The sequence below is a fragment of the Patella vulgata genome, chromosome 8 (genome assembly GCF_932274485.2).
Source record: "Patella vulgata chromosome 8, xgPatVulg1.2, whole genome shotgun sequence".
Taxonomy (NCBI): domain Eukaryota; kingdom Metazoa; phylum Mollusca; class Gastropoda; family Patellidae; genus Patella; species Patella vulgata.
In genome coordinates, this window is record NC_065886.2 from 9,667,304 (window position 1) to 9,734,756 (window position 67,453).

Sequence of the window (67,453 nt, forward strand, 5' to 3'; positions counted from 1 at the left end):
GCATTAAGTCTATTCTTTCGCCGGCCTCTAACTCACTCTTAAAAGTTGCTAATACATCATCAATATCCCACTGTTCTTGACTGAATCTTCTGCTAATAATTAATCTTAAATCTTCCGGAATCTTGTTTAAAATTTATAGGAATCAATACTGTGCCATAACTTTTTGAACTAATACCCAAGGACTTCAAGCTTCTAATGTGTACTTCTATAGAATCATATAAAGTTCTAAGTTTTCTTAAATCATGAATATTCGCGGCTGTAGGTAAACTCAGGAGAGCATCTATATGACTAGAAATTATTATCTGTTTATTGGTAAAACGATCGGACAAAATATTTACAGGTTCGTCATAATTATCACCGGTTAGTGCCATGCCGGCTACACAGTTCAGGGCTGTCCCACCCAACAGGCTTCGTAAATAATTAGAATTTCTGTATTTTCCTGAATAGCTGTTTTGAAACTTTCCCAGAAAGACTGCCACGATTTCGGATCTCCATTAAACTGTGGCCTAGGATAAGATTGGGTAGTTTTGCTCTGTGTACCTATCTTGTATTGTCCCGGTCACCGTTATTACTTTGATTTGAGAAGCCAAGACCGTGTGATTCAGTTGACGAATGGGAGGCAACTCCAGTTTGGCGAGCGTTGGTTGAGGCTTGGTTGAGGCTGCCCCCCTTACTTTCGGGCAAGCTGACTTTTCGGGCAACAAAGTGAAAAAAAAATTATTTCATCCACTTGGCAAAATAAAGTGCCCAAAATCTAATAAAACACTAATTTTACGGGCTGGAATAGCAGTAAAACGCGTTTGCGGCCGTCAAATATTCCAAAATTTTCTTGGGGGGGGGGGGGGGGTCTATACAAGGTCAGCTCCGCTTCTTCGCCTCTCGAAGAAAGTCGGTGCCGCTGTCTGTAAACTTGAATTTTCTTCAGGCATTTCTAGTTTTGCTTCCCTAACTGTCATCGAGCCCTAATAAAACACTAATTTTAATTGAATACCACGAATTTGTACTGAGTTGACTATGGATTAAAACATTTTGTCTTGAGCCACAGTACATTGTGCGACATTTTCGGGCATCGATTATTATTTGTGAAAGCAGCTGCAACAGTCTGATTGGATGGTTGGAATTCAGAATGTGATTTCGGTTACAAAACCATGTGATACTTTTGGAGTTGCTTACACGGGCTAGAATAGTAGAAAACGCATTTGCGGTGGTTAAATTTTCAAAATTTTCTCCGGGAGGGTGATACTCCCATACCCCGCGACGATTGATTGGTTGTTTGGAATTCGGGTCAGCCAGGTAGGCTATATTGGACCAAATTGAAGTTGCTGAATTCACAGGCTGGGATAGCAGGAAAATGCGTTTGCGGCATTTAAATTTTCTTTCAACGGTTCCGTCGCCGTGGACTGTAAACGATCGATCTTTTGATTGGAATTCGAGTCAGCCATCTTAATTAGGCTATATTATATAGAACACTTTGAAGTTGGTTTGTTCACGGGCTGAAATAGCAGGAAAACGTGTTTGCAGCCGTCAAATATTCCAACATTTTCTTTGGGGGGGGGGGGGGCGCATACAAGGTAAGCTCGGCTTCTTCGCCTTTCGAGGAAGACCGGCGCCGCTGTCTGTAAACCCGAAATTTTTTCGGGCATTTCGGGTTCTGTCCCCCTAACTGTCATGGAGCCCGTACACCTATGGGTATGATCATCGGGTAAGACATTGGAGATTTTCAAATTACCCAGGACCAAATCTATATCTACTATATTACTGGCGATTACCTCTTGAAATTCACTAGCTTCACAGATTTCGTTGACAACCTCTTCCTCGATCTCTAATCGGTCCAAGATAACTGGATCCAAACTTGCCAAAATAGTCTTTTCTTTTAGAACATGCTTGACACCCTCTAAACGGGATATTTCCGTGGAATCACCACGGCATATACATGAAAAAAGTTATTTCACAGTTTGTGTACATTTTCGTAAGTAAACTCTATGCCCATTTCTCTGACGTCTACATTTCTGAAGATCGGCTTCGCCCACTTCTTGATCATCTGTGTCCTTGGACGCCATTTTTGGATATGATACTGCTTAAAATTAATGTTAAAATGTAAATAGTTTGTATGATTGAACTAACGTATTTATACACAATAAAACATCATAAAGTGCTAAGAATCTAGTTTTTTATACGCCCACATGGAAATTCAGTGTACATGTATATCATCACCGTTTTCGGGAGCCGCGGCGCAACAGCGAGAAATAGGTTGGCTTGCCAACTTGGAGGTTCTGTGTTCGACCCTGGTGTTGGCTGTGAAAGTTCATTAGGATTTTCCAGAGTGGTTCCCCTTTTCAGTGGTGCAGGACGTAAGGTCTAACAAGGACATCGTCTAGTTGTTGGAATGGCACGAAAATCCAAGCTGCCATGCGCATAAAGGAACCATTGGCAGTAGAATTCAAAATAAGAGTAGACCCTAGCCGCTATCCGGGCAAAATTTACCTCCTAGCTAATTGCGCCGAGTCTGCCTATCAGTGTTAGCTTAGTGGGTGCGGAAAAGTAGCAAATTAAACCCTATATCATGTTATAGTCATCTCATCTGTAATTCAAATTAGTGCCCTTGTGCTTCAATGTTTATCTTCGTGTGTATCATGTCTGGTTCTATAATTACAAGAGAGCGACCGAGGCATAGTAATCAACACTACAAAGACTATAATTTTTATCCAATATCATGAAATGTGAGTATCCGGCTATATAAGAGAGTGTAGTATATTGATTTTAAATGATTCCTGATGTTCACATTCTGAATTACCCCGCTTTGTTACGAAACCTTGTTAACACTCTAGAGGCTCCAATTATCAATTTTTTTTTAAAATCTGTATATCTTGCTTAGCTATTTATGTACGAGCCGGTAGATATTCAAAAATTTTGGGTTTGTACTTCTTTGTTAGCAACCTTGTTACCAACCTAGAAGCATCTACGTTTGTAACCTCTATAGTCCCTTCTGTCACCATTATAGACTTTATGTATAAATTATAAACCTGTAACGGTAAATCTCTTTGATCTGTGGGGTACATTCCATGCCCGGAATAACTTGCGGTCTGAAAGTCGGGTCGGCTTTGTATATACAGGGAAATTTGGGGTTATTCTTCTGAAAGTTTTTCTTTAAACCTATACCGGGTTATTCTTCCAGGGTAGGTTTTTTTTCCATAAGAAACCATGATATAAGGTTTTTCTTACGGGAATTCGGAGATATTCTCATCTTCCGTACATGTCAACATAGACGGTTTATAAGCAAGATAAAGTCCTCGACTTCGGTTATGCTGGGGAAGAAAGACTTCAGAAAAAAACCCTCGGGTTATTTTCTTCAGTCTTTCTTTCCCCAGCATAACCTCAGTCTCGTGCTTTATCCTACACATAGAACTAGTCAGACTAATTGATACAGTTATAAAAAACGTATTTTCTATTCATATTCCGTTGAATTGTTTATGCAGAAAATATACGAGAAAAATATCCAGAACAGGAATCGACCAATACTGATTCTTTTGTTTAGTTTCCATAAAAGAATATGCTCTTTCAATTGATCTTTCAATTCGGTTCATTGATCTTTTAATTCGGTTCATTGATCTTTCAATTCGGTTCATTGATCTTTCAATTCGGTTCATTTGTATGTCACTAAACTGTATTCTGATAAAATAAGTACTCGGAGAACTCCCTCTAATTCACAGTATAGTGACAAAATATAGAAGTTGCATATTTTATGCATGGCGTATCCCCCCATCCATAAAAAAATCCATATCAGTAGGAAGTCGTGCGGATTTTAATTACACCACATCCCCACCCCCTACACCGCCAACATATTCGTTTGCTGAATTATTGACTTGATCGTTGCATATGTATTATTTAATGGTCGAGAGCGAGACAATAAGTAATATATTGTAACAAGCGGACCGTAGGCCCGAGTGTTTTTACAATATATTACGCAATGTCTTAAGCTCGAGACCATTAGAATCTTAAAATACAGACACTCCACACGTGCTTTTACAGTGAAAAACGTCACGCGAGTCCAATATTTCACTAGTATAAATAATATCCGATTGGCAAGTTGCCCGTACGATTATTTGAAATAATGGTACGCCAACATCCAAGCGTGACGTCACATCTGTATTTTAAGTTATAATAAGACCTTCTCCACGAAGAAAGAAATATGACCTTATACATATCTTCAACATACGGAGCATAATTTTTCATAACAAAGATCAAAGTTCTAATTTATATCGTATCCTTACGTGACAGGCTCCATATACCACAGATTAAAGTATTTACATACATAATCAAATATCGGTTTAACGTCCACTCAACACAAACTTGGTCTTTCCGGGACTGACATTTAATAATTCGCTTTCGCGTAGGGATCTTTAGCAGTTGGGGGGGGGGCACATCGGGAAAACACACTAGGTTAGACAGGCGACCGGTTGTACATGACAAGGAGTAGGGTCGCCTGTCCAACCTCATGGGTTTTCCCCGGGTCCCTTGGTTTCTTCCGACTGCTAAAGATCCTTACGCGCAAGCGAATTGTTGAAATAAAATTGAACCATAAGTTAGTGCCGAAATGACCTAGTTTGTGTCGAGTTGGCGTCAAACCACATGTCCTCTCTCTCTCCCTCTCTCTCTCACACACACTCTTACTCTCTCTTGCATCAGTGGGTTACTGGAGATGGGCTTACGCTATGCAGTTCGCTATAATGAGAGAAAGAGAGAGAGAGAGAGACAGAGAGATTTCACGCGCACTTGTTAACCATTCGGTCACCCAACACCCCTGCGCTCATTTGTAATGAAAACATTTAACCAGACAATGGCATTTCCACGAACTATTCGTCGAATTTCAACTATCATAGGTTCATTCACGTGCACACCAACCAGTGCCCAGGTCGACCCAGGATTTTAGTCCAATCCTAACAAATAAACGCCTTTTCACTTTCGAGCTATTGTCATGTTTGTCCATTTTTCACTATAGAGTTATTAACTTTTTTGTCCAATTTGGTCCTTTGAAACATGTATCCCAAATTAAAATAAAATAATTTGATGAAAAGAGCACAAGTTCTAATCTAATCTGAAAATGTGGATGAAATCCATTACTGAGATTGTCTCAACAATTCCTGATTAAGGGTGATGGCTGTAAACATATATAATAGCCTGTAAATAACGATATTGTCGCTGCTCTGGCAATATTCTATCCTATTAGAAATAATATTAATTCTTGTCCCGTATGCTTGATATTTAATACTTCTTGCATAATGCATCAGATTAACGCCCCTGTATAAATCATTTCATGTTTGTACTTAAATTCATGAAGAAGACGATGTCGATCTTTATAATGAAGTGAAATGAGGTTTAACGCTTTACTGTTCTTCTCCGACTAAGTTAATGGAGATTGGCATATGCCATATCTTTAATCTACACACACGTGTATTTACAATGTGACTTATGAGAGTGTTAAATACTTGGCCATATTTAACGTACACTGAGTACTCGAAAATATGTTGTTATTGACCCGGGATATTTGCGGAAGGCAGGGTGAGTTTTTATGTGGGGATACGGTCGTCTTATAAACCTATGTGTACTTAAAAATTGTACAAAATGATATTTCTATACACGGGCCAAATTCCATGTCCATACCATTATCATGTGTAGGAAGTTGGGTCTGTACATGTACATTTATTTCCCAGAAAATTTATTATCGATGTGGTTTTTAACTACCAGTTTTTTACTGGGAATTATTTTGTTATCTTTGTATAAGGTTTCAATGCACTGCATGTCTGCCTACCCGGATGTACGAACAACAGAACATGACCTAAATCATGAGGTCTACAGTTCGGCTGATTCGCCCTGTTCCGTTTTCTATGATCTACTAATTCACTTCCTTGTTAATAAACACCTAAAAATTTAATTCTGGCCTAACTAACAATTTTCCAGATAAACTACTAGAACCAAATGATGCAAAACGTGCCACTTTATAATATGTTGTGTTTAAATTTTAAAAATATAGCCACAACAAGTCGTAATCATCAAAATTTCTCACCTGGCCACGCCTTCTTTTTGTTTCTGAGTTCGGCAATTTCTACTTCAGACGAGTATTTTACTTCCCAGTCATTGTCACAAGTTGCACATATCGAACCAGGAAAGTTTATAATCGTGTCAAATGTTGATAAAATTAGACATATGTATGGGTCCCATTTCGTAGGGTATAATATTCGCCGACCTTTGACACATTCGTGTTTGTTTACTGCATGTGAATACATTATATGTATTATATTACTGACATGACTAATGCGATTTATTTCGTATCTAAGATAATAGTTTAACATATTTATTTCAACAACAAAAGTTGTTATTGGTTTTTTTTTGTTAACTCGTAGAATAATGAGCTTTATATATTTATATTTATACAATTGGCTATTAGTAATGCTGATCTGGTGTGGAAAGTTTCCCTGTACGTATGTGTATGCAAACCATGTAAATAAGTTTTTGAAATTAAAAAGACACAAAGAAAAGTGCCCAAGGTGACCCTAATTCTGCATTTTGCAGCCGAATGCCAATCGAAATATTTCAATACGATATCTATCTTTTAAAATTAGTTTTATTATACTATAAGACCATTATACAATATCATAAGATGTTGTGCTAGTATACAACAAACTTGCGACGGATTAAAGAACAGGAGCAGGTGTTTATTCCCACGCTTTTCCATACGTTACCATATTTAACTGTACAGGTATGTTTTGTCATTATTCAGGTCAACCTGTTTATAACAGACAAGGACGATAGGTGAAATAAGATGACTAAAATCAAGTTGATAAAATAATTAATACGAAATTAATATATATTGCAATAGAACACCACAGCATTATCATAGGCATGCCAAAAACATAAGGAAAATTGCATACGCATTTAAATAGAGAAATAGAGTAAGCATTACATAGCAAATACTAATTTAGTTCCTTGAATGCGCGTTGGTTGGAACTGGTTCGAGGCATTGAACTTTAAACTTTGCATCACGTGATTAGAGTTGTGTTAGAACCAACCAATCAATTTATTGTACTGTTTCGTTCACAGAATGCAAATATAGGGTTTTCCCACAGAGCTGAAGTCCTCGCCTCCAAATGATCATGTCACTGTGACATTTCATAAAATGATTTTGCAAGTTTTTTTCTCGGCAATGCGTTATGATGTGTTATTGTGTTGACTAGTGCTGTTGACGCGATAGATCACGTGATATAATAGATAACGCCCATCCTGGGTAACAGGTTGTTGTTTTGCTGTGCATATTTATGTTTGACTACAACCTTTATCATGTTACAGCTATTTTTTTGTGCAATTAAGTCTGTACATGTATCTATGTCATTATGTAGAACGTGCGGGAAATAGCAGGGGATTCCCCTATAAATATAATATTACTTATATATTGTTTACAATAAATTAATTCAATTCAGCCAGGGCAGCGTCACATCATTCTTATTTGACTTCCATAGTTGCATTTATTCTGAGTTCAGTACTAAATAGTAAGTGCCGGAGGAACGCACTACATGGAAAACAAAACCAGGAACCAGATTTGGGTCAATGATCATGTAAGGCTACATCTGACGCCAAATAAACAAACTAATCATTAGTCATTTTCCTAACAATTTGTAGTGTCTCTGTTAGTGAAAGGTTGCAAGTCCGTCTTCGACCCCAACACTTGGTTGGTGAACCCAGCCCCCATCTCAACCATCACATAATTTACCAAACACTTGGTTTAATCCAGGTGCCCACCTCAGCCATCATATAATTTATGATATACTAATCATTGCTGAATGTTATTAGGTATAACATTATTTGGTATTATTAAAACAAAATTGATTATTTTGGGGTGCCGAGTCCAGAGAATGTGTACATTATTATTTCCAATTTAGTATACTATTTAATTAAAATAACCCAAAGACGAAGAGAGAAGGGTCCAATATAAGATATGACTGTTCCCCAATCCCTATTCACATACAATTATGAATAAAATATATTGCTTTAAAAATAAACCAAACACAGGCGACAATCCCGACCTAAAAAGCCAAGAACTGCAACAAATTCCCTTTAACATCTTTACCAATTAATTTTATTGATTGTGATTTTAATACGTCACGCTTTATAAATAATCAATGATATGATGATGTCACAGTGACATTAGTTACAATAAAACATTGGGATCATATTGTGTCATCAGTAACATAATTGTAAAAACCCGACTGACGCAGCGCCTTATTTTTTAAATATTCGTCAAATCATGTCCTACATGACATTGACAGGACTATAGAATCAAACTAAGGGAGTGGTAGCACACAAGCATTTTCATCGATGACCTAATAGTATATATACAGTATAAAAACATTGATTACAGTTATCACCATGACAACCATACAATAACAATGCAATCAACAGACATGGTATTACGTTAATCAGGTTACACTGGTAGAATAAATAAATATTTAAATCATTGTTTTAAATTTTGAAATCTCAGAAGAAAAACAATATCAGTATTAGTCAGTTCATGATTTTAAAAACACAATGAAAAATTTAAAATTGTCTTTCTGAAATTTAATTTTATTATACAAATGTCTCAATACGACCACAAATGAAGAAATAAGAATTAATGACTGTGAATTAAGAAATAAGGATTAAGAACACTGAATAAAAAGCTGTTCGGTCTTCCATAGACTTGTGCATTGTAGATGCTATGGGTGTGCCAATTATCACAATCTATTTTTCCCAACCAACACTGATATTTTTATCAACAATGTACAAGCCCGGATCTAGATCATCATATTCTTAACGGTATTGCCAAACTATCAATTTGTTCCCCTGTGAAAGACATTCCCGGTGTTGGCTGAGAAAAAACTCGGGTTTTGTCACTATTGTTTCCCCTTTCCATTGGGATAGGACGGTGTGCTTGACAGGGGCCGGATGGGACGATAAATGAAGATTATGTGTACATGTTTGCGTATCCTGGGCAAAATTCCCCTCTGAGCACACTGCATGAGATCGGAGCAGAACAGTAGGACATTAAATTTCATTTCATTTGATTTTACGCTGTATGAAGTATTTCATTATAACGTGGTTATCAGCCATTGTACAATATTCTTATTATATTACTTTTAAGGACAATTGCGCTGTGGATGATATACAATAACAGTACAATATATCTGGGCGTGGTTCCAAGAATTTTATTATCAAGATTACCGTTTCTCTGTCGTCATGTTGATTATATCTATATTAAACTTTATGTATCGATTTCTTCTTTTTATTTTGTAAATAATATCGTCTGAAAGACAAAGTATTGTAGTTCTTTTTGTCGGGTTGCTACGGTTTGGAACTATTGAAAAGAAAAAATTAGACCCGTTTCAAAAAGGATTGCACCTAAAAATAAAAAATCCAAATTGTTAACCCCCATTGCCTTGTATTATTTTTGTATAAACTGTTTAATTGGTCAGGCGTATATAATTTTAAGTAGTTGCTATATAATGACCGTGCATTGCCCTTTGATCTGTAAAGAATATTTGTCATTCAGACACCAGTCATTAGTGTGTTATTTAATTCTGTTGACAACACACAGTATTTTCCTGGTTGCACATACAATAGAAATAACATTAAACGTGTTTAACAGAGCAACAAGTCAAACACATTTAAATACCTTCTCTACAACGTCACATTATAGTCCAATGTCCATATTGAATACAGAGGGGGTATGTTTGACGTCTTCTTTTCACAAGCTGTCATTTCGGGACTAACATATGGTAAAACCTTAGTTCAATAACTCACTTGTGCAGGGGGGCCTATATCAGTGGGATGAAACCGGAGGACTCGGAGAAAACCCAGGAGGATGGACAGGTGACCCTGGTTTCTGTCACATACGAGCGTTTTTATAAGAGATATTTTATTCACTATAAATGATTGAGAGATCGGGGTAGAGTCAAAGTGGCTATATCACACCTTATATATCTGACCTAAAAATTCGGGTTATATTTATTTATTATAGTTATCCATGTTAATACACTGCATGAAGAATTTGCCTGGGAAGCTGTGTTTCACCTACATTCGTCAAGCTAGAGACTTACAACTCATACGAACAAAAATGATCTCTTTAAACATAATAAAACCTATTACCTATTCAGGTGATTTAAACCACGTATAAATCAATAACTTTACTCGATAAATGATCCAATCGTTGCTTTATCATGGTATTATTATGATACAAGGGCTAAGCTGATATTGAATAACCAAGTATGTCGATTTTGAAATAGATTATAACAAAAACTAACCATGAATGTTGCATGATACGCACCCGATTAGGTTTTATTACATACTTCGAGAAGGTATTTGTTGAGTAATAAAACCTTCTAGTAGTTTATCGAGGGCTGGCCGTCCTTACCCAAGTTCATTGAATTCAGCGGGTCAAATTATGATAGAAACCACCTTCATACCGAGGTCCAAGAGAATTTGTATTATGTATAAATTATATAACTAGAAAATGGCCCATGTCGGCCATCTTAAATATTTAAATTTCCCCAAGGGTGTCGGGGTGGAATCATCCAGATTCTGAGAATAGATATATTGATGATATATAATCCACTAAAAACATAAGGTGAACTATATTTCCATGTCAAGGTTTAAATTGGGGGTTGGCAACCGGACTTTCTCCTAATAGATATTAATGCATATAATATTTTAAACACCGATGGATGGTATGTCATTGTCACTGAGTTGAATCACTACTTATTATTCTTCATGCGATTACTTAATCTTTAATAGAGATTACATACTCATAAAATATGTAATACGCATAATTCTAAACCCAGCTGTTAAAGTCATTTGTGTGTGTGTGTGGGGGGGGGGGTTAGGCGCTTGGCTGTCGAGGGCAGTGTGATCCCTAGGCTAACCTACCCTAGTTGCGGGGTGTGGCATTTTCGGCGTGATGAACAACTTCCAAGAAAATTCAGGTGGTACAGGCTTCAGCTAATCTAGCCTTGTTGCAGGGCGTGGCATTTTGGGCGTGTCTATCAGGGGTACCCCACCACATAAACTGTCTGATAATGGTAATTCATGATCCCCGTGGTGGTGCTGAACAACTTCCACGTAAATTTAGGTGGTAGCCTGTGTGGGGTGCGTGGTATTTTGGGCGTGCCTGTCAGGGTTACCACAAAAACTGTCTGACAGTGGTCATTCTTGATTCTTGTGGTGGTGCTGAATAACTTCAAATCCTAGCTGTCGTCTGGCAATTACATAGCTCAGTCAGGAGTACCCCACTATGTCAGAAGTGTTTTTGTAATACATGAAGATGTAAGGTACACTGCTGTACCATTTCCATGTGGTACACTTTTGAGCAAATCTAGCTCAAGCATTCATGACCAGAATCACAGCCCTCACAGCCACACCCACAAACAGATACCCTATCAGACTTACGTGTTGGTGATACCAGATATGCATTCAATGGTATTGAAAAGAAACACACCATGTAGGAAATTCCCAAAGTACGTGCCCGGCAAACACCTGGTTTGGACTTCAGACCTACTGTTTTGTGATTCAGAGGCATACTGAATATGAGTCACCGACTTTATCTGTTTGGGTGACTCTTTCGTTGCAACTTTTCATCTCTGATGGCAATACCTTTTGTAGGAAAACCTAACCCTTCTCAATAAAACCCCGTGATCAAGTATTTAATGATTTAACTGTAATATTATTGTGCCATATTTCAGGGATTGACAGGTGATTGGTGTTCTTAAATTACATCATTTCTTTTTCTATATAGTTTGATAAGCTGCAAGCAGCTGTAACTTGGATACCTCGGTCGCTAGGGATCGGTTTGGCAAATCGACTGCAGATTCGTGCCCAGCAGCCTCGAAAACATATAAAATGACATCTTACATGCCTTAGTAGTGAGAAAATAGAATTTTAATACATTTTTCTCGCCATTTTTGACCGCCCTCTTGGGTATCTGAGTTTCTGAACACACCCACCCTAGAAAAATTTGGTGAAAAGGTATACAAGCATAATCCACAGAGAGAAAAAAAAAGTATATCAAATAAAAGTGGGTTAGGAGAAAAAAATGCCACTTGACGCCCGAACTGTTGCTTCTCGGTAGATGTTACCATTCCTCATTCTGGAAAATTAGGACAGCTGGTCTTAATCTCTATGGATTATACGTGCTTCTGAGAAGATTTTGTCACTCATCACGGGCTTTCTGTGATATTTAAGCTTTACCACCAACTGCCCGGGCAATTTAACACGAACAACGTGCTTCTCGAGGGATTTTGACATTGACTACGTGCTTCGCGACCGGTTTTGACAGGTCACGTGCTTCGTGACAGGTTTTGACACCGACTACGTGCTTCCTTGGGGGTTTTGATAATGACAACGTGCTTCTCACCAGGGTTTGACACTGACCACGTGCTTCCCAGGAGGTTTTGGCATTGACCACGGGCTTCGCAACAGGTTTTGACATAGTCCACGTGCTTCGTGACAGGTTTTGACACCGACCACGTTCTTCCATGAGGGTTTTGATACTGACCACGTGCTTTTTACCAGGATTTGACACTGACCACGTGCTTCCCGGGAGGTCTTGACATCCTAATTTAGGGATATTTTAACATCCACTATATGCTATTCTTGTGTTTGCCACTCGTCATGTACTCGCGGTAGATTGTGACTGCTTCTGAAGAGATTTTGCACTTTTCAAGAGATTTACAATGACTTACATTTCTCGGTAGATTTGAAACTTACCAGGGGCTTCTCAGAGGCGATTAGGAACTGACTACGAGTTTATCACGTGCTTCTCTGGGAATTTGACACTGACTACATGCTGCTCATGAGATTTAACACTGATCACGTCCCTCTCCTGATACTGGACACTGCTTTTCGGGAGATTTGACACTAACTGCATGTTTCTCGGAAGATTTGACACGGACTACGTGCCTCACGGACGAATTGACACCGACTACATTATTCGCGATGTGATACGGACTACATTATTCGAGGGGGGTTTCCCACTAATTGGGTGCTTCTCGGGAGACTGACTACATACTTCGTGGAAGATTTGACACTATGTATTCTCTAAAGATTAGAAACTGACTACAAGCTTCTTGGTTGATGGACAGAGCCTACGTGCTTCTCGGGTGATGATAAATCAGAGCTGATAGTGGATAATTGTGCCACAGTCGAATTTTCTATTGGGGTAGTAGTAGAATCTAGAGAAGAAAAAAAAACAAGACCTTTATGACTTTTGTTGACGAAATTCAAGAGTGAAATTCAATATAAATAGTTATTGCTGAGTTAGCATGGCAAGCTTGTGCTTTAAGTTTGTTTAGGGTAATTCTAATACAGTATGTGGAGCTGGTAAACATTTACTTTTCAGTGGATTAATTTTGGTTTCTGTGGTCTAAATGTTGAAAACAAACGAATAAATCAGATGTACATGTATATTAAAAATACTGCTTTTGTAACGACTGGGGTTTAATCGAGATTAATTTCATAAACAACACGTTTTCTGTGCTCGAATGTGTCACATAGACTATAAAGTAGATATCGTTGACTAAGTGTGTGTAAGTTAGTTGTATTTTACGTCCGCTTTCACCGAGGTGATATCGCAGACAACGTTGACTAAAGTTAGTTAGTGTTAGTTGTATTTTACGTCCGCTTCCACCGAGGTGATATCGCAGACAATGACGTGTTATGTGTACAAGGTGCATTAATTTACAATGTGACTAGTGAGAAATATTAGGATGGTTAGGTTTTCATATATATGTACATAGGACAATAAACATTTTCACAGACATAGACATATTATGTACATATATATATATTTTGGGTCGATTGGGTTGACTAAACAACAAGGAACCTTTATAAATGAAAAATACGACAGTCACTGATCAAAGTGGTCATTTTATATCAATAATGTTTATTAGTCAGTTAAAGTGTTAGTAATCAGGCAGTAGTCATTAAGTATGTGTTTTGTCACCAAGGTGTTAAGACCATGACTATTGAAAGATATACACAGCTATTGTCGCGGTGTGTATATCCAATAGTGATTATTGTTATAAATAGTCACGCGTTTACACCAGAGGTAATATCTTTTACAGGTAGTTGCACATCTGGTAATTAATAACAACTGTATCATTTCTAACCACTTTATATACATACTAAACATTAGTCTATAATAATGACCACTTACATGATTTAATGGTAAAAGATGTCATTACTAAAAGGCATAGGTTCATAAGTCAACAGTGTCATCATAATGTATATTACTCATCTATGGGGGGATATTCTTTATCGCTAGTCCGGACTTTCTAAGAATTGGATTGATTGAAATCAATATTAATACTTGAGCCGAAGTGTGCTAATTTAACCATGAAACGTTTGCTGTATACTCATAGTGCTGACATTGTGGCAGAAATGCAAATATAACACGGTAGATGCGTAATGAAGATTTGAAGAAACGTGAATTGCTGCAAAAAAGGAACACACGAGTATAGGGCGATAACAGATAAGATCGCCTAATTGCCGATTTAGAGCGCATACCGGGTTGCGATTTGTGATTGGAATATGACTTTAGTTTAGTTATAGGGCTACCACAAACAAACAACCCCAAAAACTATAATTATCGCTTAAAATGTGCAGGTAGAGATTGAATAAAAACAAGGGAATTCACACACTTTTTCTATTTTTCTCCCTTTCTTTTTTCTACTGAACTCAGTTCTTTTTATGAATTGTTAGTTTCGAACATATATCCCCCGACAGTCTAATATAACACATTTTCGTCTTCAAAGGAATTATCAGTGAGCTGAAAATCGACCGTGTATCTGTTATCGCTCTCTACTTCAGTTATATATAAGGATAATTCGTGTTTCCCTATTTTTGCGCAACATCGTTACGCATCTACCGTAGCAAAGATTTCTATGTTAAAACAATATTTGGAATGTTCTATCACATAGGAAATATTGAATGACACCAACATTGTCCTTTAAACAACGGAACCCGAGTAAGGAGCGACACATATCCCTCGCAGAATAGGGAAAGTGTCGCCAAATAAATCTTACAAATCATTTTCATGGAAAAGGGAAAATCGCCAAAACTAATTTGTAAACATACTGTTTGACAAATGAACCAGATTGGACATGCCATACTGAATAACTTAAAACACCAACCATGTTATAGACTGTAAGAACCAGGGCTACTGTGGTGAGAATAAGATAATTGTAGCTACATACAGCACCATTGTCTGTAATAATAAGAGATAATGATCAATAACTACTATGTACACAATCTTTAAACGGTTGTTCTTAATAGTTTGTTAAACAATGACGAAGAGTAGGTCATGTGTCTAATTTACAGTTTTATGTGCCTCCACCGTGCAGTTTTATTTTACTGTATTACTGCGAGTTAAAGGTGACGGAGAATATGCCATGTACCTCGTTTGCAGCCTTATGTGCCATGTGTTGAAATGGTCGATATCGAGACATATTGATACTACACGAGGACGTTAGTCCGGGTGTTGTTTCAATATATTACGTAATGTCTTCCTCTAGACCATTAAACAACTTAAAATTCAGAGAACACCCTTCATGTGCATGTCAACTAAATCGTCACGCGAATCTAATATTTCATTTAGCATACAATAATGTACGATTGGCAGGTTGCCCATACCATAATGGTACGCCAACACAAAAGGGTTAGGTCACATCTGTATTTTAATGTGTGTCAGGTGTGAGAAGGTGTCGAATATCCGTAGATTACAAATATCACTGCTTGAGCGACGGCAATTGGATGGAAAGTTTCTCCAGTGTTTTCAAAAATTCCACAATGGCAGTCAAAGGATGAAATTAAAATTCAATCCAAATTTAAGCTTAGCTGACGGTTATGTTTTATACATAGATAAAGAGGCCGGGACTGATTACACTACAATATTATACTAAAAAGGATTTTGTAATATAATAAGTCTGTCATATGTTACTGCAGAGTTTAACAAAGGGATGGGGGTGTATATGTATAGGTTTTTGCCAAATAAATCTAACTATCTACCATACTGACATACAAATTGCATTTGCTTGAGTTTGGCTGAATGATCAGAATATTCCCTGTTGCTAAAAGGGCCCCATGGCAGGTTAATCCGAACCCTGCTTTATACAAAGAAAAAATACATTAAGTGAGTTTACGCCCACCTTACAAATATTCCTGATTTGTTGCTGTATAAATGAAATACGGATAAGATTGTTTTGCTAACTTTCTGAGAAAGGACGGACGCCGGAAAAGTAGTGACGACATACCCCCTTAGTATGAAATTCGTTGACATCAGAGTAAGCTTGGTTTAATGGTCGAGAGTGAGACATTTAGTAATATATTGACACTGCACTTGGGCGTAAGTCCGAGTATTGTTTTAATATATTACGCAATGTCTTGCACGAAACCGATAAAAAACTTAAAATAGAGACACTATCCATCACGTGCATTTCAATTGAATCGTCACGCGAGTCCAATATTTCAATACTGTGCGATTGGCACGTTGCCCGTACCATTAATTGAAATAATTTTTAAATAAATATTGTACCATTGATACAATAGGACAACCTGATAAAAATATATAAATACAGAAAGACAAGTTATAGTATAATAACTTGATGTGCATTATCAAGGGAGGGAGACATAAAATATCTAAGCACAGTGATAACTTTAATTCTATGACCTGACAGAAGATATAATTTGTGTTGTAGTTAGTTGAATATCAATTGTAAATGCCAAAATTTAAGCTATTTAAATTAGCTGTTAAAACATTATATCTCTCTCTCTCAGTTCAAACTAAAGACCACAAAGCAATCATAAAAAGGATTATTTTGGCAACGTGATTCCCCTTGTCAGTGGCGCAGGACAGCTGTCTACTCGTTCGGATGGGACGAAACAACGAGGTCCCGTGCACACATTGGCTTGTACGTAAAAGATCCCTTGGCAGTTGGAATTCGATAAAGGAGTAGGCCATCACCCCGCTATCCGGGCAAAAGTCAATTCACAGCACACTGCATGGCGTATACCCGTCTCCATTAGCCCAGTCGGACCAGAACAGTGGGACGTTAAACCCCATTTCATTTCATTTCATTTCCTACTAAAGGTCGATACCTGCAAGCAAATTGAAATACAAGTGTACCATGTTAGTCCAGAAATGACCTGATTATTTATAGTGGACGTTAGTCCCCCCCCCCCTTCCCGATATACTTCCTTAATACAGCTCAATTTTTCTCTTCAATAATATATCAGAGATGGCGTACTGGTACCGAGGAGTAGACCAATCGTACTACGGTTTTCAGGAAATTCGCTCAGAGGACCCCCCCCCCCCACTCCCGACAAAAGAAAAAATATATTTAAGAAGCTGTGAACGGGGCACAAATAAAATAACATATTACTCTTTCAGGAGCGGGTATCCGCGTTGCCCTGTTCCTGAATGACACAGACGTGTTTATAAAATACGATTAATTATAAAGAATAATAAAAAATGCTTTAATATGTGAACTGATAACAGATTAAAGCCAACAACAAACAAGTAAGTTGGAACATAAGTAGGGTTTAACACAACACATACAACAATACAAGCTTGTCAATTAAACACAATGCAACATAACTTAGTTGACAGTAAAACACGTACAGGAAGCTGATAAGGAAAGCCAAAGATAGAATATATGTTGATAAGTCTTGATAGGGCATTACAAAATAATTATGTATAATTTATAATGAAATTTTAAACGTAGATAACTGCAAATAAATGAATTATGCAAATATCCCGCTTTAGCTTGTTATAATTATTATTTTGTAATACTTGTGCAGACAAGGCAGTGGGTTGTGTAGTGTTCTGGGGTTTGGAGTAGAGTCAGTTATATCTCTTTAACAAGAAAAATAGTATAAACCATATATAATATAATCAACTTAAATTGGTCAATATCTACCACAATATCAGGCCAGGAGAAATCAGAGATATATGAATGGTTTAATATTGTTTAGAATGCTTATTCTGGTCCTAAACAACTATTTGAAGCTCTAAACACATTTTAATTTTATTTTAAAATCAAAGCCTAGTTGTTAGATTGACTAGGTGTGATGTTACGCATTAATTACCTATCACCAAATAAAAGATGCGTCACATGTATAAACGACTTTATATATTTAGGGCTAAAATTTCCCAACAGATCACAAAGGTTATTTATTACAGATTTTATTTAAATTTGCATTGTTAAACCAATTTATTTTCGGAAACCTGAGATATCTCCATTAATGACGTAAAACACCGTAATAAATACATTTAACAAGACAAGCTGGGAGTAGGAATAGTTAGACATACAATATTATCTCATATTCATCTAAATATATAAAATGTAGGTATTATCAACAGTTGTACGAAGATCAAACATTTAGCTGACAGCACAATTGAATATTATGAACTTTTTAATAATAAATCATCTCATATACTCGAATTAAAATTTTCATTAAAAGAATATCAAGAACATTTTAAAAACATTTCACGACATGTTTATAAGTATGTAACCCGAACATATATGTTACAGTCTCTGATCGTCATTTGATCTTTAGTTAATGTCTTGCAAACTACAATGTATTGAAATTTGAATCTCTAAAGGGTTTCAGCATTTACACAGATATGATGATTTCAAAATGTGTTAACACTCGACATCCAATGCAAACGTTATTATAGTGAATACATGCCAAACATTTTTGTTGTTTATTACAAATTTAACGCCCAATACCTATTACATATTATGAACAGGTTGATTTAAATAAAAATTATTTACATACGAAGGAGTAATAAAAAAGATAAAAAAAAACAAAACAATTTAGCTCACGTATATCTAAGAAAAAAAATAGTCACGATGTCATACTTTGCTGACGTGAGAAGAAGGTGGGTTATCTTCCCCCTGCGTCATAATAAAGTAAAACTAATCCGCTTGTGGAACAGCGAAGTTGTACAACCACATAACCGGACCTGTGGATTGACATATTAAAATTATTCACCGCTTTAACGTTAAAAATCATATATAGCCAGATATGTTTTGGAGGGCCTCTGGTACATCCAATTCAATCCACGCCGGGAGATAAACTATTGCTCATATTTTGAGATTTAAGTGTCGAATAGTCAATTTAAGTGTTGAATAGTCAATTTAATTTAAGTGTTAAATAATCAATAGTCAATATAAGTGATAATAGTCAATTTTAAGTGTTAATTAATCAAATTCAGTACATTTTAGCGTGGGTTATCCTCTGCACAAGAAAAGGGAGATATTGTCCAAATAATGCAAATGACGATCAGCAACTTCAATACCAAAACATTTGTTAACCATGTGAATAATGGTGGGTATCGCTGCCAATATTTTAATACGTCACGTGATATCCTACATTTGCATATGAAAGCTGATGCTGTGCGAAAGATGCTATGTAGAAAGCGTGAAGGGAGAGAGAGAGAGAAATGGGGTTTAACGTCCACACGACATAAACTAGGTCATTTCGGGACTAACATATGGTTCAATTTTATTTCCATAATTCGTTTGCGCGTAGGGGTCTTTAGCAGTGGGAGGAAACCGGAGGACCCGGAGAAAACCCACGAAGTTGGACCGGCGACCCTACTCCTTGTCACGTACAACCGGGGATTCGAAACCACGCCAGTTGACTCAATGACAGACTTCATGTTACAGCACGCACGTGCTAACCATTCAGTCACCCAACTACCCAAGCGTGAAGGACAAATGGGACGTGGCAGAGTGCAAATGTAAAATGTAATGAGAGAAATGTAAAATGTAGACACGTCAAAAAAAGTATTTTCCCACAAAACATTTGTCATTTGACACTTATCATTTGACGTTTTAAATTTACTCTTGTCTTAGAGGTATTTTGACTTTATCATTACCGGTATTAATACTTTGTACATTGTACTTTTTACACGTAATCAATGGAAAATACATTGTAGCAGAGCATTTAATATTGGCAGCGATACCCTTCCGTATTGAATTGCTAAAATGAGATAATATTATATAAATTGCATACAGGGTTTCAACACTATCACTGAACGGATGGGATTACGATGCTGTGAAACTGGAGTGCAAGGTTTGATGAAAGATAAAACCTACCACGTCGTGCTGTTGTGGTAATGGAGTTGTTAGTACCGGCTATAATTGTTAAAAGAATCCAAATTTTAGGTAACGCTGTTTTAATTTGTGAATTGGATTAAAATGTCTTGTTTGAATTACTTTAATTGTCATGTTTATATTTAAAAATATAAATACAGTTTGTTTCGTTATAAAATAAAAAAAATATACGCATATAAACGTACCATTTGGTATATTTCTGGTTGATGTGGTGGCTTCCGTTGTTATAATGTCTAAATGATATCATAGACAATAATATGAAAATAAGTAAGGCAATATTTTCGAATATACAGACAACTGAACGTTCAACTTACTCAAAACCAGAACTATTATGACGAAAGGATCTTTAAACATTACATTATCAATCACCCTTTATAACCCTAAAACCCCAATCGTCCCTATACACGGTACTCGACGCCGATTCCTTCTAATTGAAGACCTAAAGCAAACTTAGCAATTGGTCAAAAATTAATTGGAATTTTAACTTTAAAGATATACATGTATTGTTCCGAAAGTATTTATCGGGTGGTTATTTCCAATACAAGTATAGCAAATTTGGTATTTCAAATTGCGTATCGCTCTGCTTACTCTCATGCAGAAAATGCTCATTATCGAACTTAGTCAAGGTATTGTTGATGTGATGAACCTATACATCAAGTTTCATCACTCTCACTTAATTAGACCTAAAGTTATCGTGTCCAAAGGATCAATTAATCAAACTGCTTATCGCTGCTTACCCTTAACAGAAAACTCATCTTCGAACTCCATCAAGACATTCACCTAATAAACAGTTACACCAAGTGTAAAAATTGTTGCTAAATTAGAAGGATAGTTATTTTGTTCCAATCTAATTGCTTATCGCTCTGCTTATCCTAAGCAGAAAATGTTCATTATCGAACTTAGTCAAGGTATTGATGTAATGAAACTATACACAAAGTTTGATCACTATCACTTATTCAGAACTAAAGTTATTGTGTCCCAAAGCATCAACCAATCAAATTGCTTATCTATGCTTAACCTAAGCAGAAAATGCTCATATTCGAACCCCATCAAGGCACCGACTTCATAAACACCTACAATTAGTTTGAACATCCTAGCTCAATTAGAAGGAGAGTTATTGTTTTGGACAGACGGACGTACGGACAGACAGACAGACGAACCAATTTTAATAGTCCCCTGCTTTCTTCGAAAGAGGCGGGACAACAAAGATTACACCTTCTCAAGAAAACAAAACCCTACTCTTATTAATCTTTACTTTGATGGAACAGCACTAACTAATAACAAAGAACACAGGCATCTAGGAGTTTATTTAAGTAGTAATGTGTATGAAGTTTAAAGTAAATAAATCCATTGATTTGTTTCTAAGTTTAAAGTAGCGTTTAAGCCCTATCTCTCATAATCTTTCGTATAAAAAATCTGGGTTCACTTAATATGCAATAAAATGGTCGATACAATGACTCCACGTTATTTGTCTTTACTAGTTCCTCCCAAATCCTCGGATATTAACCCTTACCAAAAGCCGAATTCTGAACTGTATACTACAATAACGACTTGAATAATTTAACTGAACATATTATACATATTATTTTACCGAGATTTCGTCTTGTGGTTTGGATGCAGCTATGGCGGGTGTGGCGCCAGGCAAAGTAAGCTTACTCTTCCTGACACCTGTTACCACTGTTTGTCGTGTATTTTGTACACGGTGAACAGTCCATTTGCTGATTACACCATTTTGCCTATACCATTTTTTTAGGACTTCGAATTTTGTCTAATGGTTTGGATTGTTCGTACTTGGTTTTATTTTATTTATACAATCATCTCCTTTTATACAAATAGTTAAAGAACAGTTAACTAATGATGCTACTTCATTACCTAAATACTTGTACACCGGAAAACCTTAATCTCAAATAATCCATACTAAACTGCGTCACAATAAAAACAACGCAAACTACCTTAAATTAGCCATGCACTTAACGGGAAGTCCAACTTTTTCATTTCGCTATATAGAAGATACGGAACACTCTTTGTTACACTGTTCAAGTTTTGCCAATGTTAGATTTTAAACTATACAGTCCACAAATTGATACATTTATCTAAAATACGCCAATAGCCATTGTTAAATACTAGTTATATCTTATTTATTGTAGTTTCGGTAGATTTCAAGTAATCAAGATATAACAGCATTGTATTAACAAAATTATGATGACCCTCACAAATATACTTTATTGGTGCCTGTGCGTCTTCAGAAAATTATGCGTATGACATGGCAATGCATTAAAAATGACAAACGCTATTAAATCTACTAACATGCACGATTAATAGCTACTTATTACCATACTGCTAAAAGTATTTTCCATATGGAGTGTACATATTGTAATTGTATTAAAATCATCAATATGGAGACAAATTAATATATAGGCCTTTTGAATCCTTAATTTTTTTTAACAAATGTACGTATTTAACATGAATCTTATCTGAATAAAACATTTTAAATCAATCACGTGCTTATTTTGCGATTAAATTAGGTTCAGTATTAACAGAGATCGAAGCAAGTTTATGGCTGTAACGTTATTGTTACGCTATGGAATATACAAATTAAACGGGCAACCAGTAACTGGTCTTAGTTTTCGACATAATACCAGCAGTTTTGTTCTGTGACGGAGATTATGGCGCATGTGGGTTTACTAACATGCTTTCTGTATCTTATTCAATATAACTGGGCCCTGCCTCAAGGGGTTCGTATCAAATTTTCTCCACGGATTCGGTGTTGTCTTTCAGTTTTATTTTTTGAGATTATTTCAGGTCGGAGGCTAGCGCCTCCGGCGCCTCCACTTTAATCCGCTACTGTATACAACTAAAGCATAAGTGCCTGCCTATGAATATTCTTTGATCCTGTGCAGCTAGATACTTGCAAAACCACTGATATTTTGTCCAAGGAAATTCAAATCCGCAATGGCGACGAACAACTATATTTGGACAAAGCAGTATTTGTAATTTTGTACATCAAGTAGTTTGGGTGAAGTAATCTATAAAATCACAATTGTGTCCCTTTTAGGCAACCCCTGTCCATCTATTGTTGGGATTTGAGTACTCACCACCTAAGGGATCTGTCATGTCTACCAAATTGTTTATCACTTTGCTTACCTTGAGCAGAAAAAAAGCTAATTATCGTACTTAGTCAAGGCTTGCTGTTTTGAAACCACACAGATTACATATCGTGATCCAAATTGTTTATCTCTTAGCCTATGCGGTAAATACTCATCATTGCATCCAGTCAAGGCATTCACCTAATGAAATCTACACCAAGTTTGAACAGTATACCTTTATTAGAAGCACAGGTTTATTGATTTTTTCAACAGACGACGGACAACAAAACATGATAAGCACTACCAAAGCCCATACTGCACGCAGCGACCCATCTACGTCATACTTCCCAGAATGTGACACTGCCTTGATTACCCGCCATTTAAAACGCTCACGTGATCATTTTGGGGCGGGACTTATCGACTAGACACCGTTTTGTTTAGACAACAGAGTAAAAATAACCCAAGCACGAGTGTTTTATGTAAACACGCCATGTCGCTGACACTCGCGTAAAAGCGATATATAATATGTGCTATGGGTAATATTGCAATAAATTCTTTACCATTGTAAACTGTCTTTAGAGTTTCAATCTGTTTATCTTTCAAAACAAGGTTAGATACTCCTAAATTTGTTTTCGCAAACAAAACCGCCTCTGTGAAATTATGTTTCATTGGCGCCGCCATATTGAATAATTAGAGGACTATTCGACTTTGATTAGTTTGCATCTTTCATACACACCGCGGCTAAATAAACATATTTAATTTCATTCAATATGACAATAGAAGAGAAATAAATACTTTTAAAAATTTCTAAAAGCATACTCAGTGTTTTCGACTAAAATCATCGATGTAGGAATTAAAATGTCGGTTAATTAGCTTAGGGCCTATTCTCAGCCGGAGCTAGCTGTAGATAGACAGCCTAAGTTTGGGATGTACCAAAGCCATCAAGTAGTTTAGGATCAGAGTTTGAAATTTGCAGGTTTAACGTGCCAAAGTCCTTCCCTTATGGAGCCGATCAACTTCATTTGAGCATAACGGAGTAAACGCAACCAGATGAATACATCTACTGAATATGTTTATATTTGACAAACGGTGCCGAAGAAGACGGTAAAGGTAAAACATTCAGGGAGGGATAATGGGCAGGATGTGTGGCATAAGTAGCGGCGGCATTTTGTGAAGGTGAAACCAGCAGTTGTCAGGCAAGATAAGCCCACATGTTGCAAGAGATGCATAGAGAACAAGCTAAAAAAAACGCGATTTTTCGAACAAGCAGGGGCCATAATCCAAGAAGTTATGGCGCGAATATCAAAAGGGACTATGATTTTTGGGATATAATGATATATATTAAGTTTCATCAAAATCGGACAAAAGATATATATTAAGTTTCATCAAAATCGGACAAAAATTGTGACCTCTAGAGGGTCCACAACCTTCGTATTGTTGAGCAGATTGTCACAAAATTAGAACTCAACCGTCATTAGGGTGTAACGGTAATACATTTAAACGTTTTTCAAAACTGAATAAATATTGTGACCTCTAGAGGATCCATAAGTTAAAAACGTGATTTTTCGTACAATCAGGGGCTATAATCCTGGACGTTACGGTCCGATATGCGCACATATCGAAAGGAACCAACATAAATTGCAAGTTTCATCAAAAGCTTTGGTATTAGATACTTTTACACAATTTATGTGCACGAAATTACGATCCGATATGCGCGAATATAGAAAGGAACCAAGATCTTCGGGTTATAAATACTTATGTCAATTTCACGAAATTCGAACTCAACGTACATTATGGTGTAACGGTGATATATTTGAATAAGTGTGACCTCTAGAGGGACCACAAGCTAAAAACGCGACGTGGGCTATAAAATAGAAGTGACTGTTTGTGGCCTCATTAATAAAACTATACAATCCCAATAAGTTTTAATTGTCAGATAATATCCACATAAAACTCTTTACAGAGATACAAATAAGAACGACGGGCGGGCGCTTATTAAGAATTTGCAAACCATACCCATACAAGATCCATCAACATGGTCAGGTGTTGTTGGTATATCACAGTCAGGATAAGAAACCTCGCATCTTATTGTATAACCGTCTAGTCCATCCAGAGCCGTTGTATTTGATATAGTTATAGTGCTACTTTTAGAAAAGTATCCAGTTGAACATCCTGTATTATTAACATATTCCTCGCCTCGTGATAAATATTGTAGCGCTCCAGTCTGTAAACATATAATTATGTTGAAGTCGAAATTCATAAGTAAAATCGCTCTATTAATGGCAGCTTTGGATTTTTTTCTAAATAAAATACAGAAATCACCATGAATTCATTCTGCTTCTGTGGCGTTACTCCCGCATCCCCATAGGGCAATACCTCTGACAGGTGTCTCCAAGGAGACTTGCAAGAACATTCAGTCTTGAATCAGAGGCTAGGGTTAAAATGGAGAACGCGTAGGAAATTGTACCACCCCCATTTTCTTTTTTTAAAGTCTCCAATGGTGCTGTTCGGGATCCTTCATTTTTCGTTTCAAAGGTTTAACTCTTGGGTAAAAATAAGTGAAATATAACCTGCAGGTGCATTCCAGTTCGAGGTGTCAGCCTTGTTCCACCCCCTTGAGGGCTTACATGTATTAGGATGCCAAGCTTACAACCTAACAATCTTATTGAATAATACTTGTGATATTTAGTCACTAACATTGCGATACTTTACGTGATAAGTAGTATGTTGTGCAGATATTCCAGATTTCCCCGCACAGTTGGTATGTCCCGGTTCTAACCTCGTTATATCTAACCCATGTGTGTTCCTTGAACAATAACTTAAACAAATCAATCGTCAACATATTCTGATATCTGGGCAAAAAAAAGGAATTTTACCGTATTACGTAATTTCCAAGTAAGTTGTGGTTCTGGTTTACTGCAAGTTATCGTACACACCAGTTGTACTTCAGTGTTTAACTTACATGCAAACAAATCTGCACTTAAGCTTAACGATCCCTTATCTAAAAAAAAAAGAAAATAACGATGGATAAAAATCTCACTTATGCCAGTGGCTACCTAAAATGTCAAATGGCTCCTGCTTATTTGCCCATTCACGTTCGTCTTGAAAACCGTGTGCTATTTTGATATAGAATGGACAAATGTGAATTCACATACACTAATCTAAATACGTTGGCAAATATTATAAAGGACCCCGATTGTCAGGAGTGGTTTTAAATAATTGCAAACTACAATAAAATGGTTTATTTGAAACAGGAATGCAAATTCGAAAATTCCGTTCCGAATTTTCAAAGATATGAATAGTAATTTGGAAACATTCGGCGCCAACTGAGGACGATATATTATCAACACAAGCCAACGCAACATTGATTTCTTGTTGAAATCTTTTAATGAGATTGAATCCAAGTTGGAAGATTATCTACCGTTGCTGTCGTGAGTTTGTTTTCTTGCTCAAATGTTAAATAATCAATGTGAGTATATTTTAGCTCAGATCAAGCCGTGATAGTGTCCACAAAATCGCGAATTAACTCTTGGTGGCTGCCTATAAATATTAAAATTTTACTAATATTATATTTGACATTCAGAAGTATTTTACATAGCGAGATATACGAGGGCTGGTTGAAACATTCTAAGCCTATATCCTTGAAAGACTTGTACAAAGTCGATGATTTCCATTTTTGTTACCTAATCCCCTTCGATGTGTACACACTTTTGCCAAAGATTTTGCAAGACCTGTATGCCGATCAGGAAGTAATTTTCTTCGGCTACCCTGAAAATGACATTCACAGCTGACATGACGTGATCATTACTAGGAAAATGACGACCGGCTAATTCCTTTTTTTTTCATTTTTGGAAATATTTCCCATCCATGGTTACAAGTCTGGCCCACAAAATCATCAGGATTGTCAAGGGGCGTCGGGAATCTGACAACGTCTCTGATCTGCAGAGTTTTGGCGCCCATCTTGAAGAAACTGTTGTCACTCCTAACTCGTTGACGATAATATGCTCAACCCTCTCATAACACTGAAATATGTCGAGAGATCAATCATCGATCAGCTACCACCATATCATGCACCCGGGTAACGCTTTCGTGGATGGTCTCTCATTGAATCAACTGGGGTTGGGGTGTCCGAATGATTAGCACATGCACACGCGGGTCATCGTCGACGCTCTCTCTGCCACGCTTAAATTCCACGGTCCACTTCGTTACCGTGGAACAGGAAGGCGCACAATCCCCAAAAGTGGAGACCGTGTCGGCATGTATCAGATCTTGGGTTAGTTTTTTCAGTAGATTTCGATGGGTAGGTTCGCAAAATTGTCTGGTATGAAGACGACAATAACACCACAGTTGCAGTTCTTATGTCGGTGATTTATTCAGTGCTCGTACTTGTTGGTGGGAAAAGTATAAATGTATCCCAAATCCGGAACCTTGGGGTGATCATCCAGTGCATAGTGTGATATTCGTAAATGTGATTTTAACATTTCAATAAAGAAAGCTAAGATACGCTAACACGATAAAGCCCAATATTGTAGCTAATGCTACTGATAAGACTTTGTTCATCTTAATAATCCATGAAATTAGGGTTATTTCGACTATTGTATGAATATATGAAGCTTCCTAGTTTGTCTTAAGTCCGATAATATGATCTACTGCAAGGCCAGGACTTCAGATTTGGCTTCGTGTACACTTGCGAATAAGATGATATCCAGCAGAATTATTAAAGTGTGGCTAGTGTTCACCCGAATCAAGTCAAATTTTTATTAAGCATCTAGCCGTCAAATTATTGTGTGTGGTGAACAAAGTATGGATTTACTAGCGGATGACCGGGCGCTGGACGATTGTGCCCGGAACCAAAGGTGGTATAACTTCAAAGGTGGCAGTCCAACGCCACCAGACCTATGTATGTTACTCCAGTGTTCGCGCTACCCCTATCCATTTAATACGATCATCGGGACAGCCCTAGTGTAGCCACCAACCCTGAACAGACAGACAGACAGTCACAAATATTACTATAGATTGTGTTCTAAAGTTTGGGCCAATCACCTTCCGTATCCTCTACTTAGCTTAAGCAAAAAATTTTCATTATTAAATCCACCAGAAGATACAACAATTATCTAGACCAAGTGTGACAATTTTACCTTATAGGCTGGTCAAACTAACATTTGACGTAGAACAAATTGCAACAAACGGTTTTTTGATTTCTATTGACTCATTATGATGTCCTAAGTAAGGAAAAGAAAGTTGACCAAAATCGGATTCCAAATAAGGCCAGGGGGCGTGGCCAAATCCAAGATGGCGGTTGTCGATCAAAAATTGCAAATATCTCTAAAGCTATTGGATTTAGACACCATAAATGTATTGCGGACAGATAGGAAGTCGGTATCAGCGAGTCCAAAAATTGTGACGTTATGTCTCTATGACGTCATGACGTTTCTGTGACGTCACAATGGCATACCAGACGTCGCATTTCTTCCAAAATTAGTTCATTTACGCATCTTAACAGCAGAAACGAATGCTGATGCAGAGAAGAGTGTGTCCCCATTATGTTGGGTTGATAAAGAAGAACAATATGTTACAAGTACGGAGAAGGGGGCTAAAAGAACTACTGCTGGATTACCGATATGCGATACTATTAGAGTAGCTGCAGGAACACGGATTCATTTCAATTGTTGAAGTAATGAAATGAAATGAGGTTATACATCCTATTGTTCTGCTCCGATTTGGCTTCCTTAGTGTACTATGAGGGAAATTTTGCCCTGCAATGGCGCAACAGCCTTCTCGTATATCGAATTGCATCCGCCAAGAGGTCTTTTACTGGAGAAGTACTGCATCAAAAGGTGAATGGGTGGGGCTGATCAATTTTGACATTTGGCCCAAAAATCATCAGAAAGATTTATATTTTGACACCGGTTTCGTAGATGTACCCGAGATATGTTACAAAACCAACTTTCGGGGTAATGTGAACAGCACCCCCTGGCGATGTCCCCATAGCATTACTTTATATGTGGACAGATAGGAACTCGATACCAGAGAGTCCAAAAAGGTGAAAATCGCTTTGAAAGACACATAGGCAGCGTCACTTGACGTATATCTGGGGTAACTGGGGGTCACTTTGCTAAAGCACATTGGTGGGAAAAGGGTCCCCAATTTGCAAAAATGTCGAAAAACCTCGAGATTTTTAGCACCTAATGAAACGAAGACGAAATAAAAGTTTCGCTTTCAGGTTCGTTCTTAATGATCAAATACCAGTCAGCCGACCTAGAGCGATCATTCATTCATTGTAGCGTTCTACAGACCCGGACTTGGCCCGGATACCCTGACGATGACGATGTCATCAAACGGAACGAGAACGGGCCCGGCTCCAGGGCACTAAGGCTGGCGCAGGTGATTTATAGTTTTAAATTTACCAATTTTTCCAAAAAAGTAGAACTGACAGAATCCGATTCTAATCTTCCCCATGGAACTAGATACCTACATTCAGAAAAGTTACCGGTTTTCTTCTGCTTTACGATCAAGTAACAGTGTGTTTTTTTTATTACTTTATACCAACAAATGTATTTTTTTAAACATTATCATTACGCGGCATACCTCCGGGACCCTGGACAAATGTCGCAGTTGCCCCCACCCTCTCTCTCTTACGGGCCCTGCTTTATTTCCATTGCAAGGCTTAACCTGGTGTTTGACTACCGGACTAGTACCCTTAGCCTGGCTCATCAGGACAAATACATCCCAACAGACTTTCAGCTAGAGCCCGTGGCAAAACGTAAAATGTCGGGTAGACCAGTTTTCATCTTTTTGAACTCTGTGGTATTGACTTCCTGCCTGTCCACATATACGGGGCCCCCAAAACGTAATTCTTTAAGTGATGCTTTTAGGAACACTGCCAGGGGGCGCTGGTCGCATTACAAATTTTTTTTTGTAACACATCTGGAATACGCCTGTGTCAAAATATAAATCCTTATGATGATTTTGGGGATTAACCTACTTCTGAGTGGCCCAAATGTCAAAACTGGTCAGCCCCGCCCATTCAACCTTTAATGCACTTCTCCAGTAAAAGAACCCTTTGCAGTTGGAATTCGATATAAGAGTGCCTTTGCGCCACTGCACGGCAAAACTCCCCAATTGGAGCAGAACAGTAGGACGTATATGTATCACCCCATTTCATTTCATTTCTTTTTATTGATGTAGGCTATTTTTGTCGACAATTGAAATGAATCGTGTTCCTACGGCTACTGTAATAGTATCACCTTTCGGCAATGGAGCAATATTCATATACTTTTAGCTTCCTTCTACGTTATTGTTTATCAACCCATAATGGGCATACCCTCTTCTCTGAATCAGCATTCGTTTTTACTGTTAACATGCATAAATGGACTAATTTTGGAAGAAATGCGACGTTTGATGTGCCGTTGTGACGTCACAGTAACGTCATGACGTCGTAGAGACATAACGTCGCCATTTTTGGACTCGCTGGTACCGACTTCCTATCTGTCCGCAATACATTTATGGTGCTTAATTTCAATAGTTTTAGAGATATTTGCAATTTTTCATCGACAACCGCCATCTTGGATTTGACCACGCCCCCTGTCCTTATTTGGACTCCGATTTTGGTAAACTTTATTTTCCTTACTTAGGACATCATAATGAATCAATAGAAAACAAAAAACCTTTTGTTGCAATTTGTTCTACGTACGACACCATTTAGCCGTCGTTTGACCCGCCTATTATTTTAAAAAGGCGACGATTGTTGACCGAAATTTTCAATTATGTGGTCATTTTCATACAATTCCCCAAACGTTTCAGCGATTTACAGTTGGCCAGCGAATAAAAAAATAGCCACACGAAGCGTGGACTACGCCCACGCAGTACGAGTTACTTTAGGAGTTTATAATAATACAACACCATTTTCAAGTAGAATGTTGAGATTATAAAAACATAACCAAAATACATTTGAACTAATCCTCCAATTGAACGAGTGCGGAAACCGCAAGTTTCTTTAATCGCAAATTTCTACTTGAAAATAGTGCTGAATATTTCTATAAGGCGAGAAATGATTCCTTTTGGTGAAAAAGGAAGAATCACGGTGAAAAATAGAAGGTAAGAGTTCTAGAGGTGGGGCTAGAGTGGTATTTTCATATTGCAGCTTAAAAGGAACGATCCGAGGACAGCGTCCGATCCGATCAGCTACCGTTTCGAAAGGAACCAACGTAGTTGCTATGCTTCTACTGCAGCTTATACAGAATGAAAACTTGGATGTTGAGCAAATTTGAAAAGGGTCTAGGAAATTAAAAAAAATCTGTTAAAGTCTATAGCCTCTATCGGGTTCCCGCGGTTTGAACCCAGGCAGTGTGAAGTTGAATAGTTTTTCGTTATTCGTTGTTCACCAATAACGAATAATGAGATGGCTGAAATATGAAGCCAGTCATCACTAAAATGATGGATGGCAAGTAATCCCCAGTAGCATAAAACACAGAAAATCGGCTTCTAGCCAAATAACAAAACAAAGTGGTATTCTAGCAACGAGGGGTGCGCGTTGTATCATAAGGTCTCATTGAATCAACTGGGGGTTGGGGTGTCCGAATGATTAGCACATGCACACTGTATCATAAGGTCTGCCATTGAGTCAACTTGCGTGGTTTCGATTCCCCGGTTGTACGTGACAAGGAGTAGCTAGGGTCGCCTGTCCAGCCTCGTCGGTTTTCTCCGGGTCCTCCGCTTTCCTCCCACTGCTAAAGACCCCTACGCGCAAGCCAATTATTGAAATAAAATTGAACCACGTGTTAGTCCTGAAATGACATAGTTTGTGTCGAGTGGACGTGAAACCCATCTCTCTCTCTATCTATCTCTCTCTCCTCTCTCTCACTCCCCAAGCATCGAATAACGAGCCGGTTGCTATTCGTTATTTGGGATTCACATATAAAGGTGTCCAGGTATCTCTCGGGATTTGATTATAAACGATAACTAGGCAACAACAAAATGATTGATTGCAAAGTATTCCCTAGCAGTATAAATTCCATAAATAAACCAGACTGTTGATCAAGCGATGAATAACGAGATGACTCGCCACGTTATTGGCGAATAACTAGGGAGACACTGCCTCGTTATTTTTAATCCAACTTGTTTTTTGGGATAAAAATATGAAGCTAGCCATTACTAGAATGATGGATGCCTAGTATCCGCCAGTAGTATAAGTAGAAAAGGACTTCTGAAATGCAATGCAATGGGGTTTAACGTCCCGTACTTTCAGGAGTGTTATATCAATGACAAATGCCAAGAAGCTATACAATATGAAATGAGGTTATAACATCCTACTTAACTGCACCGACCGGGATAATGATGACTGAGTATACGCCATGCAGTATGTTGTTAGCGATATTGTGTATAGGCAGTGTCATTTGCAACTGGCAATGGTTCTTGTAGACTCATGCCAGCGTGTACATTGGTTCTCGGGGTTTTATCTAATATCCACTGCCATTCCTTCCAATCTGCACCACTAACATGGGGAAAACCACGCTGAGCATTCATGCGAAAATTTCTCGACCAACAGCAGCACCGCCTGGTCAGTTAAATATCGCCTTACTCAACTACCATGGTCCCTTCATTTAATATGTGGTGTTGCTTTAATCCCATAGATCGAGCTTTAAAAAACCGAATTACCTTGAATTACAAAAGTCCTATTATCGTCTATTGTTCCAATGTAGTACAATTCTCCATCAACTGGGTTGTTAACATGTAGCCCAAATTTTCTATTACCATTTTCACAAGAAAAATTGTATTTAGGATCATTTAAAGATGCAGTGCAACCAGAACTAGATACAACGGAAAGGGCACTTCCGTCTTCTCTCCTCCATGTTACTGCGGCTTCTTGATTTGGATATTCATAGAACATCGATATCGTCGAATTCTTTGGTCCGCAAACATTTAAAGATCTTCCTACATGATTAACAACCACTGCAATAAAGTAATCAGAAATCATTAATTTTGTTGACATCTGGAATTTTCATGTTAGAATAGTATTTATGTGTTTGCTTTGTTCATAGTTTATTTATAGGTTTCTTTTATTTTCCCAAAAGTTATCTTGCTTTCCTATATCGTTAAAATCATCTGCCATAGAAGTTAGCTTACAAAGGATCACATTTTTTTTTATTAAATATATGTTTCTTTGAAATGTCAACAAGCGGTTGCCATACAAGTGGGACAATGAACAATGATCAAAATATACATCGTTTAATATGTTGATTATAACATCCCAATATTCTCCAGCTTTCTGCAGCAAAATAAGCCACAGTAAATACATGATATAACCGTCATGTTAAGATGCAGTGTTTGAATAGTGTTCATTATAAACACTAATATAAATTTGTTATTCTGTAATACAAGTGTATTTCCTAAATTAGCGGCCATTCTACATTCTCGAATTGTCGGGTTGTGAAGGCAACAAGTCGCGACACGACACGTCGAAATAATTGTATTTTGTCGTCTTGTCGATTTTTCGGGTTGTGAAGATGACAGGTCGACACAATCAACCCGACAATGCGACAATCTAACCCGACGATCGTCGCCTTCAGTTTGTCGACTTGTCGGGTCAATTCTGTCAACTTGTCGCCTTCGACAACCCGATAAAGTACAATTATTTCGCTTTGTCGTGCCGCGACTTGTCGCCTTCACAAATCGACAACATATAATTGTTTCGCTTTGTCGTGCCGCGACATGTCGCCACGGAAGTTTATCAGCGCGGTTACGTCCTTAGTATGAAAGCCTAACCTCGACGAGGCGAGGGAGTATTCTTCGGTTAAGTCCTTAGTATGGAATCTTAATCTCGACCAGGCGAGGGAGTAATTATTCAGCATTTGTTTTTGCTTGCCACACCCGAATATTACACAAAAGGATTGAAAAGATCGTTTGGTTACATTTGCAACTCACAACCCATATCATACTTGTTTTAAAATTAGGAGTCTATATTTCAGAAGAGATTCAGTTTTAAATGTTGATATGTATTCTAATGTATGCTTTCAAGATATCCATCATAACTGAGAATACACTATGCTATTATACAAAATATTTCAAATTTAAATCCCCTTTTCTTAGGAAGTTTCTAGATTTCTTTAAAAATCGTTTAATGTTATTCTTTTTAATCTTCGTATCCCGCATCAGACTGCGATGCTGTAAGGGCAAGTTTCTTGTACGGAATACGCTAAAGCTTTTCTTGGCAACATCCCAATTTCAAATCTCCTTGACTTTTGCCAAAACCTAGGAGTCACGCAATCACTGGGTCTCTAACCAGAAGTTCTGCGTCCAGCATGGCTTCACCAATGTCCAGTGTATGGTGGCGTGCACGTAATGGAACCTTTGTCAGTTGGAATTTTAAATAAGAGTAGGCCGTGGAGCCGCTGTCTGTACAAAATGTCCCTCATAGCACAGTGCATTGGTGCAGAAACGTAGCATGGTTGATAAACTATGCCGGAGTTTACAATAACCGTGGTCTGGTATCACCTTGTCAGTGGTGTAGCGATGGAAGGGAACATTGTCTAGTCTTTTTGATGGTACATAGTCCCGTGTACGCGTACACGTAATGGAACGCTAGACGGAGTTTGAAATAAGAGCAGGCCGTATCGCCGCTGTCTGGGCAAAATTTACTTCATAGTCTGCGCTGCATAGCGTATGCCCGTCTTCATTGATGCAGAAAAGTACCTTGCTTGATAAACTAAGCCGAAGTTTAAATAAACGTGGTCTGTCCCCAAAATGTTTGTTTTTGTTTATAAAAAGTATATAATTTCTAAGAAAAACAATATAGTTTCTAATTAACAAAATAACGTTTTATCACGAGAAAGGTTCAAATAAGGACCTGGAATATTAGTGGGTCAATTATTGCAGATTTGTATGGGTTTGGGCAAATTGTGTTGTTTTTGGTAATCAGCGAACATGCGTAGGAATTGAACTTAGGAAGCTCACATTCTTGTCCTGTTCCCTGGCGCTTTCGCACTCTCGCTACCTCGCCCTGACGTCTCGTTCTATGGAAGCGTATTTGGGTCACTACTTATTGAGATAATATCGCAACACATCGAACTAAAATATGTCAACTTCATGAGTTATATTACAAAAAATCGACTTAATAAGTCGACTCGACGCATTAAATTCACCTCTAAACGACAAAAACTATGTTGATATCTTTACATCATGCCAATAGTCGATTTGACTCTAAATCAACATGTTATATTTTAATGCAATACAAGGCCTGTCATTGAGTCAACTGGCGTGGTTTCGAATCCCCGGTTGTACGTGACAAGGAGTAGGGTTGCCTGTCCAACCTAGTGGGTTTTCTCCGGGTCCTCCGGTTTCCTCCCACTGCTAAAGACCCCTAAAATTAAACCATATGTTAGTCCCGAAATGACCTAGTTTGTGTCGAGTGGATGTTAAACCCCATCATTGGCTGCACTTTCATGAATAAGCAATCTCGGGCAATGAAATTAAGCACGTGGTACATAACTGAAAACGGCTACATTATTAAGTCTTTATATTGCATTAAAATATGACTTGTTGATTTAGAGTCAAATCGACTATTGGCATGATGTAAACATATCGACATAGTTTTTGTCGTTTAGAGGTGAATTATAGCGCCGAGTCGACTTATTAAGTCGATTTTTTGTAATATAACTCATGAAGTTGACATATTTTAGTTCGATGTGTTGCGATATTATCTCAATAAGTAGTGACCCAAATACGCTTCCATACTCGTTCAGGTTATGACACGGCCGAAACAGGCTTCCGCGCTTAACCCAAGAATGTTTGCCTTCCGACACGACACGACAAAGCGAAATAATTGTACTTTGTCGATTTGTCGACTTGCCGGGTTGTGAATAAGTTGAAGGCGAAAAGTGGACAAGTCCACAAATTTGACCCGACAAAATGAAGGTGACGACAAAGCGAAATAATTGTACTTTGTCGATTTGTCGACTTGCCGGGTTGTGAATAAGTTGAAGGCGAAAAGTGGACAAGTCCACAAATTTGACCCGACAAAATGAAGGTGACGATTGTCAGGTTAGTTGACCATAATCAACTCTAGATGTCATCGCTAGCCTGTGATATTTACTGGATTAGGATCCGATTTGCTGTTCAACATTCATTCATGATTTAATCATGAAATTGATAATTGAGACTATGTTTTTGAAAAACATACCGAGTTTATTAATGATGATCAAGACCATGCCGAATATTCAATCGCTATATTCTCGGTTCAGAGTGGATCAGTTTGACTGCAATTTTCAGCAAATTCATATTTCGAATTCGAACAGCCAGGGGTTCCTTTTGTTGCGCGGCAATGTGTACACGGGACCGCAATTTTTGTTCCATCTGAACGACGGAACATTGTTCATTGCCAGGCTCTCCATCATGCACCGGCGACAAGACGAAACCACGAGGTAGTGTCTCGGTCAACACCGGTAGGGAACCCCCTGGTTAAGGAGTCAGCGCCTTACTCTCTGAGCCACCGCGGCTCTTTAGAAAAATAAAAGTGAGATTAGATTTTTAAAAAATCTCACACTTTCTTAACGACACCTGTATATCTCCAATTAATGAGACAATCGTATTCCTTTAAAACAGCACTACAGGAGAGCTATAGTTTCAATGGTATCCAATGAAGACACTATGTAAACAAAAGACGTGTTATAAAAATTCATTTACAAACACTTATATACCCAAATGACTTATTTATACTGTAGAAGCCCAAAGCACATATTTTGATTAACATTTAAATTAAACATAACCAATATTAGAGGTGGTGTTGCACATAACCTATGTTTATAAACTGATTTTGATAAATCTTTCAGAATATGCACAGAATGACTCAATTTACTGTTAGTCATTTACAATTTACCTTATTTCAAAGTCTTCAATTTTATGAAGTCATTTCAAAAGTTCTAGGTCAAATATCAAAATTCTAATCCTACCCGTCGATTGCGAATTATGAATGGTTTCCAAAAATATGACGAAATTGAAAATTGGATAGGAACAATAGGACGAGATAGACTTTGAAGATTGTATTACCATTCAAAATGGTGGCACTTCTGGTGAATTTTAACATTATAAGATTACTATAAAATGTTAATAGACCACTCGTATTAACAAATATTTTTAAAAAAGACAAAATTAAAAAAGTTATTAATGTGACTTCATCTTCAAATGTTGATTGAGATTTTGGGCTTAATTCAAACAATTGTAATGTATTCTGAATGTTTCAATTCGAATTCTTCAAAAATAAAAAGAAGTTACTCTTCGTAGAGGCCACAATGTCCGAACATAATAGTTGAGAAATACAAACAGCTACAAATGGGTGAAAACCATATTCAAATTGGTTGAAGAACAAAAACGTTTCCTTTGATGTCTCATATATTATCTCTATTTTCGTCGATGACGCCACTTTCGGTCTCCCATAAAGCTATCATATTCAAAACTATTACATAATACTCCACTTTATCGAAATTCCTATTGTATTGACAAATCTGTAGCATTTCCCCATACGACAGTTAAATATTTGTAGTATGTATCACCCTACTGTATTTTTCTAGTATAGTAAGTGGTGTCCCTACTTACCATATATACCAAACATGCTATTGCTTATTGACCACTAGTACTCTATAAATACTATCGTGGAACTGTATATTTAAATATATATCAAACATGAAATATAACAGGTAAAGTGCAAAATAAAAAAAATCTATAGTACATTACCATAGGATATTACAAAAAAAGCAACCCAAACGCCTTCCATAATCAGTTATATAACATTCATATTACTGGTATTGTAAAGCTGAAGTACACTGTCAGTTACAGACAGGCGAAAACTGGGATTGAACAGCTATGCAGTGGTAACGTGATACAGTCCCAAGGTGTATTTTGTAACTCTTCCGACAACAACAAATTAACCGAAAAAATAAATCTCTGCTTTGTTTTTTTTTATAAATATGTTTGTATAAATATGTTATAACAATGTACCAAATGATGTCACGAAAAAGACAATCCAGAAATAGTGAAGCTGAAAAACTATCAATTACCGACGCGAAATCGCCATATGAACATACAGCTTGTCGACACAGCATATTATAAATACACAGCATATTATAAATAGTATTTTGTAGGTCTTTCGTAAGGCAACAAGTTATAGCGGTTTTACATCGTACACAATAGACTCGGAGTAGGTGGGCTGTGGTAAATGTTAAAATATAAAACAACATGATGGGGGCGATGCGGTGTTTAACATGGATATGTCTAATACAAATCATTTGTAAGTTCTTTTGATTTTACATACATTAACAGGGCCGTTGGAAGCAATTCTGGACTTGGGGGCTATCACCCCAGGACTTTAGCCGAGGGTCAGAGACACTTTCTGGCTAATGAAATTACTCAACAATGAAGAGAAATTTTATTTCTTTTCTAAATCTCTTACCCAAACACACTCGATGGTGGTTTCCTGCGATGCTGAACTTGAAAAATATATGCATGATAATACCAGTCTGGACGTTTTGTCTACTTCTTTTAAGTACACTATCTTCGTAATAATTTTAAAGGACGGTCTGAACATCTAAAAACTGGTTTGTAACGCTTTAGTAAACTCAAAAGTGCATGACCACCAAAGGTATTTTTGCGTAATTTTTGTTTTTCCTCCTATTGCGTCAGAATACATACATCAGCCAACAGAACTCATTGCATCGGTCGAAAAGGTTTTTTTTCACACGTCTATTGTTCTTTCGGGAGCAAGACGGGGGGGGGGGGGCTGAAAGTGAACATTGTAGAATTACCAATCCAGCTGCACACTTTGCCCGGTTGAAATACCGCTCTGACAGACTGGGAGGCCGTCCTATTAAATTGACAATATCAATTATCAGTCAGTAAATAAATATAGCACCTATGAATCCGGTAAGTTTCTGTTTTATGTCAAGGCACAAGTTAAGAGAGAGATATGCCTACCGTAGAGCCCATGGACGCCACAAGCACATTCACCGAAAATGACGCCCAAACTTGGGGTTACTCTTCTTCTTTTCACTTTCATTAGACTAAGAAATATTTATCGTACAGGGAAGTCTAGCTTTGAAATTACTTACCTTGTAAGATAGACTGTAATGGGTACTACAGAATTACAATTCCAAAATATCTTATACAGATAGACATACTTTTGTAAAGTATTCCCGTTGTACAGTGAAATCATAATACAGTTCATCATGCCATCTATACTGCTCAAACTCCAAAACCTTAACATTTTGCCTAATATTTACAGCCTCATATTGTACTTAATACAACTAATTGACGCATCCACAGAACTTAGCAGGGTAGACCTGGAATAATTTTGCACGGTGCGAACACAGGTGAAACGTGGGATATGTGGCTGGCTAGGCCAGGAAAACCCATACAAAATTATATAATAGTTAAATGAACAATAAGTTCTCCCCAGAATCCAACACTACCGAGCTCTTACAAACAAAAGGGGACCAGCTTTAAGGAAAGTTACAGTATCTTTTGGAGTATGTTTTGAGTATGCATCCATTTCTGAAATGACAATATGCTCAAGGTGACATGTATCAAGCACCCATTTCATCACAGCTGACATCCATTTCCATATTTAATCTGCCGAATTTTTGTAATGGCACAAGTCATGCGAAATATCCATCGACTTGACGCGTTATGAAGCCGAAACGTTTAATTAATTTGTAACATTAGACCTAGAAAGGGGTTTATCGAGCTTCATGAATATGCTAAATATTTTGAATGCTGACCCCATTTGATTTTCGAAATTGCCCCAGTAAACGTTGCGACCTCTAAAACGAAAAATATGCTATTTTTAACGCGCCCCTTTTAAAGCTCTCGTGACCGTTCAGTCGAATCTGAAAGCAGTTTGTGATACCGCCAGTCATCATATAATAATGTGATTTTCCTATAAACCCGCCAATAAACGTGAAAGTAGGCATATGTTCTGATATCTACTGAAAGTGGTCGTGGGTTAGCGACGAAGGTAAATTTTTATAATACCACATTTTCTTTAACTTGTTCGCTTTAAATACCTATTTAATGTAACATCCTAAGCTAAGTGTTTATACTGAACTTTAACGATGACCTTCCAATATGGGCTCAGATCATGCGGTATATTGTAAGATATAATTTTATTGGTAAAATACAGTTTTAATTGTTTTCTAGTCATTGATTTTATAATTATTCGCCAAGATTTTCATGTGGACGTATTGTGTCGTGCCATTGTCTGACGGTGTGTTTGTTCACTATTGTTTTATTCGATTTTCATGAAATGTAAAATCCCTTTCGATATTCGCACATATCAGATCGTAACTTCCTCGATTATGGCCCCTGATTGTACGAAAAATCGAGTTTTTAGCTTGTAAGCCCTCTATAGGTCTCAATATTTATCCGATTTTACAAACCGTTCAAATATATCACCGGTACACCATAACGACGGTTTTCGTGAAAATTGTACCGAACCGTGCCGACAAAATGGCCATCCCACATTCGCAAATAGTTTAAAAGTGTGTAATACAAATATTACCCCCAAGATAGCTGATCTCGGTATTGCAGGAACCAATCTGTATTAGATCATTGGGCTTGATGTGGTAAATACTAAACAGCGGGCCGCGGGTGGGGGGGGGGGGTTGCGCTACATAAGGAATAATGTCACCGACCCGCAGGAAATCTCCATCGGAAATGATGTCAAGGCATATAGATTCCTTTTACCTGGCGTGTATAAAATCAAGACGGTCAACCCCCTTTACTATATGAGTGTGACATGTTGGGATCCTTGTGGTTATAAAAATTAACATCATGGGAATGTGGAAACAAGTTTTAAAGTCTAAGAAATGTGATTTAATATCGAGATAAATAGTTCACATAAAGATTTGTACCAATGCGATTTCCATTTCATTGCAATTTGACCATATCACACATAGTTGCCAGGATTCAATTCTTTGGCTTGAGTGATTCTCGGTGGCACGGCTGATGTGGCCAAATCATTTGTATCATGTGTTCAGCATCCTCGGTATCCCCAGTGTTTTCATTCCGTTCTACTCCACTATACCCTGGGTTAATCCATAGGGTTTCCACGATTTCAAATTATCTGCCCTGGCCTTGATTGAAGATAAGGTCTACGAACCAATCAAGAAACAGTTTACAAACCAGTCGTTTCGCCTTCGATTTTATATGGGTAATTAACCAAATTCATGTCCATTTACTGAATGATTTATGTAAATAATGTATATATTTCTAATTCATTTATAATTAATTGTATTATCAAATATGTAGTATGTTTCGCTGATTTCAAATATGTATAACATCTATATGTTTGACTTTTGTTATTATTATTACTATTCGTTCTTTATTTGAAATGTTGCATTGTTATGTTTACTATTAATGTATACTTGGCAATTTGGTCTGGTCTTCCTTAATTTAATATTATATAATTTGTTGTTAGTAAGTACGCATTTAGAATAATTTGAACTTCTCTCATTTAGGCTAACCCCTAAACTTGTCCGATGAGAGTTACTTCCCTTTGCCGACTTCCTTTTCAATTAACGATGTATGGGATTGGTCGATAAAAATAGCACAATCATCAAGGGCGAATAATTTGAAAACGTGTCTCCCCCATAGATTAACCCAGGGGTTAGTGGAGTAGAACGGAATGAAACCACTGGGGATACCGAGGATCTGTGTTCAGGGGCTAGGGTCAAATATAACGGAAAGCAGGCATGGCCAGCGTTTTGAATGACTTGATGGCTACCATACTGTAACCATGAATAATCCGCTTATGGTGACTGTTAACAAGTCTATTTATATTTTACAAGTTTTCCTTTTAACTTGTGTAACTGAAGTCCACATTTACTAAAAATAATTGCTTGAGTTCCCGAATCCACTAATACTGTTCTGATCGCTTTACCTAATGATCAGACACCAGCTAAAAACGGCTAATTATGATGCTGTATAACTAGTTATATTCGTATATCTAATTATGGAAAGATATATTTCACTTGAATGATTTATACTCATATCATCTAAGGCAATAGTTAACACATCACCTGTAGTAATACTAATTAGTATGTTGTATATTACAGGTGGGACAAGTATTACATTAAACCCACCTCAGTGGATACAAGGTGATTCGGCATCTTTAACATGTACAACTAATACGTCGATAGTTATAATTACTAAAGATTCTGTACCTGTAACTTCTTGCATATTACCTAAACAATGTAATATATCTGGTGACTCGAATTCATCTACTGTAAAATACAACTACAGGAGATACTATACTGTAAGTCAAACTAGTAACAGTGTAACTATTAATATAGCTAATGTATCTAAAGACAGGGATGATGGACAATGGAAATGTGAAAATCCAGCTGTAGAAATGATTACTGTAGATGTAAAAGGTAGGTATATTATTACTCACACTTATCAAAGAGATCATTTTACATCTTCTTTAGATATTCTTTAATTATAGATAAACATAGAAGTAGCATCCGGGCTTTGGGTACGAGAATTTAATGTCTATATATGTAATCCACATCACTTCCTGGTTGTGAATATGTAAATCAAGTGGGTGACCAGTAGCAATATTCAATGGGATAATATTTCCTTCAAATTGAGTAACAACATTTAATACAGGTATAAAAATTAACATTTATAGTAAAATTGTAGTCAGAGTAGAACAGTGTCATAGTTCCAGCTACAGGTAGTTATAATCTGTCACCCCTGCCACAATATTATTACTGACATAGTTGACTGATCTAAAACCTCTGGTCTAAAAGCCCCAGTAGACTGATTAAAAAAAACGTGCTTTTTAGAATTTCCTGTTTAAGAATATGTAGTATAATTGTTCCATCATATTAAAAGTATAAAATAACACTTTTATGTTTCATTATCAAACAAGATTATGACAATCAGTAAGACGTTAAACCCATATTCATTAAAATTTTCATTCAATTTGCCAACTTGTCTTCGCCAATCGGGCTATTGAAGATATGCATACACTATGCAAAGTGCTATGAAGGAAATTTTCAATGGGTCGTGGCATTTGTTCTGTTCATCGAAATTCAATTGTGAAAGATTCTTTTATGTGCACGCCAATGTGTACACAGGATCTTGTTTTTTTTTGTTCTTCGTCAGTCCCTTTGTCCTGCTCTTCCGACAGGAAGAAACCACGCTGCAAAATCCCGGGAACGTTCATGACCAACACCAGGATCAGTGTACATAATCATAGTATTGAGAGGAATATGACCAAAAACCCGACAAATCCGACATCACGACCTTTAAGCTCGACAATGCGACATTATTACGCGACATTAGGACATTTTTAATGTCGTGGTGTTGGGTGAAAATGTCATATTGTCGGGTGAAAATGTATTATCTGGTTAAAATATCAGGCTGTCGGCTTGTCGCCTTATGAATGACGACATCGCGACATGATACCAATCAGCCACCATATTGAACTGAATTCATGAAGTAGAAATGGAGCTTAACGTGCACTCAACAGAAACTAGATTATCTCGAGTCTAACTTATGGCTCAGTTTTTATTTCTGTACTTCGCTTGTGCGTAGGGGTATTTAGTTGTTGGAGTGCCCAGAGAAAGCCGACGAGGTTAGGTAGGCAGATAAATAAACAACCAAACAATTTTGAAACTGGTTGAAAGTGAACTTTTAGTTGCTTTTATACATGAACGTACATTACACTTGGGGCAATTATCTGGGTTTAGCGAACCACAGCGGTGACGTATTCTAGTATGCATGGTATCTTCTTTTCTGTTTCCGTTTTGAAAATAACTGGGCTCTACACTGCCATTATTAGTACTGTATAATTTAGATTTGAGGAGGGTTTTCAGGAATTGATTGAATAGATTTGTGTAAGTTATTCCAATCTTTTACGATGTAAGGGATCAATGTTTTTTTTTATATAATGTGGATTTATAAAAAGGAACATGGATATCAGCATTGTTGTGTACATTATAATAATGTGCTGTCGTGTACAGCTCTGATAAATTATCGAGGCGGTGGGGACTGTGGTTATGTATGGCCGAATGGTTAGAGCGTGCGCGTTGCATCATAAGGTCTGTCATTGAGTCGACTGGCGTGGTTTCCATTCCCCGGTTGTATGTGGCAAGGAGTAGGATCGCTTGTCCAACCTCGTGGGTTTTCTCAGGATACTCCGATTTCCTCTCACTGTTAAAGACCCCTACGCGCAAGCGAATTATTGAAATAAAATTGAACCATATGTTAGTCCCGAAATGACCTAGTTTGTGCTGAGTGGACGTTAAACTCTCTCTCATGAACTGAAATGGTCTTTAACGCCCTACTGTTCTCCTCCGAACTGGGCTAATGCAGACGGGCATATGCCATACAATGTGTTATGAGGGAAATTTTGGCCGGACATCGGTACTACGGCCTAAAATAAAGAGTTGACGACCTAATTTATAAAACGACTTTCTCCAAAGCAGTGACGCAAAAAGGCTGTAAAATGCAGTACTGATTTGTAATTTGTAAGAAAAGAAAGAATATGTTTTTTTGCAAGTATACTTATATAACATTCTATTTAAAAGTATACTTATATAACATTCTGTAGTATAAATGATTTATTTACCCTTTTAAATATAAACTGACATTATAAAATTGATATAAATATTATATATATATACTATTCAAAAAAAGTAGGGGATATTTGATTTTTAAGTGTTATTAAAGTCACCTAATGAAACTGACGAAGAAACAAATGACAAAATGAAATGAAGTTCACATTCATCGATTTATTCCAAATGATCGTTAGACTAAGTAAGGCACAGACTTACCATTATAAGGGTAAAATGATACCCGGGGTCAAACAGCAAAGTTACCACAGCATCACAACCAAGTCAGTAACGGGTAAATCCTCCTCTGTTTGCCAAACAAGCATTGATCCGACGTGGCATACTCCTAATGAGACGTCTAAGGTCATTTTGGTCCAGATTGTCCCATTCCTGTTGCAACGCAGCAGCAAGTTCTTGGACATTGGCAGGACGTTGTTGACGTTGACGTAACCTCTGTCCAAGCATGTCCCAGACATGCTCGATGGGGGAGCGGTCGGGACTCAGTGCTGGCCAAGGTAATGTGGTGATGTTCTGTTGTTGGAGGTAACCTGTAACGATCCTGGCCCTGTGACATCTTGCGTTGTCATCCTGGAAGATGAAACGGCGGCCATGACGTCGTGCGAACGGCACAACATGGACTGCCAAGATGTTGTCCCGGTAGTACTGGCCTGTAACACACCCTGCAACAACATGTAAAGCCGTTCTTCCAGCAACAGTGATGCCTCCCCACACCATAACAGAACCACCCCCAAATCGATCATGTCTGATGACGTTAACGTCTTGGAAGCGCTCGTTTCGACGACGCCACACCCTCCTACGTCTGTCCAAAAAATCAACAGTGAACCTTGACTCATCTGAAAACATCACATTGCTCCAGCGTCGATTATCCCAGTGTTGACGATCCCTACACCAACGACGTCTTGCCTGAATGTGATGATCTCTCAAACAAGGGATCACGCGAGGACGTCGGGCGCGAAGGTGACCCCTATGCAGTCGATTCCGAATCGTCTGGCCACTCACTCTCACACCAGTGTTTGTTTGAAGACGAGCGCTGATCTGATTTGCTGTGATGACACGATTTCTCAAGGCCAAGGTACGGATAAATCGATCCTGGGCTTGAGTTGTCGCCCTTGGTCGACCTGAGCGTGGTCTGTCCTGTACAGATTGTGTATCACGGTATCTGGACCATAGCCTGCTTATGACAGACGCATATCAAAATTTGTTTTCTGGTCACTAAAACAATTAAACTGATGTTTCCACCCTGGAATTCAATGCCACAATGACTGTAACATTCAAAGTCAGAGTCGTGCAAATCTTGGGTTGGACCCCCATGATGATCCCAAGCATCACCTGCATTCCATGCGGTAGCTATTGGTGCGTTTGGGCGTCACATGTAACTGGAAATGTTTCTTCTGTTAGGTTCTATAGTGACTTTTTTCGTAGTCATTTGCATATTTTAGTATTATGCCCCCAAAATCAAATATCCCCTACTGTTTTTGAATAGTATATATATATATAACAATCACTGGTTTATTCTAAAAGCACGACGTTTCGACAAGTATCCTCTTATCGTTATCAAACACAAAAGTGTTTCCCAATCGCTAAATGCCACTTAAAGATTAATCACTTTATTGTTGATTATATTTTAATTTGTATTTAATATGACACATTTTGTTTAAAATTTAAGAAATTCACTGATCTTTAGTTCTAATTTTCTACATGCATATTTTGTCAAATATTATTTAGGGTCCCGGTGATATTCTCATCAATATTTTATATCGGTTGCGGGATACGGATTACTGATTGTTTTATGGTCAATAGACTAGAAGTTTAACCATCAGTACATATCAATTGATCTAGTTGGTTTCCTAACTTCATAAATGAATTTGTGGTCAAACTTCCAGTTTATCAGTTGTTATACAAACAATACTCCATCTCACTTATATATAGTTTTAATGTTAAAACACTATAGTATGTAGATACAATATATTTTAAAGCGCAACCTGATCTAATATCTGACATCAGATATTCACCACCAAGTGACAACAGTATATGTATTACATGGACACCAGGACTTAATGGTGGAGATCAACAAGAATTTATCGTTGAACATTCAGTAGATAATAAAACCTGGACTAGTTCTACACCTCTACTAGAATCTAAACCTGACTATTGTATAAAGAATCTACAAGCTGATACACCATATTATATTAGAGTTATTGCTAGAAATAAATATGGTGATAGTCAACCAGTTTATCTGATGTTATCTAATGGTTCTTTTAAAGTACAAACTTTAAAGACAGGTAGGTATACCAGTTGTATTACAAACAAACTTTAAAGATACGTAGGTAGACTAGATACAATACAAACTCTAAAGACATGTAGTTAAACTAGATATAATACAAACTTTAAAGATAGGCAGGTGTTCTAGATACATTACAGTCATGCATTAACGATATAGACATGGTGACTGATTACTTGTGCTTCAGTCATCAGTATTTGCCCTCGATGATTGTATTAGGAATCGCTTCTGAATCTTGAGTACAAGAATAATTGTTGAAATATGTTCGACACCTTATAAACAAGAACATTATGATAAACGTATATTCTGTTGAATGCTATATCTGGTATTATTGTTTTTAGTCCACGCAGGCATGCCAATATTTTCACTCTTTCGATATGGAACCCCTGATGAAATAATTTATCACTTTTTCATCTTTAGAATATGTCTTTCAGCGCAGTGACCAACATCGACCGTCTAACGAACGAAATAATTTGTTGTCACTTAATTGTCATTAGAATTATGTCTTTCAGTGGAATCACCAACATCGACAGGACCCAATTTTGGATTAATAATAGGAATTATCGTATGTGTTGGTGTGGTCATACTGATTATTATTTTAGTTGTTGTTCTATATAAAAGACGTAAACGTGTCAACAAGAAAGACGGTAGGTTAATGGCTTGAACTATTTATGTATAAAACACGAGATGTGGATGCTAAACACACCTCTGAGGTAATTTACGAATTAATAAGAATAAGAATTCATATGAATTGGAATAAATATATTGTGTGTAAATAAAAAATCAACGTCATTTTCTGTCATAGGTCACGATAAAGAATATGCACCAAATGTGTAAGTAGTAGCTTTTATACGTCGTTATTTTCACGTGGTTGTATATTGTTGTCGGTCCTGTCCTTTTTGTGGACAATCTTTTGTCCGATTTTGACGAAACTTAAAATATAGCATATTTTCCCAAAGATTTCGACTCCGTTCGATAATGGCATTTATCGGACAATGAGGTCATGTATTGTGGCTCCTGATTGTACAAAACATCACGTGTTTAGCTTGTGGTCACAATGTTTATCATATTTTGATGAAATTTGAAATGTATATATGATTATAACCCAACAATCTCCGTCCCTTTCCATATTAACTCATATCGGATCGTAACTTTATGGATTATGACTCCTGATTGTTCGACAAATCGCGTTTTTAGCTTGTGGACACTCTAATTTTTATCCGATTTTGATGAAAAGTATTTATACTCCAACGATCCCGGTTCTTGTCGATATTCGCGCATATCGGACCATTACTGCATGGATTATGGCTCCTGTTTGTACGCAAAATCGCGTTTTGAGCTTGTGGAACCCTATAGAGGTCACAATTATTAACCGACTATAAACATCGTTAAATATATCACCGTTACACCCGAATGACGGTTGAATTCACATTGTGTGAAAATCGGACCGAAATTTCCCAACAAAATGGGAACTTTCCGGACGCAAATAGTGTAAAAGTATGTAATACCTAGATTGTTTATCCGATTATCATGGAACTTATAAACTTGTAATGGTAAATCTCCTTGATCTTTGGGGTATATTCTATGCCCGGAATAACTGGCGGTCTGAAAGTCGGGGGGGGGGCTGTTTTGGATATATTTGGGGTTATTCTTCTGAAAGTTTTTCTTTAAACCTGTAACGGGTTATTCTTCCAGGGTAGGGTTTTATTCCATTAAAAGGTTTTTCTTGCGGGGAATCTGGTATATTCTCATCTTGCGTACATGTAAACATAGACGGTTTATAAGCACGATAAAGTCCTCGACTTCGGTTATGCTGGGGAAGAAAGACTTCAGAAAAAACCCTCGACAGAAAAACCTCGGCCTACCGACCTCGGTTTTTTTTCACGGGTTATTTCCTTCTGTTTTTCTTTCCCCGGCCTAACCTCAGTCTCGTGGTTTATCGTACACATAAAATATATATTTATATACCAAAGATCTTAGTTCTTTTTGATATTGCCGTATGTCGGCCCGTGTTCTCTGTCCATATCTTGTAAAATGTGGGCGTTTCTTGCATGGTAACCGCTTGTTACAGTTTTAGATGATGGGGTGATACTACATGGTTTAATGGCAGGCGTGGATTCGTCCCATTGACTATATATGCGACATAGGTTAGATGGGGTTTCCCTTTTCTTGTTAGCAATGTTTTAAAAATATACCTTTATTACAAGAAAAACGTTTCTCGGGATTAACACTCTTAGCGATCTTATCCCCATCAAAATATATTTGCCAATCTTACAATGGTATATCCCTCATTTATTGTCCCCCAACTTTCGAAGAAAGCAGGGGACTATTAAAATGGGTTCGTCCGTCTGTCTGTCTGTCAGTCCGTCACAGTTTTTGGGACACAATAACTCTCCTTTTAATTGACCTAGAATGTTCAAACTTGGTGTAGGTGTTTATTGATGGAGTTCGAAGATGAGCATTTTCTGCTTATGGTAAGCAGAGATAAGCAATTTGATTGGTTGATGCTCTGGGACACGATAACTTTAGTTCTAATTAAGTGAGTGTGATGAAACTTGGTGTATAGTATCATTACATCTATACCTTGACTAAGTGCGATAATGTGCATTTTCTGCTTAGAGTAAGCGGAGCAAAACGCAATTTGATTGGCCGAGACTTTGGAACACAATAACTTTCCTTCTAATTGAGCTAAAATGTTCAAACTTGGTGTAGGTGTTTATTAGGTGCTTTGGGACACGATAACTTTACTTTTAATTAGTTTCATTACATCAATACCCTGACTAAGTTCGATGATGAGAATTGTCTGCTTAGGCTAAGGAGCAATAAGCATTTTGATTAGTCAAGACTTTGGAACATAACAACTCTGCTTCTAATTGAGGTAGAATGTTTAAACTTGATGTGGATGTTCGTCTTTACTGAGTTCAATGATTAACATATCGGGCTAAAGCTACGCAGATATAAAGAATATCCTTGGTCGATGCTTTGGGACAAGATAACTTTGATTCTATCTGATAGAGAGTGATGAAACTTAGTGAATTGTTAATAATCAGTTTGATTGCTCGATACTTTTGAAAAAATAGATGTGCGATTAATTAATATGTGTCTTCTATTTATTTGGGGATTTCGGCGGGGGACATCAGCCTCACTGTTGGCTTGTTTATCCCTATTTAGGGTTCTTTTGGTACCACGTTAACCAACTAATCTAGACTGATATGGAGTCTGGTCGCCTGTCCAACCTCATGGGTTTTCTCCGGGTAGTCAGTTGTTTCCCCTTTTCAGTGATATTGGATGGCGACTAGCCTTCTCTTTTCAATAAATTTTGACAAATTATTCATATTTCGTTTTGGACTACAAATTCCTGAAAATATTGCGATTTTCATAGATACAGTAAATGTGCCTTTATTAGTACACCATAACATTTAATTAATGTTTTTGGGAAAATGTTGTTTTGGGGTATTTCGTGGGGAATGTGTGTCGGTATTATATGTCGAGAATATATGTTTGCGGGGGTGGGGGCTGTTTGTTTGCTAATTGTAAGCGGTTATTTGACGTTAGAGGGCGGTAGGAGGCGGGAGTGTCCTAGGACTTTTTATCCGAAGGGAATTTGACAGGGGGGTATTTGATTAGAGGATTTGTCCTGAGGGTATTTTACCAGAGGTATTTTTTCTAAGGGTTCCTACAGTTATTTTGATCATATATTTGGTTGACCACGGGGTATTTGGTCGAATGATTTATTTTACTTTATTAAATTATTTCTGTATTTTATTTTAGTTATTTTATTTCATTTATTGGTAGGTCTTATTCGGTACTATTGTATCTAGTAGTTTTTCTGTGTAATATTGTATGCCATGTTTTTGTCGGTAGCTGTTCAATAGTTTCGATACATTTTGATATTTTTCGATATTAAGTATATTTTGTTTAAACGAAATAAGGCAAAATACCGTTACGTATATTGACCACAATTCATGCAGCGATGGCGATATCGTCTTTATTAGTGAATTAATAAATAAACCCAAACCTACCCTTTTGTTTTCATAATGATTCCATGGATGTTTAATATTTACGGTTTCATTAAAACTTTCTAGAATTCATAATTTTGACTCAATTTAAAGCAGATATTGTCCGCAAGGTCGTTTGATGGGTCAAAGGTTTGGCAGATCTTCAGATCTTCTATCGGCTTCGTTTTTAAGAACCATAGTCGATCCTCGTAAGCCATTCTGTTCTATATCTCACTAACACACATACGCCACCTGGCGAGAACTGTCGACGACGAAACCCATTGAGCATATCTTGGATGTAAATCCTGTCTGTCAGAGAGATCAACCGATGCAGAATTGTCTTCTTCTATTAGTCTTTAACGTCCGCTTCCAATGAGGGCCCAGTCTTCATTAGCCCAGTTTATGAGCAGAACAGTAGGACGTTAAACCCCATTTATCTTAGTTTGACTATTTTTCCGCACGCGCAGGGGTCGTGCCTGTGCGAGGAAACTGGAGTACCCAGGGTAAACCCACGAGGTTGAGAAGGCGCCCCTATCTCCTAGTCACACAAGGGATCGAAATCACGACCGCAAGACAGAGGTGACCGACCAGCTACATCTCGAAGCACGACACTCTAGACCACTAGGTAATCCCAACCCCCTGGTGCAAAATTCTAACGAAATGTACTCCATAGTTAACCAGGAATATCACAGGCGTACGTTGGTTCATATCCAAGGGCTCATTCACGTTCAGTCATTGAGGAGGAGGGTGCTGCTCCAAGCTGCACCAGATATTGACTTGAAATGAAATTATTATTTGGAATTGGTTAAAATTGTACCTATTTTCCACCTCTATTTTTTAAACTCGACAGAAACACATTAAATCCTCTTATTTAACTTTAGTTTTGCTGGTTTACTGTTTCATGAAGGAAGTTCAGGACGATCAAATACCTTCCAGAACGCCAAATAGCTAACCTATATATACTAATCAAACACTAGTACTATTTTTTTTGAAATAGGGGTGTTGCGATACCTTTTCTTTGTATATATATATATTGTAGTGTGTACGAATCGCTAATGATTTTAAAAGTCATGTTTAATGGAATTTTTTTATTTCAGCCATAATCATGTCACAACTACGCGACAAGAGGAAACGAGTAAGTATTTCCAGGACAAATTGACATTTACTGACAATGTGGCTCGCTCCAGGTGTTGGTCGAGAAAATTCCTTCGATTTTCTGGCGTGGTTCCCCCTCGATGGAGGGCCGAATAATGAAGTGCCTAGTCGTTTGGATGGTACGAAAAACCGATGTCCCGTTTACCTATTTCTGTGCACGTAACGAAAACCTCATGATAGTTGGAATTTGAAATAAAGTGTAGGCCGTAGCGCCACTGTCCTGAAAAAATGTCTATCTTCGCAACCTGTATTGCTTTGTCTGTCTTTATTAGCCCATTCCGCGCAGCGAAGTAGCACGGTAATTCCCCCACCTCCACTTTCAATTCACTTCATTTCTTTTTTTTAAATTTATGTATATTTATTGAACCTTTACATTCCCAATATACTGTACCAATGTTACACCTTGTAGTTAAGGCATCTTTATATTATTAGTGACAGTTATACCATTTTATTATTAGATGCAGTGGTTCATGATAGTCCAGGTGAAATTAAAAAGGATGGTACGTCAACATGTACACAAGTAAGCCAGTTGAAAAAAACAGCAGAAACAAAACCAAATCCAGAGTTGCTTTATGCAACCGTTAATAAGACTAAAACCGGTAAGATATATTTTACATTCTTTTATAGGGAGAAAGTTTTAATTTGTTAACAAAATAGATGCTACAATTTTTAACAGATATTTTCTTTTTCAAAGTTAGTGTGAAGCATGGGGATCTTTTCTCATGTTCCAGACCTAACCGTCCGCTCTTAGATTCTGAACACGACACTGTTTATATTTCTTGAATAAACAATAAGGATAAGGAGTCGCGGTGGCTCAGTGAGTAAGGCGTTGGCTCGCTGACCTGGCGGTTCCGTGTTCGATCCGGGTGTTGCCCGAGAAAGTTCATATGTGGTTTCCGCTTGCATGACGGAGGGCATGGCAAGGGGCAACTATAGTCCTTCCGATGGAAAAACCAAGGCCCTGTATACGTAAGAATACCCTTGACAGCTGGAATTTCAAATAAGAGTAGGCTTAGCTTAGCTGGAGCAGAATGGTATTTCCTTTAATTTCAGATAATCTGTTTTTCGAGACAAAGCTGTATTTCGACGCTTTGCACGGCTATTTTGATAATGTAGAATCTTTGTGGGCGAACAACACTCTTTCTCAGTCGATTCATTCGCGGACACTATACATTATATTTTCTTGTTTTAGCTAATAATAACCACAACTATCTGAAAAATTAATTTATCGTACACTAATAGCAATAATTTAATTTACAACAAACGGTTCTCTAAAAAAGGATTACCTTACGACCATGACAACCAAACTTCGTGTCAAGCCTTATGAAACTTTTATATCACTTCTTTTTACAAGAACAGCCACATTCTTTAATATTATAAGATTTTATATTATTATTGTTAATCCCACATATCATTTATCCTGAAGTTTGTGCTATGCAAATTGTGTCATGATAATACTAATAATTCAAACGTGGGACGGATCATTCTCGCCTCTGTATTTTAGATGAAACAATGAAAAAGGATGCACAATCTAAGAAACCAGATATAAAATCTAAGAAATCCAATGTCAAACCAACACAAATCAACGGTAAACCAAATGAAAAAATGACAACTAAGGGTAAGATTGCCTCATATAAGTAGTCATAATTCAGTGAATAAAATGACAGGCGTATAATAGTACGCAGTTCTCAAGAGTGGGGTGGCGTAAAGAGTCAAAGTCACGACCGATCAAATCGCTTAGTGACGTAATTGAGCTCCAAAATCTCGGCAAATAGAATTACGTATTGCCCTGCTTGCACTAAGTAGTCAAGGTATTGATGTATTGAAACTATACACCGAGTGTTATTATTCTCACTTATTTAGAATCAAAGTAACCGTGCCCCAAAGCATCGACCACTCACATGGCTTATCCCGCTTAGCCTAAGCAGGGTAACCTCGTCGCCAAACCCCCATGAAGGCATTAACCTCCACCAAGTTTGAACATTTTCGTTCAATTAAAAGGATAGTTAATTACTGTGCCCCAAATTGAATGATGGTCTCATTTTTATAGTCCCCCACTTTCTTTGAAAGGCCAAGGTCAAAAAGAGATATGGCTATGCACCAATATAAATAAATCGTGGTTGTGTTCAGGGTTTACGGAGTCAGACAATGGGCATATTTAGAGCAAAATACAAACCGGATACTTGAACCGTCTTCCCCATCATCAATGAATTTCTCAATATTTTGGCTACCGACAAGGACTAAAATGTTAAGCGCTCGATTAATACGTTAGTAAATGCTATCATTTCGATCCAGTTGACCCGTTCTATTAAGACTCGTTGATTTGTAGTTATACTTGAATTTTGTAGGGGATGCGAATGAAAATGTTGGTATCTTTAGTAACAACCATGGCATGGCAACAAGTCAATATGAAAACCATTTAATTCAGGTATAGTTAAACTTACTCTGCAATTATAGGTGTAGACACAGAATCGGAAAGCTACAGTCAATCCCGAAAGATTTAATATTTTCGAATTATTTCCCACAGCAGTTAAAATATTTGGTTTCTATGAATAGTTTCATAAAAAGAATATGAGACTGGCTATCGCGCCTCTTTAAATCACCAAAGATTATACATTGTTGAAAGATTTTGGTCTAGATAATAACGCTGACTGAATTGATAAGACAGAAAAAGTCCCACCCGTATTAATGATGTCAATCCGTTGCAGTATTAAATGTAAATCACCGCCATAAAATTTAATAGTTCATAGACTGTGAGAATCCCAACATCGGTATTCTTTTATTACAGAAAGCAAAAGCCGAAACCTTTAAGAAAAAGGATGTTGTTTATGCCGATCTTGATTTTGATGGTCATCATCCAACAACAGCCGTACGAGGTCAAGTTAATGCTGTAGAGTATAATGGTATTGATTATACTAAACGTGGACCAACTCAACCAACACCACCTAATAGTAGTGATGAAGAAGCTGACAACGACAAGTAATTGCTGATTCATATGTTTGTTTTCTGTTTAAACATAAGTCTAGGAAAGTTGAATCTGGAAAAATACCTACTTAGTCCATTTCTCGTTTTCACCCATTTGTTTAACTACTTCAATATATTAACACCTTTCACAGAACTAAAACAACCCCTATAGTATTATATTAACATAAGCCTCGGCATGTTTCAGTTCCCATAATTATATTCTGTATGCTTATAATATGTATATATTTAACAAATAGTGTAAGAAAAAAATGTTATGAATGTAAAGTTTTGCCATTAAGGTTCTACAAATAAAGGTGTTTTTTGATTGTTTTGAAATAAAAGCTCACCAATTTCTTTTTGTTTACTTTGTGCATGTAAATGTTCTTAGTTATTTATCACTTTGCTTCTATTGTATCCATGTTTAAGTTTTATAGTTATATAATAATGTAATCAAATAGGCCATTTTCGAAAAGGAATATATCTTTGTATTGATTATAATTTTTGTTAAATAATATTATTTTACGACTGAATTGTTATAACGTTTGTCATATCCTTTCAGCCAATGTTTTGTCAGTCAAGACAACAAAATAAGTCTAATACGAAGTCGTGTATTAATAGTTTTTCGAAGCTTACATTTACACCCCCCCCCCCCCCGCTCCGCCCCCGCAACAAATGTCGTTAATCACTGTCCCTGCATTATGTAAGAGCTAAATTTGCCTATAGTAAATCTCTCTTTCGACTTCAAAGATGTAAACTATTGTTCCGACATGTTTCTCATGCTTAGCCTATAATCAACTCTCAAGGACATTGGATGCCCGAGATTTATATTGATTGAACACCCGTATTCTAATAGTTTCTTTCCCTGTACAATTAAAATTTGGAACAATCTACATATTAAAAGCCCACAAACGTGCCCTAGGAGTAATTCTACAGACGAAGGTAATTCCATTATATTTTCATATGTCCATCCTACTCCGCCCCAAGAACATTTCTCCAAAACAAAATGTTACAATGGATCTAATTCTATATGGCACCACCGATCTTTCAGTAGATACCAATTGTAACGTATTTGAAATAGTGCAAATATTTATAAAAGATAGCAAGCGGTTTTAAAGCTTTAATTATTAAAACTATATTTGCATTATGTAACCTTTAATTTAAATGTACGATATATATAACCATTACACTCCAAGAAATGCATATATGTTTGTAACTCATTGCCTATACATATGTCCACTATTTTGTATTGTAAACATAAGGTTTAATATGTTTGGAGAGAACTTATATAGGCCTTTGTCTGTTAATTAATCCAATTTGGGGGGGGGGGGGGGTGCGCGCTGTATCAAAAGGTTTGTCATTGAGTCAACTGGCGTGGTTTCGAATCCCCGGTTGAACGTGACAAGGAGTGGGGTCGCTTGTCCAACCTCGTGGGTTTACTCCGGGTTCTCAGGTTTCCTCCCACAACGAAAGACCCCTACGCGCAAGCGAAGTATTGAATTAAATTGAACTATATTACGTTAGTCCTGAAATGACCAAGTTGGTGTCAAGTGGACGTTAAACCCCATCTCTTCTAATAAAAAATTGTTTAAATTAAAAAAAAAAAAAAAAAAAAAAACCATTACATTTTGAATTTCAGTGATTCATATTTTAAAATTTGAATCTATGCTTTTCGACCACGTTCGCCCGCGATATAAGGTAGAGGGAAGAAGACATAGATCTTTGTTTTAATGGTAACTGCAGGCGTTTTAGTTTTATTGGATAATTAACATTAATTAAGGACGTCCGGTTACAATTCCTTTACATCGTAATGCACATATAATCATATTTACCGTCTACCCAGAAACATAATCCTTCTACATCTTTCTTTTCTGTCCTATTTCGTTCCGCATATGTAACTTTCAATGTCTTTATGTGTCCTATTTTCTGCTATTTTTATCAGTTCATCTACACATCTCCTGTTCAGACCTTAACTGTTTATATTTCTATGCGACATTAGTTTAAAGAGACATGGCCAGCTATTTGAGCTTTGTTCAACTATGCAGTTTACCATGCAGACAACTGTCACTGGACCAAAATACACACCGTCTGAACATGGTATTTGTAACCTTCCAGAAAGAGTGATTTGTGCGTCAGGAACATTGTATGGTCGCGGTAACTGGTTCGTTTGCACAAAGCGCCACCGTGAATTCGGCGATAACATTTGATTGGTTTAACTAATTTTAAACAGAGTTGTTTATAATAACAGGAATACGAACGCGGTCGGAATTTCTTTCGCGCGCAGATTGCCTTCAGCGCGTATATTTGGGAATAGTTCGAGTGAACCATGCATTGTCAAATCGTCTAACCGCGATTATCCGGGCCACTTTGGGATCCACGGTACATCATCGGTGATTGGGGGGAAACCGTGGTTAACATGTGGACATATACATCAAGAACAACTTGGCAACTGGAATTCGAAAAAGACTCGGTGGCAACATTGATGTGCTGTCAATAACTCCCTCGCGAAACACTACCCGGCCTATGCCCGTCTTCATTATTCCAGTAGCAGAAAAGCAATACGTTCAACCCCATTTACAGTGTATTTTCATTCTAGCTGGTGATCAAAATTAAAATATCCTGATGTTACCAAATTCTACAAGCCTTTTTATGTACACATCATATCGTAATATCATCAACATCAAGATTACATAAATAAATAAATAACATTTACTTTAAAAAAAGAAGCAAAATATAGCTTCATGAAACTTTAGACTTTTTTCCATCGCACGGGAGTGGGATGTAAATTATACTAATAAAAACATAGACAGTTTCATTACATAAAAATAATGTTATCTGATCCAGGATGTTGTTTTATTTACTCTAGTCTGTATAGTATTATTTGAAACGCTAGTACAATAGAAATGAAATGGTGTTTAACATTATACTTTTGGGCATTAGTGTGTTAGAACCTGACTATTATAATTGTTTTTATGGTAATAGAAAATCCCGTAGAACAGGTGTCTAAGGGGAATTCGTTCTAAATCTAATACCTTGCGAACTCTTGTGGTGAGGAATTCAAAAAAAGGCCTCCAAGCCTTGCTATTATCCGATTTTGATGTTTATATCCCAAAGATCTTTTTTCCTTTCGATATTCGAGCATATCGGACCGTAACTTCATGGATTATAACCCCTGATTGTTCGAAAAATCACGTTTTGAGCTTGTGTAATCTAGAGGACACAATTTTTATCCGAGCTTAAAAACCGTTTAAATATATCACCGTTCCAACATAATAACGTTTGAATTGAAATTTCATGAAAATTGAACCGAAACTGTCAGACAAAATGGCCGCTCACTTTACGTAATTAGTGTAAACGTATGTAATACCAAGAGAGGTCATAATTTTTATCTGATTTTGATGATACTTAACATATATTTATACCCCAAAGATCTCTGATCCTTTGATATTGGAGCATGTAGAACCGTAACTTCCTGGATTTTGGCCCCTGATTGTAAGCAAAATCGCTTTTTGTGTGGAAGTGGGTCTATATCATGTGAAAGGTCAACTAAGTCAAATGTTAAGTGTCAAATGACAAATGTTTTGTAGAGAAAATGCTTGTTTTGACGTGTCTACATTTTACATTTCTCTCATTACATTTTAAATTTGCTCCGTTTTCCTCCCACTGCTAAAAACCGCTACGCGCAAGCGAATTATGGAAATAAAATTGAACCATATGTTAGTCCCGAAATGACCTAGTTTGTGTCGAGTGGACGTTAAACCCCATCTCTCTCTCTCCCTCTCTCTCACACATTTTACATTTGCGCTCTGTCACATCCCATTAGTCCTTCACGCTTTCTACAAGTGTGCCAGCCTGATTTACTGTTATCAGTATCAGGTGAAAATCCTTATAGTGTGCAAGGTTTCTGTATATGTTAATAAGTCACGTGATATCCTACATTTGCATATGAAAGTTGATGCCGTGCGAAAGATGCTATGTAGAATGGGATGTGACGGAGCGCAAATATAAAACGTAATGCGAGAAATGTAAAATGTAGACACGTCAACAAAACATTTGTCATTTGACACTTAACATTTGACGTTTTACATTTAACTCTTGTCTTAGAGAAATTTTGACTTTATCATTACCGGTTTTAGGACTTTGTACATTGCACTTTTTACATACTCAATGGAAAAGACATTGTATCAGAGCATTTAATATTGGCAGCGATACCCTTCCATAAGCTCACAACCCGCCATGGGTGCTACTACGGGGGAATTTATTGTAAACCCGTGGGTGAGACTAGCACGTCACCTGCGTATGTTCGGCACCATAGGCGATCACAAACTCAGCGTATAGACGTTTGGTCCTCCACATACAAATTCTACGGGTCTCCGAAAATTCACAAAAGCAAGTCGGGAGCAAATCTAGAAGGGGCTTTGCGATGACAGCAAGCTTGTGTACGGGTTACATGCATTAGACCTACTACACAAGTAGGCCTACTCATGATTTACTATCATTGTGGCCCGCAAGTCAAAACTACACCTCCCTTACTACATTTGCATGTGGCGTGCAATCAATGCATAAAATCTCTACAATATACTTTTATACAGAGGGAGTCGTAATTAGACTGGCGTAAATGGGGATGCCCCGACATGTTTGCAGTGAGTGTGATGCTTAAATTGTGACGAAACTGACCATTCACATTCCACTTGAGTCTGGGCTACAGGGAATAGTTTCAAGTAACTTGCGTTTTCATTCAATGCCATTTGCATGATTGTACCTGAGGTGGGTGTGAGAGGTATACCAGGATTACAGAGATGAACGTTTTAATATTCCTGAGACTGCCAACATATAACAGCTCATTTGCCACACATTGGAACTATTGTGGACGGGTTGTGCCAAAGGGTCGGCGTAGCACTGCGAGGTCTTCAAGTGATCAAGTCAGTCGTCTGCACTGGAATATGACGAGCTTGGTCTTCCTCCCCTTAGAATGGCAGGAACAAGCCCTACATCTTGGTGAGAAATGACGCCGTCCCATTGCGAACTTAACGAAGCCCTCTACAGCCTTCATGAGATGACAAGAACTCAACGTATTTTCAACTACCGCATATCCGGTTCACGCCGTGTTGTTGAGAATGCATTTGACATTCTGATACACCATTTGAGAGGCCTCTTGGCTGTCCCCTCTCTGAAGGAGCAGTCGATTTACTCTTTTGAGCCCTTTATTTTAGGTGCCATATTTTAAACTAAATGAAAATATTCAATTTCTCTGGTAGATATGCCGCAGGCAAAACAATAATACACACTACTGACTTGAGTTTCATGTTCATTGGGTGTAATTGCCACGTGCTAACCATGCGCATAAGTACGGGCCGTACTTTTGGTGCACGAAATTGATTACTTATAAGTCACACGTACCCCAGAAGCACTAGTGACGCACTTGGTACGTCCGAAATTATGAAGAGGTTTTTCAATCGTTCAGACTGTACGTGACATATACTGTGCCCGTATACTATTTAAAAAAACTTTCACTCCGTTTCTTGCTGCCCGTCTGTGAATTACCAAACCAAACACTGTTGCAGTGAATCGTAGCGGAATGTCCCATAGGGTCAGCTATCATCTTGAACTATTTTTAGTCCATTACGAAAAAATAAATTTTGTTGTCAAGATGGCAGTCTTGCTTTGATTAGTCGATTTTTACACGATGCCTGGTTTTCATGTGTCAGGCATTTTTGAAAGATTTTGAACACCCAGTCAGTTGTGAATCAATAATGTTTATTGTGTATATTCTATTAACATCTAGTTATATTAACTGGGATAATAGTGCAAATAGGTGAACGAGTTGTCATTTACCGAAAGGCGCACTCGTTTATCCCGCGGTGCTCAAGATCTTTGACATATCAGATTTGCTCGTTTCAAGCAAATTTGGTAATAGTTTGTATGTCAATTGTTGTCTTCTGCTGCCATAGAAGATTGTAGCTAGGTTGTTTGTTCATATGGGTTAAGTGTAATATTAGCTATTATTTTATATATCCCGAAGTTACATGTTAAGAAATGTTATGAAAGCCGTGCTATATTTGATTAAAGGGAACCAACTCTTCTATGACTCTATTTCGTCATTAGCCATCTGGAAACTTGTAGCATACATGCTTAGCCCTTTTTCGGTGCACGTGGGGTCTCCGTGAACACCATGCACATGTTTTAAAGTATTTTGTAATAACTACTGGGCACTTTTCTCTGAAATTTAGTGACTTTGTCTCCTATACATTTTTACACGTAGCGAAGTGATCGGTATTCATCTGCGTCCCACACGCAGAGTTATGTTACATGCAAATCAGGCCCAACGCTTGAAGAGAACATGGGGTCCAATCGGACCCCTAAATGATAACTTACAGTTTGCTGCTTGATCCCATATTGCGTATGCTAGAATTTCTCTCTTTTAGCATCTATTTACAAATAACAAAAATTAAATGATGAATTCCAAAGATTCAATGGTTTTTGTATCAAACGTAAATTATCATTTAACCTCTTTATCACATAGTACACAAAGTAGCAATTTTGTGACAATTATTAAATCTTTTCCATATGTCACTAAAATGTTTTTGGATAATAATTTAGTTGTTTTTCAGATGCCAAATATGAATGCAAATAAAAACTAATATTTCTGTACGTAAAAACATTGAATTATAACTGGGGTCCATATGGACCCCTGATACCCGCTATGTGATTCTCACAACATGTACCCCCAACAACGACGGATCAACCATGGTGGGGGCCCTGGGACCTGGAACATGTGGGGGCCCCTGATCACCGACCGCGGAGCTGTGGCCGGCCGAAGGCGCGAAGCCCCGCAAGGGGGGCTGGGTCTCCCCCCATGAAATTTTCAGAAATTGGAGGCCGGAAACGTGATTTCCTGGCATTTCAGACAATTGTGTCAGAGCCATTTAGAAGTACCTCCCCCAGAAAAAAATAACATTCTGCCACAAAATCAGCGCATTCTGGCGTTATTTCAGTGGACCAATCCATTCGAGTGCTATGAAATGAGTCCTCGGTCCGACCATGCTCGAGGCGCGCAACTCGGGGGGGGGGGGGCTGGGCCCCATGGTTAATCCGGCGTTGACCCACAAGGGCTAAAGTGAAAATCCCGATTTTCAGAGAGTCTCGGAAATAAAGGTCTGTTTAAGCTTGTCATTTAAACGCCAAAATTTCAAAAACTGATCTATTTACCTTGTCTGACAATTTCATTGCACAATATTGATTCGTTTGGACGTGGACGTCAAAACCGCTTATCCGGATACGGAGGACTTTGAAAGTTTCAGGTCAAAGTTTTCGTTGGTGACTTGATAAGCACGACTATTCTATATCAGTTGTATAAACTTAAAGGGCTTTTACTCAAATTTGAGAAAAATAAATCCAATTGGATATTTATTTTTATATATCCAACCGTTATAGTTCACCAGTACATCAGCCTAAAAAGTGAGTCTTTCGGATGAAAGTAGCGAGTTTTATCTAGTTCAAGAAAGCGAACAGTTACAGATTATGCACGAAAAGAAGAAAGAACGAGTCGTGTGATGTTACAAAGCACAGAAAAAAAGACAAATGAATGTATCTATGTGGAGAGGTAGCAAGATGGAAGAATTTCAAAGGTAAATTTAATTGCAAGAATGACGAAGACGCTGCCAAAATGCTATATGGAATGCTATCAATATTAAATGCTCAGCTACAATGTCTTTTCCGTTGATTATATGTAAAAAGTACAATGTACAAAGTCCTAATACCGGTAAAGATAAAGTCAAAATACCTCTGAGAATAATATAAACCGTCAAATGACAGATGTTTTGTGGGAAAATGCTTTTTTGACGTGTCTACATTTTACATTTCTCTCATTACATTTTACATTTGCGGTCTGCCACATCCCATTTGCCCTTCACGCATTCAACATAGCATGTTTCGAAAAGCATCAACTTTCATATGCAAATGTAGGATATCACGTGACTTATTAACATATACGGAAACCTGGCACACTATAAGCCAGAACAAGGATATATTTACAACACTGTAACAGGAAATCGGCCTAGCACACAATAACAATTTACTTACCTTGATACTTTGGATGGCGGGTGGGTGTGGGGGCTGTGCAATGTCCAAATACGAAGTTCCAGGTATCATGTTACATATTAGTGAAAAGCACGTTCATTTCTGTTTGTAAATATGTAAATAGTTTTCTGGTACAATCGTATTTTCATAATTCAAATCCAATTAATATCACACTATTAAAGGGGTATTCAAGTTAAAATACTGGTCTAAATACGATATCAAATCCAATTAATATCACACTATTAAAGGGGTATTCAAGTTAAAATACTGGTCTAAATACGAAATTCCAGATACCATGTTACGTATCACTGATTGCTCTTTTCAAATATGCACATTTTCTGGCACATTCATATTTGCTTAACTTTACAAAATAAGATTGAGGTGAAGGGCGGGTGTGGGGGGGGGGGGCTAAATTAAACTAAAATAAAGATACGGGGCTTAATCAAAAATTCTCTATGTCCATACTACAAAATGTATAGTCATTCCCCTCTTTAAATATATTATTTATTTGTTGGACACAATGCTTATATATTGTTGTTTTGTTGTTTTTTTAATGGATCAAAGTTAATTAGGCTGTACTCAACTCTGTTAATAGAGAGACCGGAAAGAGTGGGGGTGTTTAAAATATCAAAATACGGGTATTATATAATACGAAATTCCAGTTATTGTGTTATAAATTACTAGAAAGTATGTTTCTTTGGCTGTTTGAATCTGTCAATTATTAGGCTGTACTCAACTCTGTTTATAGAGAGACCGAAAAGAGTGGGGGTGTTTAAAATATCAAAATAAGGGTATTAATACGAAATTTCAGTTATTGTGTTATAAATTACTGGAAAGTATGTTTCTTTGGCTGTTTGAACCTATCAATTATTTCCTGGCACATTCATGATTACGCACGGTCGTCTAGATAGTTTCTTAAGTTGCTATGTATAAAGCGTGAAGGACAAATGGGATGTGGCAGAGCGCAAATGTAAAATGGAATGAGAGAAATGTAAAATGTAGACACGTCAAAAAAAAGCAATTTCCCACAAAACATTTGTCATTTAACACTTAACATTTGACGTTTTACATTTAACTCTTGCCTTAGAGGTATTTTGACTTCATCATTACCGGTTTTATGGCTTTGTACATTGTACTTTTTACATTTAATCCACGGAAAAGACATTGCAGCAGAGCATTAAATATTGGCGGCGATACTCCTCCATACAATGCTGCTTGATTTTTTTTTTTTTTTTTTTTTTTGATAGGTAAGTGAAAAATTGTATTTGTCAATTTCTGTAGTATGACAAAATCAAATCCGACAGGTACATGAACTGATGAAATTGACGTGTAGGGCCTGCTGGTAGAAGGAAACGTCTGTGAAACTGAAGTACCTTATTTTATTCGAGGAATCATCTGTAAGTAAACAAATACTGGTATAACATAAATTATTTTTTTTATCAATTGGAATCTTTTATTTTTGTCAGAGTCGTATATAATACGTCTCAGTCTTTATTATTTTTAACAATTTATCTCATTTTTTATTTAGTAATATTGCATGTATATAGTTTCATTCTATTAGTTTCTTTCTTATCTCGTGCAACCAAATTATTGAAATAAAATGCAACCTTGTTAGTCCCAAAATTACCTATTTTGTGTCGAGTGAACGTTAACCCTCCCCCCTCTCTCTCTCTCTCCATCAATTCTGGAGGATGTTGTGAAGAGACAGATCACACGGTTTTTAAAATTTTTACAGAAGGCTAAATTCAAACTATATGACGACTGACAAAAATTAAATACGCATTATAAAACAGGAATGTGATTAATCGCATCAGTGTTAATTAACTAAAAGAATAGGATAAAATGTTTTCTTTGATAATTTCTACGTTCGGTAGAGATTTTGTACAGTGCTCCTTGAATATTGGTCATTTGGGTCAGGATACCGCCTCCTTATTTTGCAGACATTAAACCTTGGTATTTCTTGTCGGTTATATCTTCCCAGCTGACCGTAGGCAACATGACGAAGCTTTATCATCTGGCACCATACAAAAATTAATTTCTGATTTGTAACATGATATGCAGCATTACTGATGAATTTCCTGAAAGTAAAATGTTAAAATATGTATAATGTATTATAGTTTTATAAAACTATTAGTTGTTTTGTATCAAATGCTTTTTTTACGTATTTTGTAAACTGAGTTTGTCTTGAATATAAGGGTATACAAGTTGTGGAAGTGATACTTATTTGGTTGTCACGAACTTACAGGTTACCTACCAAAAGGGAATAGTTAATTCACCGAAATTCCAGCTACAAAATTTAACACTGCATTAGATTTTATACATTTCTTACCTGTCTTTGAGATAGATAAGCAATTTTGAGGCAAAAGTCTACCACATAGGTTTTCTCTGTCCGTTGACATTTCTTGGCAATTATTACAGCTAGCTACAAACAGTCAGAAATTGTTGTCGGTGGTGATTGTGATGTGACTGGTGTGTCGTTAGCCGGTATGGCCAATCTTACGCAAACATCAAAATTCTTTCTATTATGCCAAATAGCAATTCCATTCTTTTTTCATCATCCAACTGTGATATTAACATCTGTAAATATTAAATGCAATACTGATTAATCAAATATGTTTTATTTCCCTGTAGTTATATTAATAAAAAAATCTCACATGACAGCCAAAGAATTGAAATGATTTTGTTTTTATACTCAGTTATCTCTTCCCTAGCCAGGCACCAACTGTTCTTCGTCATCTGGCACTGTAAAACACGTCATTGCTGCCATGTAACGCCAGCTGCATAACCCCCTCATCTAAAGGTTGTAGTAAAGAAATTACTGTTTTCAATCCATCAATTCTCTGTGATCTCAACCTTGTCACAACACGTCTCTGCACAGTTTTCCTGCGCTCTTGTGGAGGCGAAAGGTCTGTAGTCGTGATGGGTCTGTCGTAGTTTCGTTTGGTGTTGGCAAATCCGGCAAACTTCAATATCATCAGATCATTATAGTGGTGTAGGAATAGTGGTGGGTGGATTACTTGATATGTCATCTGCTGGGCATATACTAAACAAAATCTATAGCTCCACCCAATTTTCTCCATCTAGACATATCTGAAGAAAAACAGAACAATTTAAAATTCATGAAAATATCGACAAAGAAATCATTACAAGGATATTGGCAATTGGCCACACTTGTTACATGAAATTGCCTGTGGATTTTTCTTTGCTGCTAAAACACAAAAAGCAATACTGACGATTGGAATTTGTTTGAAAACTTATTACATGGCTTGGGGTAGTTACTCGGTAATAAGAGAGAGGTTATAATGTTATGGTTTTAGTTACACAAAATTAAGCAGTTTTATTCTCCAAAATATATCTGGGATTTTCCCTTTAAATAGACAGGTTATCGGTACCTAGTTACTTACTGACTTTAATTCTCAATATATAATTGAATCCCTAAATAGTTTTTTTTTTAATTATGAATACTATCGTTTAATATCATTACGCTTTTACTATATGTACATGTATATATCACAGGGTTTTCAAGTACTGTACAGGGACATGCGGTGTCAGCATCAATTAATATTTGTCAACCTATTCTTCACATTGTGGGAGGGGGATTGGATGGCTGAATGGTTAGCGTGTGCGCGCTGTATCATAAAATCTGTCATTGAGTCAACCGGCGTGGTTTCGAATTCCCGGTTGTACGTGACAAGGAGTAGGGTCGATGGCCAATCTCGTGGGGTTTTCCGGGTCCTCCGTTTTCCTCCCACTGCTGAAGACCCCTACGTTAGTCCCGTAATGACCTAGTTTGTGTCGAGTGGACGTTAAACCCATCTCTCTCTCTCTCTCTCTCTCTCTCTCACTATTTATCAGTTACCATGAGCTAATTTCTGTTTTATAGCTATTGTTCTTGAAAGTAAGATGCACAATCTCTCTCTCTCTTTCTCTATCTCTCTCTCGCCCTCTCCCTCACTCTCTCTCTCTCTCACACACACACATTGTGGGATTATGTGAATATTTGAAACAAATTAAGGGCTTTGAGTGGTCTTAGTTTTTGATCCCGCACTGTCGCCTGCAGAACCTC

General features: G+C 37.3%; 1 protein-coding gene and 1 long non-coding RNA gene across 3 annotated transcripts; one reads left to right on the forward strand and one right to left on the reverse strand.

Annotated features, from left to right (window-relative positions):
- Positions 1–13,096: 13,096 nt before the first annotated feature.
- Positions 13,097–38,171, reverse strand: LOC126831017 (uncharacterized). 2 transcript variants are annotated; one of them, XR_008789093.1, is made up of 8 exons: positions 38,015–38,171; positions 32,945–33,238; positions 26,164–26,288; positions 25,304–25,511; positions 20,387–20,434; positions 20,184–20,222; positions 15,213–15,286; positions 13,097–13,253 (listed from the first exon to the last, which is right to left on the reverse strand). It is a non-coding gene; the product is annotated as an uncharacterized LOC126831017 (long non-coding RNA). The 2 variants fall into 2 exon arrangements; XR_007684090.2 differs by lacking the exons at positions 20,184–20,222; positions 20,387–20,434.
- A 4,374-nt stretch (positions 38,172–42,545) lies between these two features.
- Positions 42,546–55,841, forward strand: LOC126830577 (titin homolog). Its single transcript, XM_056102693.1, has 9 exons — positions 42,546–42,705; positions 46,890–47,195; positions 47,707–47,841; positions 48,000–48,027; positions 52,290–52,327; positions 52,806–52,946; positions 53,852–53,965; positions 54,696–54,775; positions 55,136–55,841. Exons 1-9 carry the CDS (start codon positions 42,684–42,686, stop codon positions 55,328–55,330), a joined length of 1,059 nt encoding a protein of 352 aa, XP_055958668.1. The 5' UTR covers positions 42,546–42,683; the 3' UTR covers positions 55,331–55,841.
- The last annotated feature ends 11,612 nt before the right edge of the window (positions 55,842–67,453 follow it).

Coding starts and splice junctions, on each gene's coding strand:
- LOC126830577 (XM_056102693.1), top strand. CDS start 42,684: ATGATTACTGTAGATGTAAAAG. Junction 47,842..47,999: donor ACGTGTCAACAAGAAAGACG/GTAGGTTAATGG, acceptor TTTCTGTCATAG/GTCACGATAAAGAATATGCA. Junction 54,776..55,135: donor ATGAAAACCATTTAATTCAG/GTATAGTTAAAC, acceptor CTTTTATTACAG/AAAGCAAAAGCCGAAACCTT.